Here is a 71,426-nt window from a genome sequence, read left to right as displayed (position 1 = left end):
TTCTTGAGCAAAACCACGTGGTTCTCCCGTCATCGCAAGATGAGGCCCTTGCCCGTTACAGCGTTTCAAAAGATGTCCCAGGTTCCGTCTTGAAATGCGAAACGGTACTTGGCACCCTTGATGCGACCCCAAAAGTCCCCCAACATGCCGGTCTCACTCAAGGGGAACACCGAGGTTCCCGGCACCACTTCATTTAAGCCCCTTCTCCCCTCCTGATCGTGACCGGTGGGTCGATTCCCCTGCTTTGTCTGCAAGGGGGCCCGACCTTCCCTGCACAACTCAGGATGAGGCCGGTCTCATGGGGAAATTCGATACGTAGCTTTGTGGGTGGTGCCACTTGCTGAAAGACTCCAATTTCCCGGTCCGCTCTTGATAAGAATCCGATGCTCGGACACCTCTTGGAAGGCAGCCTTGAGTATGAAGGTACAACACGAAGGGGCACTAACACACCTGTGCATCAACCGGAAAAACGGGCAGGTTACATACACAGCTCGACAAGTGGCCTGTCACCTCGAGAACAACTCGAGAGGCAAGAGGAGTCCCATCCTCCAGAAAAGACGAGGCCTGACTCTCCTGTACCAACATGCAGGGACCTTGCGATCTGAGTCAGAAATGGAGAGGAACACTGAGGTTCCTGCTTCAACTCGAGATGAGTCCCTCTTACATTCCACCAAATGCAGAGGAGTCTCGAGAGGCCCCTCCACACTGCACAGTATCCCTGACTTCTCAGAGGCACTCTGAGAAGCTCCCTGAGGTCGCAGGCACAAGTCAAGGGAACCCTGGGTTTTATGCAGTGACCCGAGAAAGACCTCGAGAATCCTTCTTCAACCCGTCTTGAGGACCGATTACCCTACCATGACTCAGGAGCAATGACGAACTCCCCCTAGCCATCTCATGGGGACCTGACTTCCCTGGCGCCACACGAGAGGCTCCCTGAGCTCCCTCTCGTACCTCGTCAGAAACCCGGCACTAGCGCGGCAGTCTAGAAAACCCACGAGACGCCGCCGTCATCGCGAGATGAGGGCCTTCTTTTCCTGCATGGCGTGGAGAGGAATCCAGATTCCTCTATCCAAACACCACAGGAGGATTGACTCCCTTTAGGGCACACAGTGGGCTCCAAGAGATTCCCATCGCGACCCAAAAGGACAGCAGAGTTCTTTGCTTCCCCTTGAGACGAGGCCTGATTCCCCGGGTGAGTCTGGTATGAAACCCGAGATCCCTGTCGCCCCTAGGGACGAACATTAAGTCCTGGACACAAGCCTAGATGAGGTCTATTTTGCTCTGCAGTGACTCGAGGGCAATCCCCAGCTCTCCCTTGAAACTCGAATGGAAGATAGGACTTCCCTGGGCCAACACATGAGGAAGACTGTATTCCCCGTCGAAACTCGAGAATCCCGCCACAACTCCAGAAACGCCACGTGGTTCCCCCGTCATCGCAAGATGAGGCCCTTGCCCCCAACAGCATCTCAAGGAAGTCCCACGTTCCGTCTTGAAGTGCAGAACGGTATTGGCTCCCTTGATGCGACCTCAAAAGTTCCTCGACACACCGGTCTGACTCGAGGAGAACACCGAGGTTCCCGGCACCACTACATCTGAGCCCCTTCTCCCCTCCTGATCGCGACAGAAGGGTCGATTCCCCTGTTTTGTCTTGAAGGGGTTCCCGCCTTTCCCGGTGCATCTCAGGATGTGGCCGGTCTCACGAGGATATTCGAGACATAGCCTCGTGGATGGTGACACATGCTGAAAGACCCCGATTTCCCGGTCCGCTCTTGATAAGATCCCAATGCCCGGACACCTCTTTGAACATAACCCTTTTGATGAAGGCACAACAGGAAGAGGCACTGACACCCCAGGGTATCGTCCGGAGAAACCGGCAGGTACTACACACAGCTAGAGAAGTGACCTGTCACCCCGTGAACAACTGGAGAGGCAAGCAGAGTTCCATTCCTCCACACAAGACGAGGCCTGACTCTCCTGTTCGAACTCTGCAGCGAAACTGCGATCCGAGTCAGATCTGGCCCAGGAGAAGTCATCAGAGGAAACATGAGTTTCCTGCCTCCATTCGAGATGAGGCCCTCTTCCATTGCACCGAACCCAGTGGAGTCCCGAGAGGCCCCTCCCAACTGCACAGTATCCCTGATTTCTCAGAGGCACCCTTAGACCTTCCTGAGATCACCGGCACAAGTCGAGGGAACCAAGGGTTTCCTGCCCCAACCCGTAAAAGACCTCGAGAGTCCTTCTTCAATGCGTCTTGAGGTGCGATTCCCCTACCATGACTCGAGAGCAATGACGCGCTCCCCCTAGCCACGCGCATAGAAACCTGACTTCCCTGGCACCACAGGAGAGGCTCCATGAGCTCCCCATTATACCTCGTGAGCAACACCACACTGGAGCCGCAGCTCGAGAATACACACGAGACACCCCAGTCCTCACGAGATGAGGGCCTTCTTTTGCTGTATGGCCTGGAGAGCAATCCTGAGTCCTCTCTCCAAACTCCACAGGAGGCTTGACTCATTTTAGGCCACACAGTGAGCTCCAAGATATACCCGTCGCAACTTGACGGGAGAGCAGTGTCCTTGGCTTCCCCTCGAGACGAGGCCTGATTCCCCGGGTGAGTCGAGAATGCAATGCCGAGATAGCTGTCGCCCAAGCAGAGGAACATTAGGTCCTGGACACAAGCCTAGATGAGCTCTATTTGGCCCTGCAGTGTCTCGAGAGCAATCCCCAGTTCTAACTCGCAATTCGAAAGAAAACTGGACTTCCCTGGGCCAGTTGAAGAGGAAGCCTGAATTCCCAGTCGTCACTCGACAATCCCGCCGCAACTCGAGAAAAAACACGTGGTTCCAACGTCTTCGCAAGATGAGGCCCTTGCCCACTACGGCGTCTCAAGGGAAGTCCCATGTTCCGCCCTGAAGTGAGAAACGGTACCTGAAACCCTTCGTGAGAACGGCAAAAGTTCACCGACACCCCGGGTTCCCTCGATGGGAACACCGAGAGTCCCGGCACCGCTTCATCTGAGCCCCTTCTCTCCTCCTGATCGCGACAGGAGAGTCGATTCCACTGCGTGGTCCGGAAGGGGTTCCCGGCCTTCCCGGCGCACCTCAGGATGAGGCCGGTCTCACGAGGAAATTCGAGACGAGCCACGTGGGTGGGGCCACATGCCGAACGCCCCCGATTCCCCGGTCCGCTTTTGAGAAGGACCCGAGGCCCGGACACCTCTTCGAAGGCAACCCTGTGGGTGAAGGCACAACACGAAGGGGCACTGACACCCCCGTGCATCATCCGGAAAGACCCGCGGGTTCCACACACAGCTCGACGAGGGGCCTGAGTCCCCCTGAACAACACGAGAGGCAAGCGGGGTTTCCTTCCTCAGACAAGACGAGGCCTGACTCTCCTGTCCCAACTCTGCAGGGACCCTGCGGTCGGAGTCCGAAACGGAGAGGAAGCCTGAGGGGCCTGCCTCCCCTCGAGGTGAGGCCCTCTTCCGTTGCGCCAGACCCAGCGGAGTCCCGAGAGGCCCCCCCAACTCCACAGGATCCCTCACCTCTCAGAGGCACCCTGGGAAGTTCCCTAAGGTCCCCGGCAGAAGGCGAGGGAAACAAGGGTTTCCTGCCGCCACCCGAGAAAGACCTCGAGAGTCCTTCTTCAACGCGTCTCGAGGCCCTAGTCCCCTCCTGTGACTCGAGAGCCATGACGCGCTCCCCCTCGCCACGCGCATGGAGACCTGACTTCCCTGGCGCCGCACGAGAGGCTCCCTGAGATCCTCGTCGTGCCTCGGGAGAAAACCGCCACGGGCGCCGCACCTCGAGGAAACCCCTGAGACGCCCCCGTCCTCGCGAGCTGAGGGCCTTCTTTTCCTGCATGGCCTGGAGAGCAATCCCGGGTCCTCTCTCCAAACGGAAGAGGAGGCTGGACTCCCTTGAGGCCACTCAGGGGCCTCCAAGAGATCCGGGTCGCGACTCAAGGGGAGAGCGGATTCCTTGGCTTCCCCTCAAGACGAGCCCTGACTCCCCGGGGTAACCTGGAATGCAAACCCGAGATCCCTGCCTTCCCTGGAGAGGAATATTAGGTCCCGGACACACGCCTAGGTGAGGTCTCTTCGGCCCTGCAGTGACTCGAGCACAACCCTCAGCGTTCCCTCGCAACTCGAGGGGAAGATTGGGCTTCCCAGGGCCAACCCAAGAGGAAGCCTGAGATCCCCGTCGTAACTCGAGGATCCGCCGCAACTCGAGAAAAACCACGTGGTTCCCAAGTCTTCGCATGATGAGGCCCTTGACCGCGACGGCGTCTCAAGGGAAGTCCCCTGTTCCGCCCTGAAGGGCGAAACGGTCCCTGACAGCCTTCATGCGACCCCCAAAAGTTCCTCGACACGCCGGGTTCCCTCGAGGGTAACACCGAGGGTTCCGGCCCCACTTCATCTGAGCCCCTTCTCCCCTCCTGATGGCGACAGGAGAGTCGATCCCCCTGTGTTGTCTGGAAGGGTCCCCGGCCTTCCCGGCATACCTCAGGATGTAGCCGGCCTCACTAGGAAATTTGAGACTAGCTCCGTGGGTGGTCCCACATGCCGAAAGACCCCGATTTCCCTGTCCGCTCTTGAAAAGAACCCGAGGCCCGGACCCCTCTTCGAAGGCAACCCTGTGGGTGAAGGCACAACACGAAGGGGCACTGTCACTGTCGTGCATCGTCCGGAAACACTCGCAGGTTCCACACACAGCTGAACAAGGGGCCTGAGACCCCCTGAGCACCTCGAGAGGCAAGCCAAGTTCCCTTCCTCAGACAAGATGATTCCTGACTCTCCTGTCCCAACTCTGCAGGGACCCTGCGGTCGGAGTCCGAAACGGAGAGGAAGCCTGAGATTCCTGCCTTCCCTGGAGATGAGGCCCTCTTCCATTGCGCCAAACCCAGCGGAGTCCTGAGAGGCCCCGCCAACTCCACAGCATCCCTCATCTGTCAGAAGCACACTGGGAAGTTCCCTAAGGTCACCGGTAAACTTTTATTGCACAAGATCCCATGAAAAGGCCCACGCAGCAGGACAGCCACAGATTCTGTCTGCCATTAAAGGGCAGTAAGGTGCCCTCCCCCCTTCTTTGCTGCCTCGGCGGCCACCAGGGTGCAATTCGTGTACCCTTCCCTTTCCCATCCTAGCAGGTGCTCCAGGGCCCGCTGGCCTACAAAGTGCCAGAAGCAGGGCTGGGCCAGCCGGCCAGAATTCAGGGTTCTGTCCCTTGGACTTCCAGCGGACACTAGACTGCTTGGGAAAACCGCGAAGACTCTGAGGTTTTTCAGCAGAGGGGTGGAGCGGTAAAGGCCTTGACCCCAAAGACAAGGCGTTTCTGCGACCGCCAGGTTGGGGAGCTCTGAGACTGTGCCAACACAGGGCGGAATACATGGTTCCCTGCTCCACACAGTCCCCGTTCCCTTACCTGTGTTCCGCACCCCTCCGCTGTGGCCAATGGATGCCGATCCCTGGGGATCCAGGAGTTCACGAAATGGGCATTCCCAGCCGCAATGGCGACCCCCAACAGCACATCTGGAAAGCCCTCCCCCACCCCCGCCAGGAGCCGACCCCCACTGTGAACGGAACCCCACCCCGCCCCGCGCCGCCAGGTTTCGCCCCGGCCCTGCCGGGCTCCCGGTGGGTTCCCAGCCACATTGGCGAACCCCGGGAGCACAACAGGGACCGACCCCCCACCCACAGCGAGCGGAATCTCGACCTGTGCAGCCCAGGTTTACCCCGCCCTGGGTGCGCTCCCGGCGCGTTTCCAGCCGCAGTGGCCATCTCCGAGAGCACAACTGGGAAGCCCTCCCCTACCCCCGCCAGGAGCCGACACCCGCCCTGCGCTGCCCGGGTTCGCCCCGCCCCTACCGCGCTCCAGGGGCGCTGCCCACCTTCACCAGTGGCTCCCGGTGAGCCCCGTCCCCACGCCCGGTTCCAGGAGAGGCTCTCGGACCTCGCTGCTGCCGCCAGGTCAAACATGAGGACAATACATACACCCCACAGAGACAATCCAAGCTGTCTATGATTTAGGGATAAAACGAGGACTACAGAAAGGCAAGATGACCTGACCTAGGAGGGCCATGATATTCTATAGAACCAGACAAAGTTGGTTACCAAGGAATCTTTTTTCCTTGGAACCCGGAAAGCTGGTTCTTTGCATATGCAATGACCAAGAATTAGCTTGTTACCCAAGCCTGCTTTACTGCCACCCCCATCCCCCCACTCCCCAGAAGACTGGCTCAAAGAAATATTTTAAATCTCAGGCGGAAACCTGGAAGATATCTTGTCTGTCTGTTTGGATTAAGGTATGTGTCAGTGTGAGCCTTGTGTTTTTTGATAATATTGCTCAAGTTCTGTGTTCTGATTTCAATGGTCTCAAGACAAGGCAGCCCTTCCAAATCAAACTGCTGGAAATACAAGAAAACATTGACCTAAATGAATGTCAGAGTCCCGTGAACTGGGAACTAGTCAATATTAAATATCTAGTATTTTTGGTTTTGCTCCTCCACTATAGACATGTCTAAGAGTCAACAACATTAAGCACAACATGTTCATAGTGCCTAGGTTTCTTTTGAGGTAAAAATTGCTCTATTGTTATATCTGTCACAAGCTTGTCAGCAAGAAACTACCTGGAAACGACAACAACAAAAGTAAAAAATGTCAATGTGATATGAGCTTTTAGACAAACTCTTTACAATAATTATACTCTAAAATATCTGCCTCTCATAGTCTTGATTGAAGGCAGAGGAGAAGGGGATGACAGAGGATAAGATGATTGGATGGCATCACTGACTCGATGGACATGAGTTTGAGCAAGGCCCTGGAGCTGGTGACGGACACGGAAGCCTAGCGTCCTTCAGGCCACGGGGTCCCAAAGAGTAAGACACGACTGAGCAACTGAACTGAACTGAACTAACAAACGTTTCTCCAGGTGTTTTGGTTACCCGAGTTTCTATCCTTGTGACGACAGTGTATTGAATAGCTAGGTCATTTCCAAATAAATGAAAGTTCTGAAACATTCACGACTTGAAAGGACCTCCCTTTTACACAGAAACAAAAGAAATTTTTGACTCTCCATGAATAGTGTCTGGCACCATCCTGACATGTTAAATGTAAGAAAGCAATTGTTTTGTTTTGTTTTGTTCTGTTCTTGGGGGTGGGGGGAGGGGGGCAGGCTATAGCCAATGCCAATATAAAAGTCAGTTCTTGGTTGCTGAAGGGAAATGTATGACTTGTTATTACAAGAAAGTATGTGGAATGCAATGGCACTTGAGGAAGGAAAACGAAGTAGTTCTGTCTTACAGGTGGCAGTTTCAGGATGGGAGAAGCAAAGGAATGGGTACAGAATGGGATAAGGAGGTTGTAGGGAAAGTGGACCCCCAGAAAAAAGTTCTGTGCCTAGCACAAGTTTTCTTGAGATGTCGAACTGCCTTTGCTAATGGAGTTTAAGTTTCTTTACCTCTTAAGTGATCTCTTCTAGGTTGACCTAGAACAGAAATCTTTTGTTAGCTTTGGCTAAGTGGAGAAGTAGTGTTTCACGGTGACATATGTGATCCTTCCTGACTGTTTTCAGCCCTTTTGATATCGATGCACTGCTTCTGCTGCTGCTGCCGCCGCCGCTGCTGCTAAGTCGTTTCAGTCGTGTCCGACTCTGTGCGACCCCATAGACGGCAGCCCACGAGGCCCCGCAGTCCCTGGGGTTCTCTAGGCAAGAACACTGGAGTGGGTTGCCATTTCCTCCTCCCATGCATGAAAGTGAAAAGTGAACGTGAAGTTGCTCAGTGGTGTCCGACTCTTAACCACCCCATGGACTGCAGTCTACCAGGCTCCTCCATCCATGGGATTTTCCACGCAAGAGTACTGGAGTGGGGTGCCATTGCCTTCTCCCATATCTATGCACAAGCCTGCCTAAATAATTGACTTCTAGCTAGCTTTGGGATGCCAATGACCATCCACCCTTACCAGGCAACAGAGAAGAGAAAAAACACTTACCACAGGAGGTCCTGGTAAGGAACAAGGAACTAACAAGCTCCCGCCAACCAGGATTCTGCAGAGGTCAACAAGAGGTCAATAAGAGATGGAAGACTGCAGTCCAGAGGTCCTAGCAACTTCCATCTTGCAGCAGAGACCCAGCATAGTCAAAACGAATTCAATGTTGCAAAAAATAAGTAAACAAATAAAGGACAGAAGTTCTTTGAACACATGACTGAGATTAGGGGTGAGGCAGTACATGTACGGTGCCCAGAAAATCTTAAAGTATGAGAAAGGAAAGAAATTAAAGACAACTATCAAGCTGTCCAAACTGATAAAAACGAAAGATTACACAGTTTTTTCTGTATATATTAGCAGATAATAATCTGAAAAGGAATTAAAAAAAATTCCCTTTCAATAATGTCAACATGAATACAACACTTTGCCATGGATGTAACGAGGATGACAAGACTGGCACACTGGAAATTATACACCCTGGCTGAAAACTATCCTGAATACATGGACAGATATTCCATAACAATGGAAAGACTTAAGATGGCAATACCATGGAATGCATCTTCAATCTGAAATGAAGATTTGATATGATTTGATCGCTCAGAGCTTTTGTGTCATCAATTGTTATTAAAGTATAAATGAGATAGAGAAAGCTGCTGACTTAGACTTGAGGCGGGGTGTACGCCCTGCTGGTCTCTAGCCAGATATTCTACAGGCACTAGCAGTCAGCTAAGGAAAGAAAGGCACTGTCTCAGGGAATGGCACCAGGCCCCTCCCCCACGACATGCCTTGAGGTCACATTGGCAGCAGGTGAGTCATCCTGGGCCAAAAACTGATTGACATGAATCTTGAAGAAAGGCAGTATTCCAGGCAAATATATCATTTCCTTAACATAGATTAGGAGAACAAGGTACGAGGAAAACATACTGTTTTGTTCAAGTCGCTTCTGAGCCTATTGGGGGAACCGACCTGAAGCCAGAGTCCAGCGGATATACATAGGATATTTACATCGCTTAAGACAAACATTTCCTCAGGAACAAATGCATTGCTTAGCTCAAGGTTTGTCTGCGAAATTCTTACACATCAGGAGATGGCTCCGAGCTGGGTTTCTACACACAAGAACATGAATGCAAAGGACAAGCCTGCACAGCCCATCTGCCCCCCTTCCCCACAGCCAGCAGCATTTCCAAGTGACCTCCTAAGGCCTTCCCCAAAATACAGGGGCACCTCTGGGTTTCCTATTTCCCTCACTTCGAACACTTTTCTTAAAAAAAAAAAAAAATCCTGCACACTTCTTGATAGAATGCCACAGTGCAAGGAAAACAGGCCTTCAATACTTAAACCTCCCTGTGCCAAACACTTGGGGCTTGGTTTTGTTTTGTTTTGTTTTTTAATTACACCACCACATAATTTAAACTTTTTACAATTTCTAATTATTCAGTACCAAAACACCAAACTTTTATTGCACAAGGTCCCCATGAAAAGGCCCACGCATCAGGACAGCCACAGATTCTGCCATGAAAGGGCAGCAAGGTGCCCTCCCCACTTCTTTGCTGCCTGGGCGGCCACCAGGGTTTGAAATCCATGCACCCTACTAACTTTCTAGGGTGCAATTCGCGGACCCTTCCCTTTCTCATCCTAGCAGGTGCTCCAGGGCCCGCTGGCCTACAAAGTGCCAGAAGCAGGGCTGGGCCAGCCGGCCAGAGTTCAGGGTTCTGTCCCTTGGACTTCCAGGGGACACTAGGCTGCTTGGGAAAACCGTGCAGACTGAGATTCTTCAGCAAAGGGGTGGAGCGGTAAAGGCCTTGACACCAAGGGCGAGGCCTTTCTGCAACCGCCAGGTTGGGGTGCTCCGAGAAAGTGCCAACAGACGGCGGAATACTTGGTTCCCTGCTCCACGCAGTCCCAGTTCCCTTACCTGTGGTCCACAGCCCTCCACTGCACCCACGGGATGGCGATCCTTGGGGACCCAGGAGCGGACGAAATGGGCGTTCCCAGCCGCAGTTGCAACTCCCGAAAGCGCAACTGGGAACCCCTCCCCATCCCCCCCAATAAGCCGACCCCCGCCCCGCGCCGCCAGGATTAGCCCCGCCCCTGCCGCGCTCCCTGCGCGTTCCCAGCCACAGTGGCGACCCCCGGGAGCACAACTTGGACCGACCCCCACCTAAAGCCATCGGAATCTCGACCCGCGCAGCCCGGGTTTACCCCGCCCCGGGTGCGCTCCTGGCGCGTTTCCAGCCTCAGTGGCCACCACCGAGAGCACAACTGGGAAGCCCTCCCCCACCCCCGCCAGGAGCCGAACCCCGCCCTGCGCCGCCCGGGATCGCCCCGCACCTGGCACGCTCCCGGCGCGTTGCCCACTTCCACCAGGGGCTCCCGGTGAGCCCCGTCCCCACGCCCGGTTCCAGGAGAGGCTCTCGGACCTCGCTACTGCCGCCAGGTCAAGCACAAGGACAATACATCCACCCCACAGAGACAGTCCAAGCTGTGTATGATTCAGGGTTCAAACGAGGACTACAGAAAGGAAAGATGTCCTGACCTAGGAAGGCCATGAGAGTCTATAGATCCAAACAAAATTGGGTACCAAGGAAACTTTTTTCCTTGGAACCCGGAAAGCTGGTTCTTTGCATATGCAATGACCAACAATTAGCTTGTTACCCAAGCCTGCCTCGCTGCCACCCCCACTCCCCCCCCCCCACTTCCCAGGAAAACGGCTCAAAGAAATATTTTAAATCTCAGGCGGAAAACTGGAAGATGTCTTGTCTGACTGTTTGGATTAAGGTATATGTCAGTGTGAGCCTTGTGTTTTTTGATAATATTGCTCAAGTTCTGAGTTCTGATTTCAATGGTCTCAAGACAAGGCAGCCCTTCCAAATCAAACTGCTGGAAATACAAGAAAACATTGACCTAAATGAATGTCAGAGTCCCGTGAACTGGGAACTAGTCAATATTAAATATCTAGTATTTTTGGTTTTGCTCCTCCACTATAGACATGTCTAAGAGTCAACAACATTAAGCACAACATGTTCATAGTGCCTAGGTTTCTTTTGAGGTAAAAATTGCTCTATTGTTATATGTGTCACAAGCTTGTCAGCAAGAAAGTACCTGGAAACAGCAACAACCAATGTAAAAAATGTAAATGTGATATGAGCTTTTAGATAAACTCTTAACAATAATTATACTCTAAAATATCTGCCTCTCATAGTCTTGATTGAAGGCAGAGGAGAAGGGGATGACAGAGGATAAGATGGTTGGATGGCATCACTGACTCGATGGACATGAGTTTGAGCAAGCCCCTGGAGTTGGTGATGGACACGGAAGCCTGGCGTCCTGCAGGCCACGGGGTCCCAAAGAGTCAGACTCGACTGAGCAACTGAACTGAACTGAACTTACAATCGTTCCTCCAGGTGTTTTGGTTACCTGAGTTTCTATCCTGGTGCTAAACTAAGTGACGACAGTGTATTGAATAGCTAGGTCACTTCCAAATAAATGAAACTTCTTAAACATTCACGACTTGAAAGGACCTCCCTTTTACACAGAAACAAAAGAGATTTTTGACTCTGCATGAATAGTGACTGGCACCATCCGAACATATTAAATGTAAGAAAGCAATTTTTTTGTTTTGTTTTGTTTTGTTCTGTTCTTGCAGGAAGCGGGGTGGGCGCTATTATTACTGATAGGTATGCTCACCAATCTATCAAATGCCAATATAAGAGTCAGTTCTTGGTTGCTGAAGGGAAATGTATGACTTGTTATTACAAGAATGTATGGAATGCAATCACACTTTAAGAAGGAAAACGAAGTAGTTCTGTCTTACAGGTGGCATTTTCAGGACGGGAGAAGCAAAGGAATGGGTACAGAATGGGATAAGGAGGTTGTAGGGAAAGTAGGCCCCCAGAAAAGGGTTTTGTGCCTAGCACAAGTTTTCTTGAGATGTTGAACTGCCTTTGCTAATGGAGTTTAAGTTTCTTTACCTCTTAAGTGATCTCTTCTAGGTTGACCTAGAACAGAAATCTTTCGTTAGCTTTGGCTAAGAGGAGAAGTATTGTTTCACGATGACATATGTGATCCTACCTGACTGTTCTCATCCCCTTTGATATCTATGCACTGCTGCTGCTGCTGCTGCAGCTGCTAAGTGGTTCAGTTGAGGCCGACCCTGTGCCATGCCATAGATGGCAGCCCACCAGGCCCTGCAGTCCCTGGGGTTCTCTAGGCAAGAACACTGGAGTGGGTTGCCATTTCCTCCTCCTATGCATGAAAGTGAAAAGTGAAAATGAAGTCGCTCAGTGGTGTCCGACTCTTAGCCACCCCATGGACTGCAGCCTACCAGGCTCCTCCATCCTTGGGATTTTCCAGGAGTGGGGTGCCATTGCCTTCTCCCATATCTATGCACAAGCCTGCTTAAATAATTGACTTCTAGCCAACTTTGGGATGCCCATGACCACCCACCCTTACCAGGCAACAGAGAAGAGAAAAACACTTACCACAGGAGGTTCTGATAAGGAACAAGGAACTAACAAGCTCCCACCTACCAGGATTCTGCAGAGGTCAACAAGAGGTCAGCAAGAGATGAGAGACTGCAGTCCAGAGGTCCTAGCTACTTCCATCTAGCAACAAACACCCAGCATAGTCAAAACGATTTCAATGTTAAAGAATAAATAAATAAATAAATAAAAGGACAGAAGTTCTTTGAATACATGTCTGAATTTAGGGGTGAGGCATTACATATGTGTCCCAGGATAATCTTAAAGTGTCAGAAAGTAAAGAAATTAAAGACAACTATCAAGCTGTCCAAACTGATAAAAATGAATGATTACACAGTTTTATCTGTATACATTAGCAGATAATAATCTGAAAAGGAATTTTAAAAAATTCCCTTTCAATAATATCAACATGAATAAAACACTTTGCCATGGATGTAACGAGGATGACAAGACTGGCACACTGGAAATTATACACCCTGGCTGAAAACTATCCTGAATACATGGACAGATATTCCATAACGATGGAAAGACTTAAGATGGCAATACCATGGAATGCATCTTCAATCTGAAATGAAGATTTGATATGATTTGATCGCTCAGAGCTTTTGTGTCATCAAGTGTTATTAAAGTATTAAAGAAATAGAGAAAGCGGCTGACTTAGACTCGAGGCGGGGTGGGGGGGGGTAGTAAGAGTACCCCCTGCTGGTCTCTAGCCAGATATTCTACAGGCACTAGCAGTCAGCTAAGGAAAGAAAGGAACTGTTTCAGGGAATGGCACCAGGCCCCTCCCCCATGACATGCATTGAGATAATATTGGCAGCAGGTGAGTCATCCCGGGCCAAAACTTGATTGACATGAATCTTGAAGAAAGGCAGTATTGCAGGCAAATATATCATTTCCTTAACATAGATAAGGAGAACAAGCTAGGAGGAAAACATGCTGTTTTGTTCAAATCGCTTCTGAGCCTTTTGGGGGAACCGACCTGAAGCCAGAGTCTAGCGGAAAAACATAGGATATTTACATCGCTTAAGACAAACATTTTCTTAGGAAAAAATGCATTGCTTAGCTCAAGGTTTGTCTGCGAAATTCTTACACATCAGGAGATGGCTCCGAGCTGGGTTTCCACACACAAGAACATCCATGCAAAGGACAAGCCTGCACAGCCCATCTGCCCTGCTCCCGCACAGCCAGCAGCATTTCCAAGTGACCTCCTAAGGCCTTCCCCAAAATACAGGGGCACCTCTGGGTTTCCTGTTTCCCTCACTTCGAACACTTTTCTTAAAAAAAAAAAAAATCCTGCACACTTCTTGATAGAATGCCACAGTGCAAGGAATACAGTCCTTCAATATTTAAACCTCCATGTGCAAAACACTTGGAGCTTGGTTTTGTTTTGTTTTGTTTTTTAATTACACCACCACATAATTTAAAGCTTTTACACGTTCTAATTATTCAGTTCCAAAACACCAAACTTTTATTGCACAGGGTCCTCATGAAAAGGCCCACGCAGCTGGACAACCACAGATTCTGCCATGAAAGGGCAGCAAGGTGCCCTCCCCCCTTCTTTGCTGCCTGGGCGGCCACCAGGGTTTGACATCCATGCACCCTACTAAGTTTCTAGGGTGCAATCCATGGACCCTTCCCTTTCCCATCCCAGCAGGTGCTCAAGGGCCCGCTGGCTTACAAAGTGCCAGAAGCAGGGCTGGGCCAGCCGGCCAGAGTTCAGTGTTCTGTCCCTTGGACTTCCAGCGGACACTAGGCTGCTTGGAAAAACCGCGCAGACTCTGAGATTTTTCAGCAGAGGGGTGGAGCGGTTAAGGCCTTGACCCCAAAGGCAAGGCCTTTCTGCGACCACCAGGTTGGGGAGCTCCGAGAATGTGCCAACAGACGGCGGAATACTTGGCTCACTGCTCCACGCAGTCCCAGTTCCCTTACCTGTGGTCCGCAGCCCTCCGCTGCACCCACGGGATGGCGATCCTTGGGGACCCAGGAGCGGACGAAATGGGCGTTCCCAGCCGCAGTTGCAACCCCCGAGAGCGCAACTGGGAACCCCTCCCCATCCCCCCCATGAGCCGACCCCCGCCCCGCGCCGCCAGGGTTAGCCCCGCCCCTGCCGCGCTCCCGGCGCGTTCCCAGCCGCAGTGGCGACCCCCGGGAGCACAACTGGGACCGACCCCCACCCAAAGCCATCTGAATCTCGACCCCCGCAGCCCGGGTTTACCTAGTCCCGGGTGCGCTCCCGGGGCGTTTTCAGCCTCAGGGTCCACCTCCGAGAGCACAACTGGGAAGCCCGCCCCCACCCCTGCCAGAAGCCGAACCCCGCCCCACGCCGCCCGCGTTCGCCCCGCCACTGCACGGTCCAGGTACCTTCCCAGCTTCTAGCGTTCACGCCCGGGTAGGAGCAGGATGTAGGAGTATGGGAGATGTGACTGGAGCCTGACAGCCTCAGCTCCGCTCTGGCCTGCCCTTTGGACCTAGGAGCCAGGCCAACTTGCAGAGGGCTTAGGGCCCCATTGTATGCAAACTACCAAGGCCTACCGCAAGGAGAGCTCTGTCCGAGGGAAGGGAAGCACCCCAGGCTGCGTTCCCAAGCTGTTGCTTGGCAATGCAGACTCAGCGGTAAACGGAGGGAATCAGGCTCTCTGTGCCCGCAGCTTCACACACAGGTGTGTCTCCGTAGGAATCAAGAAAGATCCTGACAGAGTGAGGTTCATTAGAGCTATACTAAAGAGCAAAGGCTTGTCCATGTGGTCTTGCCTTCCCCTGTGCCTTTGGGTCTCCAGGCTCGGCCCCAGTGCCGTGGAAACAACCCCTGAGAAAATATCTTCAAGATCCACTTTTCCCAGTGTCTGGGAACCGGGGTTCGTAGGAGGAGAGAAAAGCAAGCCTCCATCGGGAACGAAAAGGCAGCCCACCTGCCTGTGTTTTGAAGCCTCTATTTGGAAGGAATGGGTTAGCTTCTCCTAAAGGAGACCTCCAGATCTGCTCAGAAGTCGGTAATTCCAGAGGCAGGGTACTGGTTCCTGACTGCCCTTTGCTAGCCTTGCAAAGATATTCCTAGATTCTAGAGTTATTTTCCATGAAGGAGCAGGCTTCGGGAATGTGTCAGACGGGACTGGCTCCTTATTGACCTCAGCTCAGCTATTGCCTTTCCATTCAAACTAGAACAAGGCCCTACTTTATGAAGGGTAAGGGTCTTCTTCTTTGCAAACTGCCAAGGGCTACAGCAATGAGACCTCTGTCAAGGTGAGGGAAGCCTAAGAGGATGGATTCTCAAGCAGGTGCTTTGCCACAAAGCATCAGCACCCCACGGAGAGAATCAAGCTCCCTGTGCACCAATGTTGGGAGTGTAGCTTCACACACAGAGTTGTCTCTATAGGAGCCAAGAATGTTCCTGAGAGATTAGGTTCACTAAGCCTCTCCTACAGAGCATAGACCTGTCCATGTGGTTTTTCCTTCCCCTGTGAGTTGGGTCCCCGAGGTCCGCCACACCTCCGGGGAAACTGTCCCTGAGAAAAGATCTCCAGGAACCGCTTCGCTGAGGCTGGGAAACGCTGTTCACGGGAAGTAAGGCAAGCGAATCTCCTGCAGAGAAAAAGAGGCCTTACTGTCCCTGGAGGAGCAGGCTGCCAGAGTGTGTGAAACCTGACTGTTGCCTTACTGGCCTCAGTTCCACCATTGCCTGTTCCTCCGAACTAGGACCCAGGCCTATTTGGAGAAGCGTTTGGGTGCGGATTTCTACAAAGTGCCAAGGGCTACAGCAGTGAGAATTCTCTCAGCGGTAAGGGAGAGCATTTTATGGATTCTCAAGCTGTTTTCTGAACGACAGGGTCAAAATGAACTGAGAGAATCAGTCTCTCTGTGCCCCTATGTTAGGTACGCAGCTTCACACACAGAAGTGTCTCTATAGGAGCCAAGAATGTTCCTGAGAGATGAGGTTCACTAGAAGTCTGCTACAGAGCATAGACCTGTCCATATGGTTTTGCCTTGCCCTGTGAGTTGGGTCCCTGAGGTCCGCCCCAGCTCAGGGGAAGGAGCCCCTGAGAAAAGATCTCCAGGGACCGCTATTCCCCCAGGCTGGCAAACGCAGTTCACAGGAGGTAACACAAGCGAGCCTCCTGCAAGGCACAACAGGCCTTAGTGTCCCTGGACGATCAGGCTGCCAGAGTGTGTGAGACCTGACTGGTGCCTTACTGGCCTCAGCTCCGCCACTGCATGTTTCTCCGAACTAGGACCCAGGCCTACTAGGAGAAGGGTTTGGGTATGGATTTCTAAATACTGCCAAGGGGTATAGCAATGAGAACTGTGTCACGGGTAAGGAAGAGCATTGTATGGATTTTCAAGGTGTTTTTTGAACGACATCTTTAAAGCTACACAGAGAGAATCAGGCTCTCTGTGCCCCCATGTTGGGTACGCAGCTTCGCACACAGGGGTGTCTCCATATGAATCAAGAATGTTCGTGACAGACTGAAGTTCACTAGAGCTCTCCTAGAGAGCAAAGACTTGTCCATGTGGTTTTTCTTCCCCTGTTAGTTTGGGTCTCCAGGCTTAGCCCCAGCTCCGTGGAAACAACCCCTGAGAAAAGATCTTCAAGATCCGCTTTTCCAAGAGCCTGGGAAGCTGGGTTCATAGGAGGCAGGAAAAGCAAGCCTCCTTCGGGCACGAAGAGGCAGCCGACCGGCCTGTTTTTGGAAGTCTCAATATGGAAGGAATGAGTTAGATTCTCCTAAAGGAGACCTCCAGGTCTGCTCAGAAATCGGTAATTCCAGAGGCAGGGTGCAGGCTCCTGACTGCCCTTTGCCAGCCTTGCAGAGACATTCCTAGATGCCAGCGTTATTTTCCATGAAGGAGCAGGCTTCGGGAATATGTCAGACTTGACTGGCGCCTTATTGGCCTCAGCTCAGCTCTTGCCTTTCCTTTCAAACTAGGACAAGGGCCCACTTTATGAAAGGTAAGGGTCCTCTTCTTTCCAAGCTGCCAAGGGCTACAGCAATGAGACCTCTGTCAAGGCGAGGGAAGCGTAAGCTGATGGATTCTCAAGCAGGTGCTTTGCCACAAAGCATCAGCACCCCACGGAAAGAATCTGGCTCCCTTTGCCCCTACGTTGCGTGTGTAGCTACACACACAGAGGTGTCTCGATAGGAGCCAAGAATGTTCCTGAGAGAGGAGGTTCACTGTTGGGAGCCAGAGTGAGGCACTCCGCCCATGGCAAAGGTCATGAGGAAGGAGGCTCGACATACGCAAAGGCGGGATCAAGCCTCAGGAGTCCCCCTGGAAATCCTCGAGCATCTACCCCCATAACCAGAGCCTGCCTACCTTACTACTTTGTGCTCTCACCTACACCTCTGACTTTACGGGGGGCTGTCCCCCACCACCTCTTTCAGAGAAGGAGTTAACCTAGAGCTCCAGTTGATAAAAACCCCTGGGTGTGACAAGAGTGTTTTAACCTACAAACTCCTCTGAAGGTTCCCTAGCCTGCCTGACAGGCTTGTCCGGCCACATGTGATTGCTCACAGCCTCTCAACCATGAGAGGCACGAGATGCTTTAAACCTTCTAAAAACAGGTTCCTTAGAAAAGTTAGAAAATTATTAGTATAAGTATAATGGGCTGATTAGAAATCATATTGGTGAAGGGTTTTTCATTTGTTGAGCTGATGTTTACTGCTAAATCTCCACATCCCCTGCCCTTATACACATTAATGAATATATAGAAGAAATAAGTATTAACCTTTGATATAAATCACGTTAGACCTTAGGCAAAGTAAATTCTTTCCTTAACTAAAACGCACTACACCCTCACCCTATAGGAATGTAACTTTATTTGGGTGGCGTCTGTTTTAAGAATAATCAGCCCTGGAGAAATAAGTGTCCTGGTTGACTGACCGCTGTCACAAGGAGAGGGTCGTAAATTGTCAGCAGGCCCCCCGGCCAGAAGATGATGTAACACCCCTAAGACCTCTGTATACTTTTGTATGAAGCACCTGACTTTGATAAAAGTCAGGACTGCTGACCCCACGTGACTTTGGCATAACATCTCAGTGTATAAAAGTAGACCATGGAAAATAAAGAATTGGGATCAGTTTCTCGAAATACTGGTCTCCCCATGTCTCTCTCTCTCTCTCACTCTGGTTGAGTCTCCATCTGGAGCGTGGAACCCACCAAGCTTACTAATTTTGCCTGGGCTTCTAAGATCGGACCGGGGAGGCCTCAGTGTCTCCTCTCCTTCGGGAGAACGGAAGGACGCCTGCGGCCTACGTAAGTGGTGCAAGCTTCTTGTCTTGAAGTTTTATTGGTCCCCCGCGTAAACCAAGCTACTCAGCCTCTTTTCTCCACTGAATTTTCCTACTGAGCTATCCTCATTTTATTACTCTTTATATCCTTAATTAACGTTTAATTAAGCAGTTGTTCCCTGACCCTCGCCTACGCCGTCTCTGCTTCGAATACCCTGGATCAGCTGGGGCTGGACCCCGGCAGTTCACTAGAGATCTCCTACAGAGCATAGACCTGTCCATTTGGTTTTGCTTTCCCCTGTGAGTTGGGTCCCCGAGGTCCGCCCCAACTCCGGGGAAGCAGCCCCTGAGAAAAGATCTCCAGGAACTGCTTTCCGCCCAGGCTGGGAAACGCTGTTCACAGGAAGTAAGGCAAGCGAGCCTCCTGAAGGGAAATAGAGGCCTTACTGTCCCTGGAGGAGCAGGCTGCCAGAGTGTGTGACACCTGACTGGTGCCTTACTGGCCTCAGCTCCGCTATTGCATGTTCATCTGAACTTGAACCCAGGCCTACTTGGAGAAGTGTTTGTGTGCCGATTTCCAGAAACTGCGAAGGGCTACAGCAATGATAACTCTCTCAGTGGTAAGGGAGAGCATTGTGTGGATTCTCAATTTGTTGTTTGAACGACAGCGTCAAAGCTGCACAGAGAGAATCAGGTCTCTGTGTCTCTATGTTGGCTATGCAGCTTCCCACACAGAGATGTCCCCGTTGGAGCCAAGAACATTCCGCATAGACTGAGGTTCACTAGAGCACTCCTAGAGAGCAAAGACTTATCCATGCGGTTTTCCCTTCCCCTGTGTGTGTGGGTCTCCGGGATCGGCCCCTGCTCCGTGGAAACAGCCTCTGAGAAAAGATCTCCAAGAACCTCTTATCCCCCAGGCTGGGAAGCGGAGTTCGCAGGAGGTGGGATAAGCAAGCTTCCTTCGGCAAGAAGAGACAGCCAACCGGCCTGTGTTTGGAAGCCTATATTTGCAAGGAATGGGTTAGTTTCTCCTGACTGAGACCGCCAGATGTGCTGAGAAGATAGAAATTCCAGAGGCAGGGTCGAGGTTCCTGACTGCCCTTTGCCAGCCTTGCAAAGACATTCCCAGATTCTAACGTTATTTTCCATGAAGGAGCAGGCATCGGGAATATGTCAGACTTGACTGGCGCCTTACTGGCCTCAGCTCAGCTACTGCCTTTCCATTCACACAAGGACAAGGGCCTACTTGGTGAAGGGTAAGGGTCTGCTTCTTTCCAAACTGCCAAGGACTACAGCAATGAGACCTCTGTCAAGGTGAGGGAAGCCTATGCGGATGGATTCTTAGCAGGTGCTTTGCCACAAAGCATCAGCACCCACGGAGAGAATCAGACTCCCTTTGCCACTATGTTGGGTGTGTAGCTTCATGCACAGAGGTGTCTCTGTAGAAGCCAAGAATGTTCCTGAGAGATGAGGTTCACTAGAGCTCTCCTACAGAGCATAGACCTGTCCATGTGGTTTTGTCTTCCCCTGTGAGTTGGGCCCCCGAGGTCCAACCCAGCTCCTGGGAAACAGCCCCTGAGAAAAAATCTCCAGGAACAGCTTTGCGCCCAGGCTGGGAAATGCAGTTCACAGGAGGCAAGGCAAGCGAGCCTCCTGCAGGGAAAAAGAGGCCTTACTGCTCCTGGACGATCAGGCTGCAAGAATGTGTGAGACCTCACTTGTGCCTTACTGGCCTCAGCTCCGCCGTTGCCTGTTGTTCCGAGCTAGGACCCAGGCCTATTGGAGAAGGGTTAGGGTGCGGATTTCTACAAACTGTCAAGGACTACAGCAATGAGAATGCTCTTAGCAGTAAGGGAGAGCATTGTATGGATTCTCAAGCTGTTGTTTGAATGACAGCTTCAAAGCTACACAGAGAGAATCAGGCTCTCTGTTCCCCTATTTTGGCTGTGCAGCTTCACACACAGAATTTGACTCTGTTGGAGCCAGAAATATTCCTGAAAGACTTAGGCTCACCAAAGCTGTCCTCCAGAGCAAAGACATTGGATGTGGTTTTGCCTTCCCTTGTCAGTATGGGTCCCCTAGCTTGGCCCCAGCTCCGGGGATACAGCCTCTGAAAAAAATCTTCCAAGAAGCGATTTTTCCTCCAGGCTCTTAAGCGGAATTCGCAGTTTGCAAGTTAAGGAAGCCTGCTTCGTGGAAGAGCAAGCAGCCAACTGGCCCTGTGTTAGGAAGCCTGTATTTGAAAGGAATGGGTTAGCTTCTACAGCGGGAGAACCTCAGATCTGCTCAGGGGACTGAAACACTAGAGTCAGGGTCGAGGTTCTCCCTTGTCCTTTGCGTACCTTGCAAAGACATTCCTAGCTTCTAGCGTTAGTGTCCCTGTAGTAGCAGGCTGCAGGAGCGTGTGATAAATGACTGCCGCGTTCCTGTCCTCAGCTCCGCTATTGACTTTCTATTCGAACTAGAACCCAGGCCTACTCTGAGAGGGGTTAGGGTCCAGTGTTTCCAAACTGCCAAGGGCTACGGCAATGCGAGCTCTGTCAGAGGTAAGAAAAGAGCAATTGGTTGGATTCTTCAGCTGCTGCGTGGCTGCACAGCTTCCGCGCCGCATGGAGAGCATGAGGCTCCTTGTGGCCCTATTTTGGGTACGCAGCAACATGCACACAGAATGTCTGTGTTCACTTATGTACAGGATTATGTACACTAGAGCTCTCCTACAGAGCAAAGACCACTCAGTGGGCTCCAAGAGATACCTGTCGCGGCTCGAGAAGAGAGTGGAGTCCTTTGCTTCCCCTCGAGATGAGGCCTGACTCCCCGGGTGAGTATGGAATGCAACCCCAAATCCCTGTCGCCTATGGAGAGGACCATTAAGTCCTGGATACAAGCCTAGATGAGGTCTAGTTTGCCCTTCAGTGAATGGAGCCCAATCCACAGCTCTCCCTGGCAACTCAAATGGAAGATTAGACTTCCTGGGCCAACACAAGGGGAAGCCTGAATTCCCCGTCGTAACTCGAGAATCCCACCGCAACTCGAGAAAAACCACGTGCTTCCCTCGTCATCGCAAGATGAGGCCCTTTGTCCGCTACAGCATCTCAAGAGAAGTCCCACGTTCCATCCTGAAGTGCGAAACGGTACTTGGCACCCTTGATGCGACCCCAAAAGTTCCGCGACATACCAGACTCACTCAAGGGGAACACCGAGGTTCCCGGCACCACTTCATCTGAGCCCCTTCTCCTCTCCTGATTGCGACAGGAGGGTCGACTCCCCTTCTCTGTCTGCAAGGGGTTCCCGACCTTCCGGGCGCACCTCAGGATGAGGCCGGTCTCATGAAGAAGTTCGAGACGTAGCCTCGTGGGTGGTGCCACATGCCGAAAGACCCTAATTTCACGGTCCACTCTTGAAAAGAACCCGATGCCAGCACACCTCTTTGAAGGAAAACCTGTGGATGAAGGCACAACACGAAGGGGCACTGACACCCGCGTGCATCGTCCAGAAAAACCCGCAGGTCGCACAGACATTTCGACAAGTGGCCTGTCACCCTGTAAACAACTCGAAAGGAAAACGAAGGTCCATTCCTCAACAGAAGACTAGGTGTGACTCTCTTGTCCCTACTCTGCAGGGACCATGGTATCCGAGTCAGAAACGGAGAGGAAGCCTGAGGTTCCTGCGTCCACTCGAGATGAGGCCCTCTTCCATTGCACCACACCCAGTGGAGTCCCGAGAGGCCCCTACCAACTCCACAGTATCCCTGAGTTCTCAGAGGCACAATGAGAAGCTCCCTGAGGTTACAGGCACAAGTCGAGGGAACCCTGGGTTTTCTGCCATGACTCGAGAAAGACCTCGAGAGTGCTTCAAAATGAGTTGAGTCGCGATTCCCCTACCATGACTCGAGAGACATGACACGCGCCCCCTCTTCACGCGCATGGAGACCTGACTAACCTGGCACTGCACGAGAGGCTCCCTGAGATCCTCATCGTACCTCGTGAGGAAACCCACACTGCCGCGGCAGCTCGAGGAAATACATGAGACACCCCGGTCATCACGAGATGAGGGCCTTATTTTCCTGCATGGCCTGGAGACCAATCACGAGTCCTCTCTCCAAACTGAAGAGCAGGCTGGACTCCCTTGAGGCCGCTCAGGGGGCTCCAAGAGACCTGCGTCGCGACTCGAGAGGAGAGCGGAGTCCTTGGCTTCCCCTCGAGACGAGGTCTGACTCCCCGGGGGAGCCTGGAATGCAACCCCGAGATCCCTGCTTTCCCTGGAGAGGAATAGTAGGTGCCGGACACACGCCTAGGTGAGGTCTCTTCGGCCCTGCAGTGACTCGAGCGCAACCCCCAGATTTCCCTCGCAACTCGAGGGGAAGATTGGGCTTCCCAGGACCAACCCAAGGGGAAGGCTGAGATCCTCGTCGTAATTCGAGATCCCGCCGCAGCTCGAGAAAAACCACGTGGTTCCCACCTCTTGGCAAGATGAGGCCTTGCCCGCGACGGCGTCTCAAGGGAAGTGCCCTGTTCCGCCCTGAAGGGCAAAACGGTCCGTGACAGCCTTCCTGTTACCCCAAAAAGTTCCCCGACACGCAGGGTTCCCTCGAGGGGAACACCGAGGGTCCCGGCACCGCTTCCTCTGAGCCCCTTCTCCCCTCCTGATCGCGACAGGAGAGTCGATTCCCCTGCGTGGTCTGGAAGGGGTTCCCGGCCTTCCCGGCGCACGTCAGGAGGAGGCCGGTCTCAAGAGGAAATTCGAGACGAGCCACGTGGGTGGTGCCATATGCCGAACGCCCCCGATTGCCCGCTCCGCTCTTGAGAAGGACCCGAGGCCCGGACCCATCTTCGAAGGCAACCCTGTGGGTGAAGGCACAACACGAAGGGGCACTGCCACCCCCGTGCATCGTCCGCAAAGCCCCGCGGGTTCCACACACAGCTCGACGAGGGGCCTGAGACCCCCTGAGCAACTCGAGAGGCCAGCGGGGTTCCCTTCCTCAGACAAGACGAGGCCTGACTCTCCTGTCCCAACTCTGCAGGGACCCTGCGGTCGGAGTCCGAAATGGAGAGGAAGCCTGAGGTACCTGCCTCCCTTCGAGGTGAGGTCCTCGTCTGTTGCGCCAGACCCAGTGGAGTCCCGAGGGGCCCCTCCACTTCCACAGGAACCCTCGCCTCTCAGAGGCACCCTGGGAAGTTCCCTAAGGTCCCCGGCAGAAGGCGAGGGACACGAGGGTTTCCCGCCGCCCCCCGAGAAAGACCTCGAGAGTCTTTCTTCAACGCGTCTCGAGGCCCTAGTCCCCTCCCGTGACTCGAGAGCCAGGACGCGCTCCACCTCGCCTCGCGCATGGAGACCTGACTTCCCTGGCGCCGCACGAGAGGCTCCCTGAGATCCTCGTCGTGCCTCGGGAGAAAACCCCCACGGGCGCCGCAGCTCGAGGCAACCCCTGAGACGCCCCCGTCCTCGCGGGCTGAGGGCTTTCTTTTCCTGCATGGCCTGGAGAGCAATCCCGGGTCCTCTCTCCAAACGGAAGAGGAGGCTGGACTACCTTGAGGCCGCTCAGGGGGCTCCAAGAAACCCGCGTCGCGACTCGAGAGGAGAGCGGAGTCCTTGGCTTCCCCTCGAGACGAGGCCTGACTCCCCGGGGGAGCCTGGAATGCTACCCCGAGATCCCTGCCTTCCCTGGCGAGGAATATTAGGTCCCGGACACACGCCTAGGTGAGGTCTCTTCGGCCCTGCAGTGACTCGAGCGCAACCCCCAGCTGTCCCTCGCAACCCGAGGGGAAGATTGGGCTTCCCAGGGCCAACCCAAGGGGAAGGCTGAGATCCCCGTCGTAACTCGAGAATGCCGCCGCAACTCGAGAAAAACCACGTGGTTCCCACCTCTTGGCAAGATGAGGCCCTTGCCCGCGACGGCGTCTCAAGGGAAGTCCCCTGTTCCGCCCTGAAGGGCGAAACGGTACCTGACAGCCTTCCTGCGACTCCCAAATGTCCCCCGACACGCCGGGTTCCCTCGAGGGGAACACCGAGGGTCCCGGCACCACTTCCTCTGAGCCCGTTCTCCCCTCCTGATTGCTACAGGAGAGGCGATTCCCCTGCGGGGTCTGGAAGGGGTTCCCGGCCTTCCCGGCGCACCTCAGGATGAGGCCGGTCTCACGAGGAAATTCGAGACGAGCCACGTGGGTGGGGCCACATGCCGAACGCCCCCGATTCCCCGGTGCGCTCTTGAGAAGGACCCGAGGCCCGGACCCCTCTTCGAAGGCAACCTGTGGTTGAAGGCACAACACGAAGGGGCACTGCCACCCCCGAGCATCGTCCGCAAAGACCCGAGGGTTCCACACACAGCTCGACGAGGGGCCTGAGACCCCCTGAGTAACTCGAGAGGCCAGCGGGTTTCCCTTCCTCAGACAAGACGAGGCCTGACTCTCCTGTCCCAACTCTGCAGGGACCCTGCGGTCGGAGTCCGAAACGGAGAGGAAGCCTGAGTTTCCTGCCTCTCCTCGAGGTGAGGCCCTCTTCCGTTGCCCCAGACCCAGCGGAGTCCCGAGGGGCCCCGCCACCTCCACAGGATCCCTCGCCTCTCAGAGGCACCCTGGCAAGTTCCCTAAGGTCCCCGGCAGAATGCGAGGGAAACGAGGGTTTCCCGCCGCTCCCTGAGAAAGACCTCGAGAGTCCTTCTTCAACGCGTCTCGAGGCCCTAGTCCCCTCCCGTGACTCGAGAGCCAGGACGCGCTCCCCCTCGCCACGCGCATGGAGACCTGACTTCCCTGGCGCCGCACGAGAGGCTCCCTGAGATCCTCGTCGTGACTCGGGAGAAAACCCCCACGGTCGCCGCAGCTCGAGGAAACCCCTGAGACGTCCCCGTCCTCGTGAGCTGAGGGCCTTCTTTTCCTGCGTGGCCTGGAGAGCAATCCCGTGTCCTCTCTCCAAACGGAAGAGGAGGCTGGACTCCCTTGAGGCCGCTCAGGGGGCTCAAGAGACCCGCGTAGCGACTCGAGAGGAGAGCGGAGTCCTTGACTTCCCCTCGAGACGAGGCCTGACTCCCCGGGGGAGCCTGGAATGCAATCCCGAGATCCCTGCCTTCCCTGGAGAGGAAAATTAGGTCCCGGACACACGCCTAGGTGAGGTCTCTTCGGACCTGCAGTGACTCGAGCGCAACCCTCAGCTTTCCCTCGCAACTCGAGGGGAAGATTGGGCTTCCCAGGGCCAACCCAAGGGGAAGGCTGAGATCCCCGTCGTAACTCGAGAATCCCGCCGTAACTAGAGAAAAACCACGTGGCTCCCACCTCTTGGCAAGATGAGGCCCTTGCCCGCGACGGCGTCTCAAGGGAAGTCCCCTGTTCCACCCTGAAGGGCGAAACGGTCCCTGACAGCCTTCCTGCGACCCCAAAAGTCCCCCGACACACCGGGTTTCCCCGAAGGGAACACCGAGGGTCCCGGCACCGCTTCCTCTGAGTCCCTTCTCCCCTGCTGATTGCGACAGGAGCGGCGATTCCCCTGCGTGGTCTGGAAGGGGTTCCCGGCCTTCCCGGCGCACCTCAGGATGAGGCCGGTCTCACGAGGAAATTCGAGACGAGCCACGTGTGTGGTGCCACATGCCGAACGCCCCCGATTCCCCACGTCTGCTCTTGAGAAGGAGCCGAGGCCCGGACCCCTCTTCGAAGGCAACCCTGTGGGTGAAGGCACAACACGAAGGGGCACTGCCACCCCCGTGCATCGTCCGCAAAGACCCGCGGGTTCCACACACAGCTCGACGAGGGGCCTGAGACCCCTGAGCAGCTCGAGAGGCCAGCGGGGTTCCCTTCCTCAGACAAGACGAGGCCTGACTCTCCTGTCCCAACACTGCAGGGACCCTGCGGTCGGAGTCCGAAACGGAGAGGAAGCCTGAGGTTCCTGCCTCCCCTCGAGGTGAGGCCCTCTTCAGTTGCGCCAGACCCAGCGGAGTCCCGAGGGGTCCCGCCACCTCCACAGGATCCCTCGCCTCTCAGAGGCACCCTGGGAAGTTCCCTAAGGTCCCCGGCAGAAGGCGAGGGAAACGAGGGTTTCCCGCCGCCCCCCGACAAAGACCTCGAGAGTCCTTCTTCAATGCGTCTCGAGGCCCTAGTCCCCTCCCGTGACTCGAGAGCCATGACCCGGTCCCCCTTGCCACACGTGGAGACCTGACTTCCCTGGCGCCGCACGAGAGGCTCCCTGAGATCCTCGTCGTGCCTCGGGAGAAAACCCCCACGGGCCCCGCAGGTCGAGGAAACCCCTGAGACGCCCCCGTCCTCGAGAGCTGAGGGCCTTCTTTTCCTGCGTGGCCTGGAGAGCAAACCCGTGTCCTCTCTCCAAACGGAAGAGGAGCCTGGACTCCCTTGAGGCCGCTCAGGGGGCTCAAGAGACCCGCGTCGCGACTCGAGAGGAGAGCGGAGTCCTTGGCTTCCCCTCGAGACGAGGCCTGACTCCCCGGGGGAGCCTGGAATGCAATCCCGAGATCCCTGCCTTCCCTGGAGAGGAAAATTAGGTCCCGGACACACGCCTAGGTGAGGTCTCTTCGGCCCTGCAGTGACTCGAGCGCAACCCCCAGCTTTCCCTCGCAACCCGAGGGGAAGATTGGGCTTCCCAGGGCCAACCCAAGGGGAAGGCTGAGATCCCCGTCGTAACTCGAGAATGCCGCCGCAACTCGAGAAAAATCACGTGGTTCCCACCTCTTGGCAAGATGAGGCCCTTGCCCGCGACGGCGTCTCAAGGGAAGTCCCCTGTTCCGCCCTGAAGGGCGAAACGGTCCCTGACAACCTTCCTGCGACCCCCAAAAGTCCCCCGACACGCCGGGGTCCCCCGAGGGGTACACCAAGGGTCCCGGCACCGCTTCCTCTGAGCCCCTTCTCCCCTCCTGATTGCGACAGGAGAGGCGATTCCCCTGCGTGGTCTGGAAGGGGTTCCCGGCCTTCCCGGCGCACCTCAGGATGAGGCCAGTCTCACGAGGAAATTCGAGACGAGCCACGTGGGTGGGGCCACATGCCGAACGCCCCATATTCCCCGGTCCGCTCTTGAGAAGGATCCGAGGCCCGGACCCCTCTTTGAAGGCAACCCTGTGGGTGAAGTCACAACAGGAAGGGGCACTGCCACCCCCGTGCATCGTCCGCAATCACCCGCGGGTTCCACACACAGATCGACGAGCGGCCTGAGACCCCCTGAGCAACTCGAGAGGCCAGCGGGGTTCCCTTCCTCAGACAAGACGAGGCCTGACTCTCCTGTCCCAACTCTGCAGGGACCCTGAGGTTGGAGTCCGTAACGGAGAGGAAGCCTGAGGTTCCTGCCTCCCCTCGAGGTGAGGCCCTCTTCCAGTGTGCCAAACCCAGCTTAGTCCCGAGAGGCCCCGCCAACTCCACAGCATCCCTCACCTCTCAGAGGCTCCCTGGGAAGTTCCCTCAGGTCTCCGGCAGAAGTCGAGGGAAACGAGGGTTTCCCGCCGGCACCCGAGAAAGACCTCGAGAGTCCTTCTTCAACGTGTCTTGAGGCCCTAGTCCCCTCCCTGGACTAGAAAGCAAAGACGCGCTCCCCCTCGCCTCCCCCATGGAGACCTGGCTTCCCTAGCGCCGCACGAGAGGCTCCTGAGATCCTCGTCGTGCCTTGTGAGAAAACCCCCACGGGCGCCGCAGCTCGAGGAAACCCCTGAGACGCCCCCGTCCTCTCGAGGTGACGGCCTTCTTTTCCTGCCTGGCCTGGAGAGCAATCCCGAGTCCTCTCTCCAAACTGAAGAGGAGGCTTGACTCCCTTGAGGCCACTCAGTGGGCTCCAAGAGATCCGCATCGTGGCTCGAGAGGAGAGCGCAGTCCTTTACTTCCCCTCGAGGTGAGGCCTGACTCCCCGGGGGAGTCTGGAGTGCGACCCCGAGATCCTTTTCTTCCCATGAGAGGACTATTAGGTCCTGGACACATGCCTAGATGAGGTCTCTTTGGCCCTGCAGTGACTCGAGCACAACCCCCAGCTTTCGCTCACAACTCGAAGGGAAGTTTGGGCTTCCCAGGGCCAACACAAGAGGAAGCCTGAAATCCCCATCATAACTCGAGAATCCCGCCGCAACTCGTGAAAAACCACGTGGTTCCATCGTCTTCGCAGCATGAGCCCCTTGCCCTCCACAGCGTCTCAAAAGATGTCCACGTTCCCACTGATGTGCAAAACAGTACTTGGCACCCATGATGGCACCCCCAAAGTTCCCCAACATACATGCCTCACTCGAGGGGAACACCCATGTTCCCCACACCACATCATTTGAGCCCCTTCTCCCCTCCTGATTGCAACAGGAGTGTCGATTCTCCTGCTTTGTCTGGAAGGCGTTACCGATCTTCCCAGCGCACCTCAGGATGAGGCCGGTCTCACGAGGAAATTGGAGATGTAGCCTCGTGGGTGGTGCCACATGCGGAAAGACCCCATTTCCTGGTCCGCTATTAATAAGAACCCGATGCCCGTACACTTCTTCGAATGCATCCCGTTGGATGAAGGCACAACAAGGAGGGGCCCTGCACACCCGTGCATCTTTTGGAAAATTCTGCAGGTTCCACATACAGCTCGACAAGTGACCTGTTACCTCGTGAACAACTCGAGAGGCAAGCTAAGTTTCACTTCTCCACAGAATACGAGGCCTGACTCTCCTGTCCCAACTCTGCAGGAATCCTGAGATCGGAGTCTGAAATGGAGAGGAACCCTGAGGTTCCTTCCTCAACACGAGATGAGGCCCTCTTGCATTATACCACACCCAGTGGTGTCCCGAGTGGCCCCTCCCAACTCCACAGAATCCATGACTTCTCAGAGGCACCATGTTAAGCTCCCTGAGGTCACCAGCACAAGTCGAGAAAAACCAGGGTTTCCTGCCGCAACCGGAGAAAGACCTTGAGAGTCGTTCTTCAACGCCTCTTGAGGCCCGATTCCCCTACCATGACTCGAGAGCAATGACGCGCTCCCCCTCCACACGTGCATGGAGACCTGACTTTCCTGTCACCACACGAGAGACTCCCTGAGCTCCCCATCGTATCTTGTGAGAAACCCCATCCTGGCACCGCACCTCGAGAAAATGCACAAGACGCCCCCGTCATCACGATATGAGGGCCTTCTTTTCCTGCATGGCCTGGAGAGCAATCCCGAGTCCTCTCTCCAATCTCCACAGGAGGCTTGACTCCCTTTAGGCCACACAATGGGCTCTAAGAGATACCCGTCGCGACTCAAGAGGAGAGGGGAGTCCATTCATTACCCTTTTTAAGAGGCCTGACTCCTCAGGAGGATCTGGAATGCAACTCCGTGATCCCTGTTGCCCCTTGAAAGGAACATTAGGTCCTAGACACAAGCCTAGATGAGGTCTCTTTTGCCCTGCAATAACTCGAGCCAACACCCAGCTCTAGTTCTCAACTCGTATGGAAATTTGGACTTCCCTGGGCCAACACAAGAGGAAGCCTGAATTCCCTGCCGCAACTCGAGAAAAACCACGTGGTTCCCCCGTCATCACAAGATGGGGCCCGTGCTCACTACAGCGTCTCAAGAGAAGTCCCACGTTCTGTGTTGAAGTGCGAAACGTTACTTGGCACCCTTAATGCGACCCCAAATGTTCCCCGACACACCGGTTTCATTTGAGGGGAACACCGAGGTTCCCGGCACCACTTCTTTTGAGCCCCTTCTCCCCTCCTGATAGCGACAAGAGGGCCGATTCCCCTGCTTTGACTTAAAGGAGTTCCCGACATTCACGGCGCACCTCAGGATGAAGCCGGACTCATGGGAAATTTCGAGACGTGGCCTCATGGGGGGTGCCACATGCCGAAAGACCCCGATTTCCCAGTACACTCTTGAGAAGAACCCGATGACCAGACACCTCTTTGAAGACAACCCTGTGGATGAAGGTACAACAAAAGGGGCACTGACACCCCTGTGCATCGTCTGGAAAAACCCGCAGGTTCCACATACAGCTCTACAAGAGGCCTGTCACCCCATGAACAACTCGAGATGCAAGCGGATTTCCATTCCTCCACACAAGATGAGTCCTGACCCTCCTCTCCCAACTCTGCAGGAACATGCGATCCAAGGCAGAAATGAAGAGGAAACCTGATGTTCCTGATGATGCCTTTTTCCATTTCACCAAATCCAGTGGAGTTCCGAGAGGTCACTCCCAACTCCACAGTATCCCTGATTTCTCAGAGGCACCTGAGAAGCTCCCTGACGTAACATGCATGAGTCGAGGGAACCCATGGTTTCCTGCCACAACCTGAGAAAGACCTTGAGAGTCCTTCTTCAATGCGTCTTGAGGTCCAAATCCCCTATCATGACAAGAGAGCAATGACGCACTCCCCCTCGCCACGCGCATGGAGACCTGACTTCCCTGGCGCCGCACAAAATGCTCCCTGAGCTCCCAGCCTTACCACGAGGGAAACACCACACTTGTGCCTCAGCTCGAGAAAACCCACGAGATGCCCCTGTCATCGCGAGATGAGGGCCTTCTTTTTCTGCATGGCCTGGAGAGCAATACCGAGTCCTCTCTCCAAAATCCACAGGAAGCTTGGCTCCCTGTAGGCCACTCAGTGGGCTCCAAGAGATATCCGTCGCGACTCGAGAGGAGAGTGGAGTCATTTGCTTCCCCTCGAGACGAGGCCTGACTCCCCGGGTGAGTCTGGAACGCAACCCCGAGATCCCTGTCGCCCCTGGAGAGGAACATTAGATCCTGGACACAAGCCAAGATGAGGTCTCTTTTTCCCTACAGTGACTTGTGCGCAATCCCCAGCTCTCCCTCGCAACTCGAATTGAAGATTGGACTTCCCTGGGCCAACACAAGAGGAAGCCTGAAATCCCCGTCGTAACTCGAGAATCCCGCCGTAACTGGAGAAAAACCAAGTGGTTGCCCCATCATCGCAATATGAGGCACTTTCCCACTACAGCGTCTCAAGAGTAGTTCCACGTTCCATCTTGAAGTGCGAAACAGTACTTGGCACCCTTGATGCGACCCCAAAAGTTCCCCAACATACCGGTCTCACTTGAGGGGAACACCGAAGTTCCCGGCACCATTTCTTTTGAGCGCCTTCTCCCCTCCTGATCACGACAGGAGGGTCGATTCCCCTGCTTTGTCTGCAAGGGTTTCCCGACCTTAACGGCGCACCTCAGGATGATGCCGGTCTCACGAGGAAGTTCGAGACGTAGCCTCGTGGGTGGTGCCACATGCCGAAAGACTCCGATTGCCCGGTCCGCTCTTGATAAGAACCTGATGCATGGACACCGCTTAGAAGGCAACCCTGTGGATGAAGGCACAACACAAAGGGGCACAGACACACCCATGCATCGTCTGGAAAAACCTACAGGTTCCACACACAGCTCGACACGTGGCCTGTCACCCCGTGCACAACTCGAGAGGCAAGCTGAGTTCCATTCTCCACACAGGACGAGGCCTGACTCTCCTGTCCAAAATCTGCTGGGACCCTGCAATCCGAATCAGAAATGGAGAGGAACCCTGAGGTTCCTGCCTCAACTCAAGATGAGGCCCTCTTCCATAGCACCAAAACCACTGGAGTCCCGAGAGGTCCCTCCAACCCACAGTGTCCCTGACTTCTCAGAGGCACCCTGACAAGCTCCCTGAGATCTCCGGCACAAGTCGATGGAACCCAGGGTTTCCTGCCGCAACCCGAGAAAGATTGGACAGTCCTTCTTTGATGCGTCTTGAGGCCCGATTCCCCTACCATGTCTCAAGAGCAATGAAGCACTCCCAGTACCCATGCGCATGGAGACTTAACTTCCCTGGCACCTCACGAGAGGCTCCCTGAGGTCCCCGTCGTACCTCGTGAGAAACCCCACACTGGCGCCGCAGCTCGAGAAAACCCACGAGACGCCCCCGTTATCGTGAGATGAGGGCCATCATTAACTGCATGGCCTGGAGGGCAATCCCGAGTCGTCTCTCCAAACTCCACGGGAGGCTTGACTCACTAAGGCTACTCAGTGCGCTCAATAGGTACCCGTCGCGACTCGAGAGGAAAGCGGAGTACTTTGCTTCCCCTAGAAACAAGGCCGGACTTCCCGGGTGAGTCTGGAATGCCACCCCGAGATCCCTGTCACCCATGGAGAGGAATATTCGGTCCTGGACACAAGCCTAGATATGGTCTATTTTGCCCTGCAGTGACTCGAGTGGGATCCCAGCTCACCCTCGCAACTCGAATGAAAGATTGGACTTCCATGGGCCAACACAGGAGGAAATCTGAATTCCCCGTCGAAACTCGAGACTCCCGCCGCAATGCGAGAAAAACCACGTGGTTCACTCGTCATCCCAAGATGAGGCCCTGGCCCGCTACAGCGTCTCAAGTGAAGTCCCACGTTCCGTCTTGAAGTGCGAAATGCTACTTTTCACCCTTGATGTAACCCCAAAAGTTCCCCGACACACCGTTCTCACCGAGGGGAACACCGAAGTTCCCGGCACCACTTCATCTGATCACTTTCTCCCCTCCTGATCACGACAGGAGGGTAAATTCCCCTGCTTTGTCTGGAAGGAGTTCCCGCCCATCCCGGCGCACCTAAGGATGAGGCCTTTCTCAGGAGGAAATTCTAGACGTAGCCTCGTGGGTGGTGCCACATGCCGAAAGACCCCGATTGTGTGGTCCGCTCTATATAAGAACCCGATGCCCGGACACCATTTCGAAGGCAACCCTGTGGATGAAGGCACAACAGAAGGGTTACTAAAACTCCCGTGCATCGTCCAGAAAAACCCGCAGGTTCTACACACAGCTCGACAAGTGGAATGTCACCCCGTGAACAACTCGATAGGCAAGCAGAGTTCGTTTCCTCCACACAAGACGAGGCCTGACTCTCCTGTCCCAACTCTTCAGGGACCCTGCCATCCGAGTCAGAAATGGAGAGGAAACCTGAGGTTCCTGCCTCAACTCGAGATGAGGCCCTCTTCCATTGCACCAAACCCAGATGAGTCGCGAGAGGCCCCTCCCAACTCCACAGTATCCCTGAATTCTCAGAGGCACCTTGAGAATCTACCTGAGGTCACCGGCACAAGTCGAGGGAACACAGGGTTTCCTGCTGCGACCCGAGAAAGACCTTGAGAGTCCTTCGGCGCGTCTTGAGGCCCGATTCCCCTACCATGACTCGAGAGCAAAGACCCGCTCCCCATCGCCATGCGCATGGAGACCTGACTTCCCTGACTCCTGAAGAGAGTCTCCCTGAGCTCCCTGTCGTACCTCTTCGGAAACCCCATTCAGGCACCGCAGCTCGAGAAAACCCACGATACGCCCCCGTCATAACGAGATGAGGGACTTGTTTCCTGCCTGGCATGGAGAGCAAAACCGAGTCCTCTCTCCAGACTCCACAGGAGGCTTGACTCTCTTTAGGCCTCTCAGTTGGCTCCAAGAGATACCTGTAAGGACCTGAAGGTAGAGCAGAGTCGTTTTCTTCCCCTCGAGACGAGGCCTGACTCCCCGTGTGAGTCTGGAATGCAACCCCGAGTTCCTGTCACACCTGGAGAGGAAAACTCGGTCCTGGACACAAGCCTAGATGAGGTCTATTTTGCACTGCAGTTACTAGAGAGCAATCGCCAGCTCTCCCTCGCAAATCGAATTGAAGATTGGACTTCCCTGGGCCAATACAATTGGAAGCCTGAATTCGACATCCTAACTCGAGAATCCCGCCGAAACTCGAGAAAATCCACGTGGTTCCCCCATCAGCGCTAGATGAGGCCCTTGCCCGCTACAGTGACTCAAGAGAAGTCCCACGTTCTGTCTTGAAGTGCGAAACGGTACTTGGCACCCTTGATGCGACCCCCAAAGTTCCCTGACATACCGGTCTCACTCGAGGGAAACACCAAAGTTCACGGCACCACTTCCTGTGAGCCCCTTCACCCCTCCTGATCGCGACAGGAGGGTCGATTCCCATGCTTTTTCTGCAAGGGTTCCCGACGTTCCCCGTGAACCTCCGGATGAGGCCAGTCTCATGAGGAAATTCGAAAAGTAGCCTCATGGTTGGTGCCACATGCTGAAAGATCCCGAATTCCCGGTCCACTCTAGATAAGAACCTGACGCCCGGACATCTCTTCGAAGGCAACCCTTTGGATGAAGGCACAACACGAAGGGACACTGACATCCCCATGCATCGTCTGGAAAAACCCGCCGATTCCACTCACAGCTCCAAATGTGGACTGTCACCCCGTGAACAACTCGAGAGGCAAGTGAAGTTGCATTCCTTCACACAAGACGAGGCCTTACTCTCCTGGCCCAATTCTTCAGGGACCCTGCAATTGGAGTCAGAAATGGAGAGGAACCCTGAGGTTCCTGCCTCAACTAGAGAAGAGGCCCTCTTCCATTGAACCAAACTCAGTGGTGTCCCGAGAGGCCCCTCCCAACACCACAGTATCCCTGAATTCTCAGAGGCTCCCTGAGAAGCTACCTGAGGTCACTGGCACAAGTCGAGGGAACCCAGAGTTTCCTGAAGTAACCCGAGAAAGACTTGGAGAGTCCTTTTTCAACGTCTCTTGATGCCCGATTCCCCTACCATGACTCCAGAGCAAGGACGCGCTCCCCTCGCCACAAGCAGGAAAACTGACTTCCCTAGTACCACACAAGAGGCTCCCTGAGTACCCCATCGTACCTCGTGAGAAAACCCACAGTGGCGCCGCAGTTTGAGAAAAACCACAAGATGCCCCCGTCAAGGAGAGATGGGGGCCTTCTTTTCCTGCCTGTCCTGGAGAGCAATCCCTGGTCCTCTCTCCAAACTTCACAGGAGGATTGACTCCCTTTAGGCCACTCAGTTGGGTCCAAGAAATACCCGGTGCGACTCGAGAGGAGAGCGGAGTCCTTTGCTTCCCTGGAGACGAGGCCTGACTCCCCGGGTGAGTTTGGAATGCAACCCCGAGATCCCTGTCGCCCCTGGAGTGGAACATTATGTCCTAGACACAAGCCTAGATGAGGTCTATTTTGCCCTACAGTGACTCGAGAGCAACCTCCATCTCTCCCTCACAATTTGAATGGAAGATTGGTCTTCCCACGGTCAACACAAGAGGAAGTCTGAATTTCCCATCGTAATTCGAGAATTCAGCCTCAAGTCTTAAAAACCATGTGGTTCCCCCTTCATCGCAATATGAGGCCCTTGCCAGCTAGAGTCTCAACAGAAGTCCCACGTTTCATCTTAAAGTTCGAAAGGCTACTTGGCACCCTTGATGCGACCCCAAAGTTCCCTAACATACCGGTCTCACTCCAGGTGAACACCGAAGTTCCGGGCGTCTCCAGAGAAGTCCCATGTTCCGTCCTTAAGTGCGAAACGGTACTTGACACCCTTGATGCGACCGCAAAAGTTCCCGGACACGCTGGGTTCCCTCGAGGGGAACACCGAGGGTCCAGGCACCACTTCATCTGAGTCCCTTCTCCCCTCCTGATCGTGACAGCAGAGTCGATTCCCCTGCTTTCTCTGGAAGGGGTTCCCGGCCTTCCTGGTGCACCTCAGGATGAGGCCGGTCTCAGGAGGAAATTCTTGACTAGCCATGTGTGAGGTGCCACGTGCCGAACGACCCTGATTTTCCGGTCCGCTCTTGAAAAGAACCCGATGCCCGGACACCTCTTCGAAGGCAACCCTGTGAGTGAAGGCACAACATGAAGGGGCACTGACAACCCCGTGCATCATCCGGAAAAACCCGCAGGGTCTACACACAGCTCGACAAGGGGCCTGAGACTCCCGGAACAAGTCGAGAGGCAACCAGAATTCCATTCCTCAGACAAGACGTGGCATGACTCTCCTGTCCCAACACTGCACGGACCGTGCAGTCGGAGTCAGAATCGGAGAGGAAGCCTGAGGTTCCTGCCTCCCCTCGAGATGAGGCCCTCTTCCATTGCGCTGAACCCAGCAGAGTCCCGAGAGGCCCTGCCAACTCCACAGCATCCCTCACCTCTCAGAGGCACCCTGGGAAGTTCCCTATAGTCCCCTGCAGAAGTCTAGGGAAACGAGGGTTTCCCGCCTTCCCCCGAGAAAGACCTCGAGAGTCCTTCTTCAACGCGTCTTGAGGCCCTAGTCATTTCCCATGACTCGAGAGTGATGACCAGCTCCCCCTCGCCATGCGCATGGAGACATGAGTTCCCTGGCGCCGCACGAGAGGCTCCCTGAGGTCCTCGTCGTGCCTCGTGAGAAAGCCCCCACGGGCGCCACAGCCTGAGGAAACCCATGAGATGCCCCCGTCATCGCGAGATGAGGGCCATCATTAACTGCATGGCCTGGAGGGCAATCCCGAGTCGTCTCTCCAAACTCCACGGGAGGCTTGACTCACTAAGGCTACTCAGTGCGCTCAATAGGTACCCGTCGCGACTCGAGAGGAAAGCGGAGTACTTTGCTTCCCCTAGAAACAAGGCCGGACTTCCCGGGTGAGTCTGGAATGCCACCCCGAGATCCGTGTCACCCATGGAGAGGAATATTAGGTCCTGGACACAAGCCTAGATATGGTCTATTTTGCCCTGCAGTGACTCGAGTGGGATCCCAGCTCACCCTCGCAACTCGAATGAAAGATTGGACTTCCATGGGCCAACACAGGAGGAAATCTGAATCCCCCGTCGAAACTCGAGACTCCCGCCGCAATGCGAGAAAAACCACGTGGTTCACTCGTCATCCCAAGATGAGGCCCTGGCCCGCTACAGCGTCTCAAGTGAAGTCCCACGTTCCGTCTTGAAGTGCGAAATGCTACTTTTCACCCTTGATGTAACCCCAAAAGTTCCCCGACACACCGTTCTCACCGAGGGGAACACCGAAGTTCCCGGCACCACTTCATCTGATCACTTTCTCCCCTCCTGATCACGACAGGAGGGTAAATTCCCCTGCTTTGTCTGGAAGGAGTTCCCGCCCATCCCGGCGCACCTAAGGATGAGGCCTTTCTCAGGAGGAAATTCTAGACGTAGCCTCGTGGGTGGTGCCACATGCCGAAAGACCCCGATTGTGTGGTCCGCTCTATATAAGAACCCGATGCCCGGACACCATTTCGAAGGCAACCCTGTGGATGAAGGCACAACAGAAGGGTTACTAAAACTCCCGTGCATCGTCCAGAAAAACCCGCAGGTTCTACACACAGCTCGACAAGTGGAATGTCACCCCGTGAACAACTCGATAGGCAAGCAGAGTTCGTTTCCTCCACACAAGACGAGGCCTGACTCTCCTGTCCCAACTCTTCAGGGACCCTGCCATCCGAGTCAGAAATGGAGAGGAAACCTGAGGTTCCTGCCTCAACTCGAGATGAGGCCCTCTTCCATTGCACCAAACCCAGATGAGTCGCGAGAGGCCCCTCCCAACTCCACAGTATCCCTGAATTCTCAGAGGCACCTTGAGAATCTACCTGAGGTCACCGGCACAAGTCGAGGGAACACAGGGTTTCCTGCTGCGACCCGAGAAAGACCTTGAGAGTCCTTCGGCGCGTCTTGAGGCCCGATTCCCCTACCATGACTCGAGAGCAAAGACCCGCTCCCCATCGCCATGCGCATGGAGACCTGACTTCCCTGACTCCTGAAGAGAGTCTCCCTGAGCTCCCTGTCGTACCTCTTCGGAAACCCCATTCAGGCACCGCAGCTCGAGAAAACCCACGATACGCCCCCGTCATAACGAGATGAGGGACTTGTTTCCTGCCTGGCATGGAGAGCAAAACCGAGTCCTCTCTCCAGACTCCACAGGAGGCTTGACTCTCTTTAGGCCTCTCAGTTGGCTCCAAGAGATACCTGTAAGGACCTGAAGGTAGAGCAGAGTCGTTTTCTTCCCCTCGAGACGAGGCCTGACTCCCCGTGTGAGTCTGGAATGCAACCCCGAGTTCCTGTCACACCTGGAGAGGAAAACTCGGTCCTGGACACAAGCCTAGATGAGGTCTATTTTGCACTGCAGTTACTAGAGAGCAATCGCCAGCTCTCCCTCGCAAATCGAATTGAAGATTGGACTTCCCTGGGCCAATACAATTGGAAGCCTGAATTCGACATCCTAACTCGAGAATCCCGCCGAAACTCGAGAAAATCCACGTGGTTCCCCCATCAGCGCTAGATGAGGCCCTTGCCCGCTACAGTGACTCAAGAGAAGTCCCACGTTCTGTCTTGAAGTGCGAAACGGTACTTGGCACCCTTGATGCGACCCCCAAAGTTCCCTGACATACCGGTCTCACTCGAGGGAAACACCAAAGTTCACGGCACCACTTCCTGTGAGCCCCTTCACCCCTCCTGATCGCGACAGGAGGGTCGATTCCCATGCTTTTTCTGCAAGGGTTCCCGACATTCCCCGTGAACCTCCGGATGAGGCCGGTCTCATGAGGAAATTCGAAAAGTAGCCTCATGGTTGGTGCCACATGCTGAAAGATCCCGAATTCCCGGTCCACTCTAGATAAGAACCTGACGCCCGGACATCTCTTCGAAGGCAACCCTTTGGATGAAGGCACAACACGAAGGGACACTGACATCCCCATGCATCGTCTGGAAAAACCCGCCGATTCCACTCACAGCTCCAAATGTGGACTGTCACCCCGTGAACAACTCGAGAGGCAAGTGAAGTTGCATTCCTTCACACAAGACGAGGCCTTACTCTCCTGGCCCAATTCTTCAGGGACCCTGCAATTGGAGTCAGAAATGGAGAGGAACCCTGAGGTTCCTGCCTCAACTAGAGAAGAGGCCCTCTTCCATTGAACCAAACTCAGTGGTGTCCCGAGAGGCCCCTCCCAACACCACAGTATCCCTGAATTCTCAGAGGCTCCCTGAGAAGCTACCTGAGGTCACTGGCACAAGTCGAGGGAACCCAGAGTTTCCTGAAGTAACCCGAGAAAGACTTGGAGAGTCCTTTTTCAACGTCTCTTGATGCCCGATTCCCCTACCATGACTCCAGAGCAAGGACGCGCTCCCCTCGCCACAAGCAGGAAAACTGACTTCCCTAGTACCACACAAGAGGCTCCCTGAGTACCCCATCGTACCTCGTGAGAAAACCCACAGTGGCGCCGCAGTTTGAGAAAAACCACAAGATGCCCCCGTCAAGGAGAGATGGGGGCCTTCTTTTCCTGCCTGTCCTGGAGAGCAATCCCGAGTCCTCTCTCCAAACTGAAGAGGAGGCTCGACACCCTTCAGTCCACTCATTGGGTTCCAAGAGATCCGTGCCACGACTTGAGAGGAAAGCGGAGTCCTCTGCTTCCCCTCGAGGCGAGGCCTGACTCCCCAGGGGAGTCTGGAATGGAAACCCGAGATCCCTGTATTCCCTTGAGAGGAATATTAGGTCCTGGACACACGCCTCGATGAGGTCTCTTTGGCCCTGTAGTGACTCGAGCAGAACCCCCAGCTTTCCTTCGCAACTCCAGGGGAAGATTGGGCTTCCCAGGGCCAACCCAAGAGGAAGCCTGATATCCCCGTCGTTTTCGAGAATCCAGACGCAACTCGAGAAAAACGACGTGGTTCCAACGTCTTCACAGGATAAGGCCCTTGCCCGCTATAGCGTCTCCAGGGAAGTCCCATGTTCCGTCCTGAAGTGGGAAACGGTACTTGGCTCCCTTGATGCGACCCCTAAAGTTGCGTGAAACGCCGGGTTCCCTCGAGTGGAACATCTAGAGTCCTGGCCCCACTTCATCTGAGCCCCATCTCCCCTCCTGATCTCGACAGGAGAGTCGATTCCCCTGCTTTGTGTGGAAGGTGTTCCCGGCCTTCCCGGCGCACCTCAGGATGATGCTGGTCTCACGAGGAAATTAGAGATGAGCCACGTGGGTGGTGCCACATGCCGAACGACCTCGATTTCCCGGTCCTCTCTTGAAATGAACCCGATTCTCGGACACCTCTTTGAAGGCAACCCTGTGGGGGAAGGCACCAAATGAAGGGGCAATGACACCCCCGTGCATCTTCGGGAAACACCCGCAGGTTCCACACACAGCTCGACAAGGGGCCTGAGACCCACTGAACGACTCGAGAGGCAAGCAGAGTTCCATTACTCAGACAAGACGAGGCCTGACTCTCCTGTCCCAACCCTGCAGGGACCCTGCAGTCGGAGTCAGAAATGGAGAGGAAGCCTGAGGTTCCTGCCTCCAATCAAGATGAGGCCCTCTTTCATTTCGTCAAACCTAGTGGAATCCCGAGAGGCCCCTCTAACTCCTCAGTATCCCTCACCTCTCAGAGGCACCTGGGAAGTTCCCTAAGGTCCCCTGTAGAGGTCGAGGGAAACGAGTGTTTCCCGCCCCAACCCAAGAAAGACCTCGAGAGTCCTTCTTAAATGCGTCTTGAGGCCCTAGTCCCTCCCATGACTCCAGAGCAATGACGCGATCTGCCTGGCCACACTCATGGAGGCCTGACTTCTCTGGCACCGCACGAGAGGCTCCCTGAGCTCCCCATCATATCTCGTGAGAAACCCCACACTGGCGCCACAGCTCGAGAAAAACCCATGAGATGCTCCCGTCATCACGAGAGGAGGGCCCTCTTTAACTGCATGGTATGCAGATCAAGCGTGAACCTTCTGTCCAAGCTACACAGGACGCTTGACCCCCTTTAGGCCACTCATTGGGCTCCAAGAGTTACACGTCGCGACTCGAGAGGATAGTGGAGTCCTATGCTTCCACTCGAGACGAGGCGTGACCCACCGGGTGAGACTGGAATGCGACCCCGATATCCCTGTTGCCCCTGGAGAGGAACACTACGTCCTGGACCCAAGCCTAGATGAGGACTCTTTGCCCTGAAGTGACTCGAGAGCAACCCACAGCTCTCTCTGACAAGTTGAATGGAAGATTGGACTTCCTGGGCCAACACAAGAGGAAGCCTGAATTCCCCGTCGTAACTCGAGAATCCCGCCACAACTCGAGAAAAACCACGTGTTTCCCTCGTCATCGCAATATGAGGCCCTTGCCCGCTAGAGCATCTCCAGAGAATTCCCACGTTCCGTCTTGAAGTGCGAAACTATGCTTGGCACCCTTGATGCGACCTCAAAAGTGCCGTGACATACCGGTTTCACTCACGGGGACCACCGAGGTTCCCGGCACCACTTCATCTGAGCCCCTTCTCCCCTTCTGATCGCGACCGGTGGGTCGATTCCCCTGCTTTGTCTGCAAGGGGTTCCCTACCTTCCCGGCGAACCTCAGGATGAGGCCGGTCTCCCGAGGAAATTCGAGACGTAGCCTCGTGGATGGTACCACATGCTGAAAGACCCCAATTTTCTGGTACGCTCTTGAAAAGAACCCGATGCCCGGACACCTCTTTGAAGGCAACCCTGTGGATGAAGGCACAACACGAAGGGGCACTGACACCCCTGTGCATCGTCCGGAAAAACCCGCAGGTTCCACACTCAGCTCAACAAGTGGCCTGTCACTCTGTGAACAACTCGAAAGGCAAGCGGAGATCCATTCCTCCACAGAAGATGAGGCGTGACTCTCTTGTCCATACTCTGCAGGTACTCTGCGACCCGAGTCAGAAATGGAGAGGACCCCTGAGGTTCCTGCCTCCATTCGAGATGAGGCCCTCTTCGATTGCACCAAACCCAGTTGAGTAACGAAAGGCCCCTCCCAAATCCACAGTGTCCCTGAGTTCTCAGAGGCACCCTGAGAAGTTGCCTGAGGTCACCGACACAAGTCGAGGGAACCCAGGGTTCCCTGCCGCAACCCGAGAAAGACCTCGAGAGTCCTTCTTCAATGCGTCTTGAGGCCAGATTCGCCTACTATGACTCGAGAGCAATCACGCACTCCCCTTCACCACACGCACGGAGACCTGACGTCCCTAGCACCACACGAGAGGCTCTCTGAGCTCCCCGTCGTACCTCGTGAAAAATCTGATACTGGCGCCGCAGCTGGAGAAAACCCACGAGACGCCCCCGTCATCGCGAGATGAGGGCCTTTTTTCCTGCATGGCCAGGAAAACAATCCCGAGTCAACTCTCCAAACTCCATAGGAGGCTTCACTCCCTTTACGCCACGCAGTGGGCTCCAAGAGACACCCGTCGCGACTCGACAGGAGAGCAGAGTCCTTTTTTTCCCCTCAAGACGAGGCCTGACTCTCTGGGTGAGTCGAGAATGCAACCCTGAGATCCCTGTCGGCCCAGTAGTGGAACACTAGGTCCTGGACACAAGCGTAGATGATGTCTATTTTGCCCTGCAGTGACTGGAGAGCAATCCCCAGTTCTAACTTGCAACTGGAATGGAATACTGGATTTTCCTGGCACCACACAAGAGGCTCCCTGAGATCCCCATGGTACTTCATGAGACACCCCACACTGGCGCCGCAGCTCGAGAAAACCCACGAGATGCCACCGACATCTCGAGATGAGGGCCTTCTTTTCCTGCATGGCCTGGAGTCCAATCCCGAGTCCTCTCTCCAAACTCCACAGGAGGCTTGACTCCCTTTAGTACACACAGTGGGCTCCAAGAGATACCCATCGCGACTCGAGACGAGAGCGGAATTCTTTGCTTACCCTCGAGGTGAGAACTGACTCCCCGGATGAGTCTGGAATGCAAACCCGAGATCCCTGTCGCCCCTGGAGAGCAACATTAGATCCTGGACACAAGCCTAGATTAGGTCTCTTTTGCCCTGCAGTGACTCTAGTGCAATCCCCAGCTCCCCCTCGCAACCCGAATGGAAGATAAGATTTCAAGGCCAACAAGAGGAAGCCTAAATTCCTATTCATAACTCGAGAATCCCGCTGCAACTCGAGCAAAACCACGTGGTTCTCCCGTCATCGCAAGTTGAGGCCCTTGCCCGCTACAGCGTTTCAAAAGATGTCCCAGGTTCCGTCTTGAAGTGCGAAACGGTACTTGGCACCCTTGATGCGACCCCAAAAGTCCCCCAACACGCCGGTCTCACTCAAGGGGAACACCGAGGTTCCCGGCACCACTTCATTTAAGCCCCTTCTCCCCTCCTGATCGTGACTGGTGGGTCGATTCCCCTGCTTTGTCTGCAAGGGGGCCCGACCTTCCCTGCACAACTCAGGATGAGGCCGGTCTCATGGGGAAATTCGATACGTAGCTTTGTGGGTGGTGCCACTTGCTGAAAGACTCCAATTTCCCGGTCCGCTCTTGATAAGAATCCGATGCTCGGACACCTCTTGGAAGGCAGCCTTGAGTATGAAGGTACAACACGAAGGGGCACTAACACACCTGTGCATCATCTGGAAAAACGGGCAGGTTACATACACAGCTCGACAAGTGGCCTGTCACCTCGAGAACAACTCGAGAGGCAAGAGGAGTCCCATCCTCCAGAAAAGACGAGGCCTGACTCTCCTGTACCAACATGCAGGGACCTTGCGATCTGAGTCAGAAATGGAGAGGAACACTGAGGTTCCTGCTTCAACTCGAGATGAGTCCCTCTTACATTCCACCAAATGCGGAGGAGTCTCGAGAGGCCCCTCCAAACTGCACAGTATCCCTGACTTCTCAGAGGCACTCTGAGAAGCTCTCTGAGGTCGCAGGCACAAGTCAAGGGAACCCTGGGTTTTATGCAGTGACCCGAGACAGACCTCGAGAGTCCTTCTTCAACCCGTCTTGAGGCCCGATTACCCTACCATGACTCGAGAGCAATGACGAACTCCCCCTAGCCATCTCATGGGGACCTGACTTCCCTGGCGCCACACGAGAGGCTCCCTGAGCTCACTCTCGTACTTCGTCAGAAACCTGGAACTAGCGCGGCAGTCTAGAAAACCCACGAGACGCCACCGTCATCGCGAGATGAGGGCCTTCTTTTCCTGCATGGCCTGGAGAGGAATCCCGAGTCCTCTATCCAAACACCACAGGAGGCTTGACTCCCTTTAGGGCACACAGTGGGCTCCAAGAGATACCCATCGCGACTCAAAAGGACAGCGGAGTTCTTTGCTTCCCCTCGAGACGAGGCCTGATTCCCCGGGTGAGTCTGGTATGCAAGCCCGAGATCCCTGTCGCTCCTAGGGATGAACATTAAGTCCTGGCCACAAGCCTAGATGAGGTCTATTTTGCCCTGCAGTGACTCGAGGGCAATCCCCAGCTCTCCCTTTGAACTCGAATGGAAGATAGGACTTCCCTGGCCCAACACATGAGGAAGACTGTATTTCCCTTCGAAACTCGAGAATCCCGCCACAACTCGAGAAACGCCGCGTGGTTCCCCTGTCTTCGCAAGATGAGGCCCTTGCCCCCTACAGCGTCTCAAGAGAAGTCCCACGTTCCGTCTTGAAGTGCGAAACGGTATTTGCACCCTTGATGCGACCTCAAAAGTTCCTGAACACACCGGTCTGACTCGAGGAGAACACCGAGGTTCCCGGCACCACTACATCTGGGCCCCTTCTCCCCTCCTGATCGCGACAGGAGGGTCGATTCCCCTGTTTTGTCTTGAAGGGGTTCCCGCCTTTCCCGGTGCATCTCAGGATGAGGCCGGTCTCACGAGGATATTCGAGACATAGCCTCGTGGATGGTGACACATGCCGAAAGACCCCGATTTCCCGGTCCGCTCTTGATAAGATCCCAATGCCCGGACACCTCTTTGAAGATAACCCTTTTGATGAAGGCACAACACGAAGGGGCACTGACACCCCCGGGTATCGTCCGGAGAAACCCGCAGGTACCACACACAGCTAGAGTAGTGACCTGTCACCCCGTGAACAACTGGAGAGGCAAGCAGAGTTCCATTCCTCCACACAAGACGAGGCCTGACTCTCCTGTTCGAACTCTGCAGCGAAACTGCGATCTGAGTCAGATCTGGCCCAGGGGAAGTCAGGAGAGGAAACATGAGTTTCCTGCCTCCACTCGAGATGAGGCCCTCTTCCATTGCACCGAACCCAGTGGAGTCCCGAGAGGCCCCTCCCAACTGCACAGTATCCCTGACTTCTCAGAGGCATCCTTATACCTTCCTGAGATCACCGGCACAAGTCGAGGGAACCAAGGGTTTCCTGCCCCAACCCGTAAAAGACCTCGAGAGTCCTTCTTCAACGCGTCTTGAGGTGCGATTCCCCTACCATGACTCGAGAGCAATGACGCGCTCCCCCTAGCCACGCGCATAGAAACCTGACTTCCCTGGCGCCACAGGAGAGGCTCCCTGAGCTCCCCATTATACCTCGTGAGCAACACCACACTGGAGCCGCAGCTCGGGAAAACCCACGAGACGCCACCGTCATCGCGAGATTGGGGACATCTTTTCCTGCCTGACCTGGAGAGCAATCCCTGGTCCTTTTTCCAAATTTCACAGGAGGCTTTACTCCCTTTAGTCCACTCAATGGGCTCCAAGAGATACCTGTCGCGACTTGAGAGGAGAGCAGAGTACTTTGTTTCCCCTCGAGATGAGGCCTTACCTTGGGTGAGTCTGGAATGCAACCCCGAGATCCCTGTTGCCCCTGGAGAGGAACATTATGTCCTGGACAAATGCCTAGATGAGGTCTATTTTGCCCTACAGTGACTCGAGAGCAACACCCATCTCTCCCTCGCAATTCGAATGGAAGATTGGTCTTCACTGGGCCAACACAAGAGGAAGTCTGAATTTCCCGTTGTAACTCGAGAATCCCGCCGCAACTCTTAAAAACCACGTGGTTCCCCATTCATCACAATATGAGGCCTATGCCCGCTACAGAGTCTCAAGAGAAGTCCCATGTTTCGTCATAAAGTTCGAAATGCTACTTGGCACCCTTGATGCGACCCCAAAAGTTCCCCAATATACCGGTCTCACTCCAAGGGAACACCGAAGTTCCTGGCACCACTTCATCTGAGCCCCTTGTCCCCTCCTGATCATGGCAGGAAGGTCGATTCCCCTGCTTTGTCTAGAAGGGGTTCCCGACCTTCATGGCGCACCTCAGGATGAGGCCAGTCTTACGAAGAAATTCGAGACGTAGCCTCGTGTTGGTGCCACGTGCCGAAAGACCCCGATTTCTCGGTCTTGCTCTTGATAAGAACCCGATGCCCGGACACCTCTTCTAAGGCAACCCTGTGGATGAAGGCACTACACGAGGGGGCACTGGCAACCCTGTTCATCGTCCAGAAAATCCCACAGGATCCACATACAGCTCCACAACTGGCCTGTCACCCCTTAAACAACGAGAGAGGCAAGCGGAGTTCCCTTCCTCAGACAAGACGAGGCCTGAGTATCCAATCCCAACTCTGCAGGCACGCTTCGATCTGAGTCAGAAATGGAGAGGAAACCTGAGGTTCCTGCCTCAACCCGAGATGAGGCCCTCTTCCATTAAAACAAACCCAGTGGAGTCCCGAGAGGCCACTCCCATCTCCACAGTATCCCTGACTTCTCATAGGCATTCTGAGAAGCTCCTTGAGGCCACCGGCAAACGTCGAGGGAAATAAGGGTTTCCTGCCACAACCGAAGAAAGACCTCGAGAGTCCTTCTTCAACACGTCTTGAGGTCAGATTCCCCTAGATGGCTCGAGAGCAATAACGCGCTCCCCCTCGCCACGAACATGGAGACCTGACTTCCCTGGCGCCACACGAGAGGCTCCCTGAGCTCCCTGTCATACCTCGTGTGAAACCCCACACTGGCGCCGCAGCTCGAGAAAACACACAAGACCCCTCCGTCATCGCGAGATGAGGGCCATCTTTTCCTGCATGGCCTGGAGAGCAGTCCCAAGTCCTCTCTCCAAACTTCACAGGAGGCTTGACTCCCTTTAGGCCTCAAAGTGGGCTCCAAGAGGTGCCTGTCGCAACTCGAAAGGAGAGCGGAGTCCTTTGCTTCCCTTCGACACGAGGCCTGACTCCCTGGGTGAGTCTGGAATGCAAACCTGAGATCCCTGTGGCCCTTGGAGAGGAACATTAGGTCATGGACACAAGCCTAGATGAGGTCTCCTTTGCCCTGCAGTGACTCGAGCGCAACCCCCAGCTCTCCCTCCCAACTCGAATGGATGATTGGACTTCCCTGGCCCAACACAAGAGGAAGCCTGAAATCCCCGTCATAACTCGAGAATCCCGTCGCAACTCGAGAAAAACCACGTGGCTCCCCCGTCATCGCACGATGAGGCCCTTGGCCGCTACAGCGTATCAAGAGAAGTCCCACGTTCCATCCTGAAGTACAAAACGGTACTTGGCACCCTTGATGCGATCCCCAAAGTTCCCTGACATACCGGTCTCACTCGAGGGAAACACCAAAGTTCATGGCACCACTTCCTGTGAGCCCCTTCACCCCTCCTGATCGCGACAGGAGGGTCGACTCCCATGCTTTGTCTGCAAGGGGTTCCTGACGTTCCCCCCGAACCTCCGGATGAGGCCGGTCTCATGAGGAAATTCAAAAAGTAGCCTCATGGTTGGTGCCACATGTTGAAAGATCCCGAATTCCCGGTCCACTCTAGATAAGAACCTGACGCCCAGACATCTCTTCGAAGGCAACCCTGTGGATGAAGGCACAACACGAAGGGACACTGACATCCCCATGCATCGTCTGGAAAAACCCCCCGATTCCACTCACAGCTCCAAATGTGGACTGTCACCCCGTGAACAACTCGAGAGGCAAGTGAAGTTGCATTCCTTCACACAAGACGAGGCCTTACCCTCCTGGCCCAACTCTTCAGGGACCCTGCGATCGGAGTCAGAAATGGAGAGGAACCCTGAGGTTCCTGCCTCAACTAGAGAAGAGGCCCTCTTCCATTGAACCAAACTCAGTGGTGTCCCGAGAGGCCCCTCCCAACATCACAGTATCCCTGAATTCTCAGAGGCTCCCTGAGAAGCTACCTGAGGTCACTGGCACAAGTCGAGGGAACCCAGAGTTTCCTGAAGTAACCCGAGAAAGACTTGGAGAGTCCTTTTTCAATGTCTCTTGATGCCCGATTCCCCTACCATGACTCCAGAGCAAGGACGCGCTCCCCTCGCCACAAGCAGGAAAACTGACTTCCCTAGTACCACACAAGAGGCTCCCTGAGTACCCCATCGTACCTCGTGAGAAAACCCACAGTGGCGCCGCAGTTCGAGAAAAACCACAAGATGCCCCCGTCAAGGAGAGATGGGGGCCTTCTTTTCCTGCCTGACCTGGAGAGCAATCCCTGGTCCTCTCTCCAAACTTCACAGGAGGATTGACTCCCTTTAGGCCACTCAGTTGGGTCCAAGAAATACCCGGTGCGACTCGAGAGGAGAGCGGAGTCCTTTGCTTCCCTCGAGACGAGGCCTGACTCCCCGGGTGAGTTTGGAATGCAACCCCGAGATCCCTGTCGCCCCTGGAGTGGAACATTATGTCCTAGACACAAGCCTAGATGAGGTCTATTTTGCCCTACAGTGATCGAGAGCAACCTCCATCTCTCCCTCACAATTTGAATGGAAGATTGGGCTTCCCACGGTCAACACATGAGGAAGTCTGAATTTCCCATCGTAATTCGAGAATTCAGCCTCAAGTCTTAAAAACCATGTGGTTCCCCCTTCATCGCAATATGAGGCCCTTGCCAGCTAGAGTCTCAAGAGAAGTCCCACGTTCCATCTTAAAGTTCGAAATGCTACTTGGCACCCTTGATGCGACCCCAAATTTCCCCAACATACCGGTCTCACTCCAGGGGAACACCGAAATTCCCGGCGTCTCCAGGGAAGTCCCATGTTCTGTCCTTAAGTGCAAAACGGTACTTGACACCCTTGATGCGACCGCAAAAGTTCCCCGACACGCTGGGTTCCCTCGAGGGGAACACCAAGGGTCCCGGCACCACTTCATCTGAGCCCCTTCTCCCCTCCTGATCGCGACAGGAGAGTCGATTCCCCTGCTTTCTCTGGAAAGGGTTCCCGGCCTTCCTGGTGCACCTCAGGATGAGGCCGGTCTCAGGAGGAAATTCGAGACTAGCCATGTGTGAGGTGCCACGTGCGGAACGACACCGATTTTCCGGTCCGCTCTTGATAAGAACCCGATGCCCGGACACCTCTTCGAAGGCAACCATGTGAGTGAAGGCACAACACGAAGGGGCACTGACACCCCCGTGCATCATCCGGAAAAACCCTCAGGGTTTACACACAGCTCGACAAGGGGCCTGAGACTCCCGGAACAACTCGAGAGGCAACCAGAATTCCATTCCTCAGACAAGACGAGGCATGACTCTCCTGTCCCAACACTGCAGGGACCGTGCAGTCGGAGTCAGAATCGGAGAGGAAGCCTGAGGTTCCTGCCTCCCCTCGAGATGAGGCCCTCTTCCATTGCGCCGAACCCAGCAGAGTCCCGAGAGACCCTGCCAACTCCACAGCATTCCTCACCTCTCAGAGGCACCCTGGTAAGTTCCCTATAGTCCCCTGCAGAAGTCGAGGGAAACGAGGGTTTCCCGCCGCCACCCGAGAAAGACCTCGAGAGTCCTTCTTCAACGCGTCTTGAGGCCCTAGTCACTTCCCATGACTCGAGAGTGATGACCAGCTCCTCCTCGCCATGCACATGGAGACATGAGTTCCCTGGCGCCACACGAGAGGCTCCCTGAGGTCCTCGTCGTGCCTCATGAGAAAGCCCCCACGGGCGCCGCAGCCTGAGGAAACCCAGGAGATGCCCCCGTCATCGCGAGATGAGGGCCTTCTTTTCCTGCCTGACCTGGAGAGCAATCCCGAGTCCTCTCTCCAAACTGAAGAGGAGGCTCGACACCCTTGAGTCCACTCATTGGGCTCCAAGAGATCCGTGTCGTGACTTGAGAGGAAAGTGGAGTCCTCTGCTTCCCCTCGAGGCGAGGCCTGACTCCCCGGGGGAGTCTGTAATGGAAACCCGAGATCTCTGTCTTCCCTTGAGAGGAATATTAGGTCCTGGACACACGCCTCGATGAGGTCTCTTTGGCCCTGTAATGACTCAAGCAGAACCCCCAGCTTTCCCTCGCAACTCCAGGGGAAGATTGGGCTTCCCAGGGCCAACCCAAGAGGAAGCCTGAAATCCCCGTCGTTTTCGAGAATCCAGACGCAACTCGAGAAAAACGACGTGGTTCCAACGTCTTCACAGGATGAGGCCCTAGCCCGCTACAGCGTCTCCAGGGAAGTCCCATGTTCTGTCCTGAAGTGGGAAACGGTACTTGGCTCCCTTGATGCGACCCCTAAAGTTCCCTGAAACGCCGGGTTCCCTCGAGTGGAACACCTAGATTCCCGGCCCCACTTCATCTGAGCCCCATCTCCCCACCTGATCGCGACAGGAGAGTCGATTCCCCTTCTTTGTGTGGAAGGTGTTCCCGGGATTCCCGGCGCACCTCAGGATGATGCTGGTCTCACGAGGAAATTCGAGATGAGCCACGTGGGTGGTGCCACATGTCGAACGACCCCGATTACCCGGTCTGCTCTTGAAATGAACCTGATGCCCGGACACCTCTTTGAAGGCAACCCTGTGGGGGAAGGCACCAAATGAAGCAGCAATGACACCCCCGTGCATCTTCTGGAAACACCCGCAGGTTGCACACACAGCTCGACAAGGGGCCTGAGACCCACTGAACGACTCGAGAGGCAAGCAGGGTTCCATTACTCAGACAAGGCGTGACTCTCCTGTCCCAACCCTGCAGGGACCCTGCGGTCGGAGTCAGAAATGGAGAGGAAGCCTGAGGTTCCTGCCTCCAATCGAGATGAGGCCCTCTTTCATTTCGTCAAACCTAGTGGAGTCCCGAGAGGCCCCTCTAACTCCTCAGTATCCCTCACCTCTCAGAGGCACCTGGGAAGTTCCCTAAGGTCCCTGGTAGAGGTCGAGGGAAACGAGTGTTTCCCGCCCCAACCCAAGAAAGACCTCGAGAGTCCTTCTTAAATGCGTCTTGAGGCCCTAGTCCCTCCCATGACTCCAGAGCAATGACGCGATCTGCCTGGCCACACGCATGGAGGCCTGACTTCTCTGGCGCCGCACGAGAGGCTCCCTGAGCTCCCCATCATATCTCGTGAGAAACCCCACACTGACGACGCAGCTCGAGAAAACCCATGAGACGCTCCCGTCATCACGAGAGGAGGGCCATCTTTAACTGAATGGTATGCAGATCAAGCGTGAACCTTCTGTCCAAGCTACACAGGACGCTTGACTCCCTTTAGGCCACTCATTGGGCTCCAAGAGTTACACGTCGCGACTCGAGAGAATAGTGGAGTCCTTTGCTTCCACTCGAGACGAGGCGTGACCCACCGGGTGAGACTGGAATGCGACCCCGATATCCCTGTTGCCCCTGGAGAGGAACACTACCTCCTGGACCCAAGCCTAGATGAGGACTCTTTGCCCTGAAGTGACTCGAGAGCAACCCACAGCTCTCTCTGACAAGTTGAATGGAAGATTGGACTTCCTGGGCCAACACAAGAGGAAGCCTGAATTCCCCGTCGTAACTCGAGAATCCCGCCGCAACTCGAGAAAAACCACGTGTTTCCCTCGTCATCGCAGTATGAGGCCCTTGCCCGCTAGAGCATCTCCAGAGAATTCCCACGTTCCGTCTTGAAGTGCGAAACTGTACTTGGCACCCTTGATGCGACCTCAAAAGTGCCGTGACATACCGGTCTCACTCGAGGGGACCACCGAGGTTCCCGGCACCACTTCATCTGAGCCCCTTCTCCCCTTCTGATCGCGACCGGTGTGTCGATTCCCCTGCTTTGTCTGCAAGGGTTCCCTACCTTCCCAGCGAACCTCAGGATGAGGCCGGTCTCCCGAGGAAATTCGAGACGTAGCCTCGTGGGTGGTACCACATGCTGAAAGACCCCAATTTTCTGGTACGCTCTTGAAAAGAACCCGATGCCCGGACACCTCTTTGAAGGCAACCCTGTAGATGAAGGCACAACACGAAGGGGCACTGACACCCCTGGGCATCGTCCGGAAAAACCCGCAGGTTCCACACACAGCTCAAAAAGTGGCCTGTCACTCCGTGAACAACTCGAAAGGCAAGCGGAGATCCATTCCTCCACGGAAGACGAGGCGTGACTCTCTTGTCCGTACTCGGCAGGTACTCTGCGACCCGAGTCAGAAATGGAGAGGACCCCTGAGGTTCCTGCCTCCATTCGAGATGAGGCCCTCTTCGATTGCACCAAACCCAGTTGAGTAACGAAAGGCCCCTCCCAAATCCACAGTGTCCCTGACTTCTCAGAGGCACCCTGAGAAGTTGCCTGAGGTCACCAACACAAGTCGAGGGAACCCAGGGTTCCCTGCCGCAACCCGAGAAAGACCTCGAGAGTCCTTCTTCAATGCGTCTTGAGGCCCGATTCTCCTACTATGACTCGAGAGCAATCACGCACTCCCCTTCACCACACGCACGGAGACCTGACGTCCCTAGCGCCACACGAGAGGCTCTCTGAGCTCCCCGTCATACCTCGTGAGATATCTGATACTGGCGCCGCAGCTGGAGAAAACCCACGAGACGCCCCCGTCATCGCGAGATGAGGGCCTTTTTTCCTGCATGGCCAGGAAAACAATCACGAGTCATCTCCAAACTCCATAGGAGGCTTCACTCCCTTTTCGCCACGCAGTGGGCTACAAGAGATAACCGTCGCGACTCGACAGGAGAGCGGAGTCCTTTTTTTCCCCTCAAGACGAGGCCTGACTCTCCGGGTGAGTCGAGAATGCAACCCTGAGATCCCTGTTGGCCCAGTAGTGGAACACTAGGTCCTGGACACAAGCGTGGATGAGGTCTATTTTGCCCTGCAGTGACTGGAGAGCAATCCCCAGTTCTAACTTGCAACTTGAATGGAATACTGGATTTTCCTGACGCCACACAAGATGCTCCCTGAAATCTCTGTGGTACTTCATGAGACACCCCACACTGGCGCCGCAGCTTGAGAAAACCCACGAGACGCCACCGTCATCTCGAGATGAGGGCCTTCTTTTCCTGCATGGCCTGGAGTCCAATCCCGAGTCCTCTCTCCAAACTCCACAGGAGGCTTGACTCCCTTTAGTACACACAGTGGGCTCCAAGAGATACCCATCGCGACTCGAGGCGAGAGCGGAATTCTTTGCTTACCCTCGAGGTGAGAACTGACTCCCTGGATGAGTCTGGAATGCAAACCCGAGATCCCTGTCGCCCCTGGAGAGCAACGTTAGATCCTGGACACAAGCCTAGATTAGGTCTCTTTTGCCCTGCAGTGACTCTAGCGCAATCCCCAGCTCCCCCTCGCAACCCGAATGGAAGATTGGATTTCAAGGCCAACAAGAGGAAGCCTAAATTCCCGGTCATAACTCGAGAATCCCGCCGCAACTCGAGCAAAACCACGTGGTTCTCCCGTCATCGCAAGATGAGGCCCTTGCCCGCTACAGCGTTTCAAAAGATGTCCCAGGTTCCGTCTTGAAATGCGAATCGGTACTTGGCACCCTTGATGCGACCCCAAAAGTCCCCCAACACGCCGGTCTCACTCAAGGGGAACACCGAGGTTCCCGGCACCACTTCATTTAAGCCCCTTCTCCCCTCCTGATCGTGACCGGTGGGTCGATTCCCCTGCTTTGTCTGCAAGGGGGCCCGACCTTCCCTGCACAACTCAGGATGAGGCCGGTCTCATGGGGAAATTCGATACGTAGCTTTGTGGGTGGTGCCACTTGCTGAAAGACTCCAATTTCCCGGTCCGCTCTTGATAAGAATCCGATGCTCGGACACCTCTTGGAAGGCAGCCTTGAGTATGAAGGTACAACACGAAGGGGCACTAACACACCTGTGCATCATCCTGAAAAACGGGCAGGTTACATACACAGCTCGACAAGTGGCCTGTCACCTCAAGAACAACTCGAGAGGCAAGAGGAGTCCCATCCTCCAGAAAAGACGAGGCCTGACTCTCCTGTACCAACATGCAGGGACCTTGCGATCTGAGTCAGAAATGGAGAGGAACACTGAGGTTCCTGCTTCAACTCGAGATGAGTCCCTCTTACATTCCACCAAATGCAGAGGAGTCTCGAGAGGCCCCTCCAAACTGCACAGTATCCCTGACTTCTCAGAGGCACTCTGAGAAGCTCCCTGAGGTCGCAGGCACAAGTCAAGGGAACCCTGGGTTTTATGCAGTGACCCGAGAAAGACCTCGAGAGTCCTTCTTCAACCCGTCTTGAGGCCCGATTACCCTACCATGACTCGAGAGCAATGACGAACTCCCCCTAGCCATCTCATGGGGACCTGACTTCCCTGGCGCCACACGAGAGGCTCCCTGAGCTCCCTCTCGTACCTCGTCAGAAACCCGGCACTAGCGCGGCAGTCTAGAAAACCCACAAGACGCCGCCGTCATCGCGAGATGAGGGCCTTCTTTTCCTGCATGGCCTGGAGAGGAATCCCGAGTCCTCTATCCAAACACCACAGGAGGCTTGACTCCCTTTAGGGCACACAGTGGGCTCCAAGAGATACCCATCGCGACTCAAAAGGACAGCGGAGTTCTTTGCTTCCCCTCGAGACGAGGCCTGATTCCCCGGGTGAGTCTGGTATGCAAACCCGAGATCCCTGTCGCCCCTAGGGATGAACATTAAGTCCTGGACACAAGCCTAGATGAGGTCTATTTTGCCCTGCAGTGACTCGAGGGCAATCCCCAGCTCTCCCTTGAAACTCGAATGGAAGATAGGACTTCCCTGGGCCAACACATGAGGAAGACTGTATTCCCCGTCGAAACTCAAGAATCCCGCCACAACTCGAGAAACGCTACGTGGTTCCCCCGTCACCGCAAGATGAGGCCCTTGCCCCCTACAGCGTCTCAAGAGAAGTCCCACGTTCCGTCTTGAAGCGCGAAACGGTATTGGCACCCTTGATGCGACCTCAAAAGTTACTCGACACACTGGTCTGACTCGAGGAGAACACCGAGGTTCCCGGCACCACTACATCTGGGACCCTTCTCCCCTCCTGATCGCGACAGGAGGGTCGATTCCCCTGTTTTGTCTTGAAGGGGTTCCCGCCTTTCCCGGTGCATCTCAGGATGAGGCCGGTCTCACGAGGATATTCGAGACATAGCCTCGTGGATGGTGACACATGCCGAAAGACCCCGATTTCCCGGTTCGCTCTTGATAAGATCCCAATGCCCGGACACCTCTTTGAAGATAACCCTTTTGATGAAGGCACAACACGAAGGGGCACTGACACCCCCGGGTATCGTCCGGAGAAACCCGCAGGTATCACACACAGCTCGAGAAGTGACCTGTCACCCCTTGAACAACTGGAGAGGCAAGCAGAGTTCCATTCCTCCACACAAGACGAGACCTGACTCTCCTGTTCGAACTCTGCAGCGAAACTGCGATCCGAGTCAAATCTGGCCCAGGGGAAGTCAGGAGAGGAAACATGAGTTTCCTGTCTCCACTCGAGATGAGGCCCTCTTCCATTGCACCGAACCCAGTGGAGTCCCGAGAGGCCCCTCCCAACTGCACAGTATCCCTGACTTCTCAGAGGCACCCTTAGACCTTCCTGAGATCACCGGCACAAGTCGAGGGAACCAAGGGTTTCCTGCCCCAACCCGTAAAAGACCTCGAGAGTCCTTCTTCAACGCGTCTTGAGGTGCGATTCCCCTACCATGACTCGAGAGCAATGACGCGCTCCCCCTAGCCACGCGCATAGAAACCTGACTTCCCTGGCGCCACAGGAGAGGCTCCCTGAGCTCCCCATTATACCTCGTGAGCAACACCACACTGGAGCCGCAGCTCGAGAATACCCACGAGACGCCCCAGTCCTCACGAGATGAGGGCCTTCTTTTGCTGTATGGCCTGGAGAGCAATCCTGAGTCCTCTCTCCAAACTCCACAGGAGGCTTGACTCATTTTAGGCCACACAGTGAGCTCCAAGATATACCCGTCGCGACTTGACAGGAGAGCGGTGTCCTTGGCTTCCCCTCGAGACGAGGCCTGACTCCCCGGGTGAGTCGAGAATGCAATGCTGAGATCGCTTTCGCCCCAGCAGAGGAACATTAGGTCCTGGACACAAGCCTAGACGAGGTCTATTTGGCCCTGCAGTGTCTCGAGAGGAATCCCCAGTTCTAACTCGCAATTCGAATGAAAACTGGACTTCCCTGGGCCAGTTGAAGAGGAAGCCTGAATTCCCGGTTGTAACTCGAGAATCCCGCCCCAACTCAAGAAAAACCACGTGGTTCCCCCGTCATCGAAAGATGAGGCCCTTGCCCGCTACAGCGTCTCAAGAGAAGTCCCACGTTCCGTATTGAAGAGCGTAAAGTTACTTGGAACCCTTGATGCGACCCCAAAAGTTCCCCGACATACCATTCTCACTTGAGGAGAACACCGAGGTTCCCGGCACCACTTCATCTGAGACTCTTCTCCCCTCTTGATAGCGACAGGAGGTTCGATTCCCCTGCTTTGTCTGGAAGGCATTCCCGACCTTCCTGGCGCACATCAAGATGAGGCCAGTCTCACGAGGAAATTTGAGACATAGCCTCGTGGGTGGTGCGGCATGCCAAAAGACCCCTATTCACTGGTCCGCTCTTGATAAGAACCCGATGGCAGAACCCAACTCGAAGGCAATCCTGTGGATCAAGGCACAACAAGAAGGGGCAGTGACACCCCGGTGCATCGTCCAGAAAAACCCGCAAGTTCCACATACAAATCGACAAGTGGCCTGTCACCCCATGAACAACGCGAGACTCAAGCGGAGTTCCATTCCTCCACACAAGACGAGGCCTGACTCTCCTGTCCCAACTCTGCAGGTACTCTGCGATCCGAGTCAGATCCGGCGCATTCGAAGCCAGGAGAGGAACCCTGAGGTTCCTGCCTCAACTTGTCATGAGGCCCTCTTCCATTGCACCAAACCCAGTGGAGTTCCGAGAGGCCCCTACCAACTCCACAGTGACCCTGACTTCTCAGAGGCACGCTGAGAAGCTTCCTGAGGTCACTGGCACAAGTCGATGGAACCCAGGATTTCCTGCTGCAACCCAGGAAAGACCTCGAGAGTCCTTCTTTAACACGTCTTCAGGCCCAATTCCCCTACCATGACTCGAGAACAATGACGGGCTCCCTCTCACCACGTGCATAGAGACCTGACTGCCCTGGCACCACGTGAGAGGCTCACTGAGCTCCCAGTCTTACTTCGTGAGAAACCCCACACTAGCGCCACAGCTCAAGAAAACCTACGAGACGCCCCAGTCATTGGGAAATGAGGGCCTTCATTTCCTGCATTGCCTGGAGAGCAATCCCGTGTCCTCCCTCCAAACACCAGAGGAGGTTTGACTCCCTTTAATCCACTCAGTGGGCTCCAAGACATACCCGTCTGACTCGAGAGGAGAGCAGAGTCCTTTGCTTCCCCTCGAGACGAGGCCTGACTCCAAGGTGAGTCTGGAATGCAACCCCGAGATTTCTGTCGAGCCTTGACATGAACATTAGGTCCTGCACACAAGCCTTGGTTGGGTCTCTTTTGCCTTCAGTCACTAGAGCGCACCTCCAGCTCTTCCTTGAATCTCGAATGGAAGATAAGACTTTTGTGGGCCAACACAAGAGGAAGCATGAATTCCCTGTGGTAACTCAAATATCCCACCGCAACTCGAGAAAAACCAAGTGGTTCCGCAGGCATTCCAAGATGAGGCCCATGCCCGCTGGAGCACCCCAAGAGAAGTCCAATGTTCCATTTTGAAGAGCGAAACGGTACTTGGAATGCTTTATGCGACCCCAAAAGTTACCCAACATACCTGTCTCACTTGAGGGAATCACCGAAGTTCCCAGCAGCACTTCATCTGAGCCACTTCTCCCCTCCTGATCGCCACAGGAGGGTCGATTCCTCTGCTTTGTCTGGAAGGGTTTCATGACCTTCGCGGCACACTTCAGGATGAGGCCGGTTTCATGAGGAAATTCGAGACAACCCACATGGGTGGTGCCAAATGCTGAACGACCCCGATATCCCGGTCCGCTCTTCATAAGAACCCGATGCCCGGACACCTCTTCGAAGGCAACCCTGTGGATGAAGACACAAAACGAAGGGTCACTGACACCCCCGTGCATCGTCTGGAAAAACCTGCAGATTCCACACACAGTTTGACAAGGGGCCTGAAACCCCATGAACAACTCGAGAGGCAAGCGGAGTTCCATTCCTCAGAAATGACGTAGCCTGACTCTCCTGTCCCAACTCTGCAGGGACCCTGATGTCGGAATCCGAAACAGAGAGGAAGTCTGAGGTTCCTGCCTCCCCTCGAGATGAGCCCTCTTCCATTGCGACAAACGCAGCGGAGTCCCGAGAGGCACCGCCAACTCCACAGTATCCCTCAACTCTCAGAGACACCCTGGGAAGTTCCCTAAGGTCCCCGGCAGAAGTCGAGGGAAACGACTTTTTCCCGCCACAACCCGAGAAGGACCTCGAGAGTCCCTCTTCAAAGCGTCTTGAGGCCCTAGTCCCCTCCCATTACTCGAGAGCCACAACGCGCTCCTCCTCGCTAAGCGCAGGGAGACCTGACTTCCCTGGCGCCGCACGAGAGGCTCCCTGAGATCCTCGCCGTGCCTCGCGAGAAAACCCCCACGGGTGCCGCAGCTCGAGGAAACCCCTGAGATGCCCCCGTCCTCGCGAGGTGAAGGGCCTTCTTTTCCTGCATGGCTTGGAGAGCAATCCCGAGCCCTCTCTCCAAAATGAAGACGAGGCTTGACTCCATTGACGCCACTAGGGGGCTCCAAGAGATCCACGTCGCGACTCGGGAGGACAGCGGAGTCCTTTGCTTCCCCTCGAGACGAGGCCTGACACCCAGGGGGATCCTGGAATGCAACCCAGATATCCCTGCCTTCCCTGGAGAGGAACATTAGGTCCTGGACACAAGCCTAGATGAGGTCTCTTTGGCCCTGCAGTGACTCGAGCGCAACCCCCAGCTTTCCCTCGCCAATCAAATGGAAGACTGGGCTTCCCAGGGCCAACAGAGGAGGAAGCCTGTAATCCCCATCGTCACTCGAGAATGCCGCCGCAACTCGAGAAAAAACACGTGGTTCCAACGTCTTCGCAAGATGAGGCCCTTGCCCACTACAGCGTCTCAAGGGAAGTCCATGTTCCGCCCTGAAGTGCGAAACAGTACCTGACACCCTTCGTGCGACCCCCAAAAGCTCCCTGACACACCGGGTACCCTCGAGGGAACACCGAGTGTCCCAGCACAGCTTCATCTGAGCCCGTTCTCCCCTCCTGATCACGACAGGAGAGTCGATTCCCCTGCGTGGTTCAGAAGGGGTTCCCGGCCTTCCCGGTGCACCTCAGGATGAGGCCGGTCTCACAGGGAAATTCGAGACGAGCCACATGGGTGGTGCCACATGCCAAATGCCCCCGATTCCCCGGTCCGCTTTTGAGAAGGACCCGAGGCCCGGACCCCTCTTCGAAGGCAACCCTGTGGGTTAAGGCACAACACGAAGGGGCACTGCCACCCCCGTGCATCATCCGGAAAGACCCGCGGGTTCCACACACAGTTCGACGAGGGGCCTGAGACCCCCTGACAACTCGAGAGGCAAGCGGGGTTCCCTTCCTCAGACAAGACGAGGCATGACTCTCCTGTCCTAACTCTGCAGGGACCCTGTGGTCGGAGCCGAAACGGAGAGGAAGTCTGAGGTTCCTGCCTCCCCTCGAGGTGAGGCCCTCTTCCGTTGCGCCAGACCCAGCGGAGTCCCGAGAGGCCCCGTCACCTCCACAGGATCCCTCGCCTCTCAGAGGCACCCTGGGAAGTTCCCTAAGATCCCCGGCAGAAGGCGAGGGAAACGAGGGTTTCCCGCCGCCACCCGAGAAAGACCTTGAGAGTCCTTCTTCAATGCGTCTCGAGGCCCTAGTCCCCTCCCGTGACTCGAGAGCCAGGACGCGCTCCCCCTCGCCACGCTCATGGAGACCTGACTTCCCTGGCGCCGCACGAGAGGCTCCCTGAGATCCTCGTCGTGCCTCGGGAGAAAACCCCCATGGGCGCCGCAGCTTGAGGAAACCCCTGAGACGCCCCCGTCCTGGCGAGCTGAGGGCCTTCTATTCCTGCATGGCCTGGAGAGCAATCCCGGGTCCTCTCTCCAAACTGAAGAGGAGGCTGGACTCCCTTGAGTCCACTCAGTGGGCTCCAAGAGATCCGCGTCGCCACTCGAGAGGAGAGCGGAGTCCTTGGCTTCCCCTCGAGACGAGGCCTGACTCCCCGAGGGAGCCTGAAATGCAACCCCGAGATCCCTGCCTTCCCTGCAGAGGAATAGTAGTTCCCGGACACACGCCTTGATGAGGTCTCTTTGGCCCTGCAGTGACTCGAGCGCTACCCCCAGATTTCCCTCGCTACTTGAATGGGAGATGGGGCTTCCCAAGGCCAACCCAAGAGGAAGCCTGAAATCCTCGTCGAAACTCGAGAATCCTGCCGCAACTCGAGAAAAACCACGTGGTTTCAACGTCTTTGCAAGATGAGGCCCTTGCCCGGTACGGCATCTCAAGGGAAGTCCCATGTTCCGTCGTGAAGTGAGACACGGTACCTGACACCCTTCATGCGACATCCAAAATTTCCCTGACATGCCGGGTTCCCTTGAGGGGAACACCGAGAGTCCCGGCACCACTTCCTCTGAGCTCCTACTCCTCTCCTGTTCGCGACAGGAGAGTTGATTCCCCTGCGTGGTCTGGAAGGTGTTCCCGGCCTGCACGGCGCCCCTCAGGATGAGGCCGACCTCGCGAGGAAATTCGAGACAAGCCCCGTGGCTTGTGCCCCATGTTGAACGACCCTGATTTCCCGGTCCGTAGTTGAGGAGAACCCGATGCCCGGACACCTCTTCGAAGGCCACCCTGTGAGTGAAAGAACAACATGAAGGGGCACTGACACTCCCGTGCATCGTCCGGAAACACCCGCGGTTTCCACACACAGCCCCACGAGGGGACTGAGACTCCCTGAGCAACTCGAGAGGCAAGCGGAGTTCCCTTTCTCAGACAAGATGAGGCCTGACTCTCCTGCCCCAACGCTGCAGGGACACTACTGTCGGAGTACGAAACGGAGAGGAAGCATGAGGTCCTGTCTCCCCTCGAGATGAGGCCCTCTTCGATTGCGCCAAATGCAGAGGAGTCCCGAGATGGCCCACCAACTCCACAGCATCCCTCACCTCTAAGAGGAACCCTGGGAAGTTCCCTCAGGTCACCGGGAGAAGTCGAGGGAAACGAGGGTTTCCCGCCGCAAGCCGAGAAAGACCTCGAGAGTCCTTCTTCTACAAGCCTTGATGCCCTAGTCCCCTCCCAGGACTCGAGAACAATGACGCGCTCCCCCTCGCCACGCTCATGGAGACCTGACTTCCCTGGCGCCGCACGAGAGGCTCCCTGAGAACCTCGTCGTGCCTCGTGAGAAAAGCCCCACGGACGCCGCAGCTCGAGGAAACCCCTGAGAAGCCCCTGTCCTCGCGAGGTGAGGGCCTTCTTTTCCTGCCTTTCCTGGAGAGCAATTCCGAGTCCTCTCTCCAAACTGAAGATTAGGCTTGACTCCCTTGAGGCCACTCAGAGGGCTCCAAGAGATCCGCGTCGTGGCTCAAGAGAAGAGCGGAGTCCTTTGCTTCCCCTCGAGGCGAGGCCTGACTCCACGGGGGACTCTGGAGTGCAACCCCGGGATCCCTGTCTTCCCTTGAGAGTACTACTAGGTCCTGGACACACGCCTAGATGAGGTCTCTTGGGCCCTGCAGTGACTCGAGCGCAACCCCCAGCTTTCCCTCGCAACTCGAATGGAAGATGGGGCTTCCCAGGGCCAACCCAAGAGGAAGCCTGAAATCCCCGTCGTAACTCGAGAATCCAGCCGCAACTCGAGAAAAACCACGTGGTCCCAACGTCTTCGCAAGATGGGGCCCTTGCCCCCTACGGCGTCTAAAGGGAAGTCTCACGTTCCGTCCTGAGTTGCGAAACGGTACCTGACACCCTTCATGGGACCTCCAAAATTTCCCAGACACGCCGGGTTCCCTCGAGGGGAACACCGAGGGTCCTGGCACCCCTTCATCTGAGCCCCTTCTCCCCTCCTCATCACGACAGGAGAGTCGATTCCCCTGTGTATTCTGGAAGGGGTTCGCGGCTTTCCCGGCACACCTCAGGATGAGGCCGGCCTCCCGAGGAAATTCGAGACGAGCCCCGTGGGTTGTGCCACATGCCGAACGACCCCGATTTCCCAGTCCGCTCTGGATAAGAACCCGATGCCCGGACACCTCTTCGAAGGCAACCCTGTGGGTGAAGTTACCATTCGAAGGGGCACTGACACCCCCGTGCGTCGTCCAGAAAAACCCGCGGTTTCCACACACAGCTCGACGAGGTGCGTGAGACACCCTGAGCAATTCGAGAGGCAAGCGGAGTTCCCTTCCTCAGACAAGACGAGGCCTGACTCTCCTGTCCCAACTCTGCAGGGACCCTGTGGTTGGAGTCCGAAAAGGAGAGGAAGCCTAAGTTTCCTGTCTCCCCTCGAGATGAGGCCTTCTTCCATTGCGCCAAGCCCAGCGGAGTCCCGAGAGGCCCTGCCAACTCCACAGCATCCCTCACCTATCAGAGGCACCATGGGAAGTTCCCTCAGGTCCCCAGCAGAAGTCGAGGGAAACGAGGCTTTTCCGCCGCAACCCCAGAAAGACCTCGAGTGTCCTTCTTCAACGCGTCTGGAGGCCCTAGTCCTCTCCCATGACTGGAGAGCCATGACGCGCTCCCCCTCGCCACGCGCACAGAGACCTGACTTCCCTGGCGCCGCACGAGAGGCTCCCTGAGATCCTCGTCTTGCCTCGTGAGAAAACCCCCATGGGTGCCGCAGCTCGAGGAAACCCCTGAGAAGCACCCATCCTCGTGAGGTGAGGGCCTTCTTTTCCTGCCTGACCCAGAGCACAATCCCGAGTCCTCTCTCCAAACTGAAGAGAAGGCCTGACTCCCTTGAGGCCACTTAGTGGGCTCCAAGAGATCTGCGTCGCGACTTGAGAGGAGAGCGGCATCCTTGGCTTGCCCTCGAGGCGAGGCCTGACTCCCCGGGGGAGTCTGGAACACCACCCTGAGATCCCTGTCTTCCCTTGAGAGGAACGTTAAGTCCAGGACACAGGCCTAGATGAGGTCTCTTTGGCCCTGCAGTGACTCGAGTGCAACCCCCAGCTTTCCCTCGCAACTCGAATGGAAGATTAAGCTTCCCGTGGCCAACACAAGAGGAAGCCTGAAATCCCCGTCGTAACTCTAGAATCCCGCCGCAACTCGAGAAAATGAACATGGTCCCAACGTCTTCGCAAGATGAGGCCCTTGCCCGCTACGGCGTCTCAAGGGAAGTCCCAGGTTCTGTCCTGAAGTGCGAAACGGTACCTGACTCCTTTCATGCAACCCCCAAAAGTCCCCCACACGCCGGTTTCCCTCGAGGGTAACACCGAGGGTTCCGTCCCCACTTCATCTGAGCCCCTTCTCCCCTCCTGATGGCGACAGGAGAGTCGATCCCCCTGCGTTGTCTGGAAGCATCCCCGGCCTTCCCAGCACACCTCAGGATGAAGCCGGCCTCACTAGGAAATTTGAGACTAGCCCCGTGGGTGGTCCCACATGCCGAAAGACCCCGATTTCCCTGTCCGCTCTTGAAAAGAACCCGAGGCCCGGACACCTCTTCGAAGGCAACCCAGTGGGTGAAGGCACAACACGAAGGGGCACTGTCACCGTCGTGCATTTCCGGAAACACCCGCAGGTTCCACACACAGCTCAACAAGGGGCCTGAGACCCCCTGAGCACCTCGAGAGGCAAGCGGAGTTCCCTTCCTCAGACAAGACGATTCCTGACTCTCCTGTCCCAACTCTGCAGGGACCCTGCGGTCGGAGTCCGAAACGGAGAGGAAGCCTGAGGTTCCTGCCTTCCCTGGAGATGAGGCCCTCTTCCATTGCGCCAAACCCAGCAGAGTCCTGAGAGGCCCCGCCAACTCCACAGCATCCCTCATCTGTCAGAAGCACACTGGGAAGTTCCCTAAGGTCACCGGTAAACTTTTATTGCACAAGGTCCCCATGAAAAGGCCCACGCAGCAGGACAGCCACAGATTCTGTCTGTCATTAAAGGGCAGTAAGGTGCCCTCCCCCCTTCTTTGCTGCCTCGGCGGCCACCAGGGTGCGATTCGCGTACCCTTCCCTTTCCCATCCTAGCAGGTGCTCCAGGGCCCGCTGGCCTACAAAGTGCCAGAAGCAGGGCTGGGCCAGCCGGCCAGAATTCAGGGTTCTGTCCCTTGGACTTCCAGCGGACACTAGGCTGCTTGGGAAAACCGCGCAGACTCTGAGGTTTTTCAGCAGAGGGGTGGAGCGGTAAAGGCCTTGACCCCAAAGACGAGGCCTTTCTGCGACTGCCAGGTTGGGGAGCTCTGAGACTGTGCCAACACAGGGCGGAATACATGGTTCCCTGCTCCAGGCAGTCCCCGTTCCCTTACCTGTGTTCCGCACCCCTCCGCTGTGGCCAATGGATGCCGATCCTTGGGGATCCAGGAGTTCACGAAATGGGCATTCCCAGCCGCAATGGCGACCCCCAACAGCACATCTGGAAAGCCCACCCCCACCCCCGCCCCGCGCCGCCAGGGTTAGCCCCGCCCCTGCCGCGCTCCCGGCGCGTTCCCAGCCGCAGTGGCGACCCCCGGGAGCACAACTGGGACCGACCCCCACCCAAAGCCATCGGAATCTCGACCCGCGCAGCCCGGGTTTACCCAGTCCCGGGTGCGCTCCCGGCGCGTTTTCAGCCTCAGTGTCCACCTCCGAGAGCACAACTGGGAAGCCCGACCCCACCCCCGCCAGAAGCCGACCCCCGCCCCACGCCGCCCGCGTTCGCCCCGCCCCTGCACGGTCCAGGTACCTTCCCAGCTTCTAGCGTTCACGCCCGGATAGGAGCAGGATGTAGGAGTATGGGAGATGTGTCTGGAGCCTGACAGCCTCAGCTCCGCTCTGGCCTGCCCTTTGGACCTAGGAGCCAGGCCAACTTGCAGAGGGTTTAGGGCCCCATTGTATGCAAACTACCAAGGCCTACCGCAAGGAGAGCTCTGTCCGAGGGAAGGGAAGCACCCCAGGCTGCATTCCCAAGCTGTTGTTTAGCCGCCCAGACTCAGCGCTGCACAGGGGTAATCAGGCTCTCTGTGCCTGCAGCTTCACACACAGGTGTGTCTCCGTAGGAATCAAGAAAGATCCTGACAGAGTGAGGTTCATTAGAGCTATACTAAAGAGCAAAGGCTTGTCCATGTGGTCTTGCCTTCCCCTGTGCCTTTGGGTCTCCAGACTCGGCCCCAGCTCCGTGGAAACAAACCCTGAGAAAAGATCTTCAAGATCCGCTTTTCCCAGAGGCTGGGAAGTGGGGTTCATAGGAGGCGGGAAAAGCAGGCCTCATTCAGAGAGCAAGAGGCAGCCAAGCGGCCTGCGTTTGGAAGCCTCAATTTGGAAGAATGGGTTAGCTTCCCCTAAGGGAGACCTCCAGATCTGTTCAGAAGTCGGTAATTCCAGAGGCAGGGTGCAGGCTCCTGACTGCCCTTTGCCAGCCTTGCAGAGACATTCCTAGATTCCAGCGTTATTTTCCATGGAGGAGCAGGCTTCGGGAATATGTCAGACTTGACTGGCGCCTTATTGGCCTCAGCTCAGCTCTTGCCTTTCCTTTCAAACTAGGACAAGGGCCCACTTTATGAAAGGTAAGGGTCCTCTTCTTTCCAAACTGCCAAGGGCTACAGCAATGAGACCTCTGTCAAGGCGAGGGAAGCGTAAGCTGATGGATTCTCAAGCAGGTGCTTTGCCACAAAGCATCAGCACCCCACGGAAAGAATCTGGCTCCCTTTGCCCCTACGTTGCGTGTGTAGCTACACGCACAGAGGTGTCTCGATAGGAGCCAAGAATGTTCCTGAGAGAGGAGGTTCACTGTTGGGGGCCAGAGTGAGGCACTCCGCCCATGGCAAAGGTCATGAGGAAGGAGGCTCGACATACGCAAAGGCGGGATCGAGCCTCAGGAGTCCCCCTGGAAATCCTCGAGCATCTACCCCCATAACCAGAGCCTGCCTACCTTACTACTTTGTGCTCTCACCTACACCTCTGACTTTACGGGGGGCTGTCCCCCACCACCTCTTTCGGAGAAGGAGTTAACCTAGAGCTCCAGTTGATAAAAACCCCTGGGTGTGACAAGAGTGTTTTAACCTACAAACTCCTCTGAAGGTTCTCTAGCCTGCCTGACAGGCTTGTCCGGCCACATGTGATTGCTCACAGCCTCCCAACCATGAGAGGCACGAGATGCTTTAAACCTTCTAAAAACAGGTTCCTTAGAAAAGTTAGAAAATTATTAGTATAAGTATAATGGGCTGATTAGAAATCATATTGGTGAAGGGTTTTTCATTTGTTGAGCTGATGTTTACTGCTAAGTCTCCACATCCCCTGCCCTTATACACATTAATGAATATATAGAAGAAATAAGTATTAACCTTTGATATAAATCACGTTAGACCTTAGGCTAAGTAAATTCTTTCCTTAACTAAAACCCACTACACCCTCACCCTATAGGAATGTAACTTTATTTGGGTGGCGTCTGTTTTAAGAATAATCACCCCTGGAGAAATAAGTGTCCTGGTTGACTGACCGCTGTCACAAGGAGAGGGTCGTAAATTGTCAGCAGGCCCCCCGGCCAGAAGATGATGTAACACCCCTAAGACCTCTGTATACTTTTGTATGAAGCACCTGACTTTGATAAAAGTCAGGACTGCTGACCCCACGTGACTTTGGCATAACATCTCAGTGTATAAAAGTAGACCATGGAAAATAAAGAATTGGGATCAGTTTCTCGAAATACTGGTCTCCCCATGTCTCTCTCTCTCTCTCACTCTGGTTGAGTCTCCATCTGGAGCGTGGAACCCACCAAGCTTACTAATTTTGCCTGGGCTTCTAAGATCGGACCGGGGAGGCCTCAGTGTCTCCTCTCCTTCGGGAGAACAGAAGGACGCCTGCGGCCTACGTAAGTGGTGCAAGCTTCTTGTCTTGAAGTTTTATTGGTCCCCCGCGTAAACCAAGCTACTCAGCCTCTTTTCTCCACTGAATTTTCCTACTGAGCTATCCTCATTTTATTACTCTTTATGTCCTTAATTAACGTTTAATTAAGCAGTTGTTCCCTGACCCTCGCCTACGCCGTCTCTGCTTCGAATACCCTGGATCAGCTGGGGCTGGACCCCGGCAGTTCACTAGAGATCTCCTACAGAGCATAGACCTGTCCATTTGGTTTTGCCTTCCCCTGTGAGTTGGGTCCCCGAGGTCCGCCCCAACTCCGGGGAAACAGCCCCTGAGAAAAGATCTCCAGGAACTGCTTTCCGCCCAGGCTGGGAAACGCTGTTCACAGGAAGTAAGGCAAGCGAGCCTCCTGAAGGGAAATAGAGGCCTTACTGTCCCTGGAGGAGCAGGCTGCCAGAGTGTGTGACACCTGACTGGTGCCTTACTGGCCTCAGCTCCGCTATTGCATGTTCATCTGAACTTGAAACCAGGCCTACTTGGAGAAGTGTTTGTGTGCCGATTTCCAGAAACTGCGAAGGGCTACAGCAATGATAACTCTCTCAGTGGTAAGGGAGAGCATTGTGTGGATTCCCAATTTGTTGTTTGAACGACAGCGTCAAAGCTGCACAGAGAGAATCAGGTCTCTGTGTCTCTATGTTGGCAATGCAGCTTCCCACACAGAGATGTCCCCGTTGGAGCCAAGAACATTCCCCATAGACTGAGGTTCACTAGAGCACTCCTAGAGAGCAAAGACTTATCCATGCGGTTTTCCCTTCCCCTGTGCGTGTGGGTCTCTGGGATCAGCCCCTGCTCCTTGGAAACAGCCTCTGAGAAAAGATCTCCAAGAACCTCTTATCACCCAGGCTGGGAAGTGGAGTTCACAGGAGGTGGGATAAGCAAGCTTCCTTCGGCAAGAAGAGACAGCCAACCGGCCTGCGTTTGGAAGCGTATATTTGCAAGGAATGGGTTAGTTTCTCCTGACCGAGACCGCCAGATGTGCTGAGAAGATAGAAATTCCAGAGGCAGGGTCGAGGTTCCTGACTGCCCTTTGCCAGCCTTGCAAAGACATTCCCAGATTCTAACGTTATTTTCCACGAAGGAGCAGGCATCGGGAATATGTCAGACTTGACTGGCGCCTTACTGGCCTCAGCTCAGCTACTGCTTTTCCATTCAAACAAGGACAAGGGCCTACTTGGTGAAGGGTAAGGGTCTGCTTCTTTCCAAACTGCCAAGGACTACAGCAATGAGACCTCTGTCAAGGTGAGGGAAGCCTATGTGGATGGATTCTTAGCAGGTGCTTTGCCACAAAGCATCAGCACCCACGGAGAGAATCAGACTCCCTTTGCCACTATGTTGGTGTGTAGCTTCATGCACAGAGGTGTCTCTGTAGAAGCCAAGAATGTTCCTGAGAGATGAGGTTCACTAGAGCTCTCCTACAGAGCATAGACCTGTCCATGTGGTTTTGTCTTCCCCTGTGAGTTGGGCCCCCGTGGTCCGACCCAGCTCCAGGGAAACAGTCCCTGAGAAAAAATCTCCAGGAACAGCTTTGCGCCCAGGCTGGGAAATGCAGTTCACAGGAGGCAAGGCAAGCGAGCCTCCTACAGGGAAAAAGAGGCCTTACTGCTCCTGGACGATCAGGCTGCAAGAGTGTGTGAGACCTCACTTGTGCCTTACTGGCCTCAGCTCCGCCATTGCCTGTTATTCCGAGCTAGGACCCAGGCCTACTTGGAGAAGGGTTAGGGTGCGGATTTCTACAAACTCTCAAGGACTACAGCAATGAGAATGCTCTTAGCAGTAAGGGAGAGCCTTGTATGGATTCGCAAGCTGTTGTTTGAATGACAGCTTCAAAGCTACACAGAGAGAATCAGGCTCTCTGTTCCCCTATTTTGGCTGTGCAGCTTCACACACAGAATTTGACTCTGTTGGAGCCAGAAATATTCCTGAAAGACTTAGGCTCACCAAAGCTGTCCTCCAGAGCAAAGACATTGGATGTGGTTTTGCCTTCCCTTGTCAGTATGGGTCCCCTAGCTTGGCCCCAGCTCCGGGGATACAGCCTCTGAAAAAAATCTTCCAAGAAGCGATTTTCCTCCAGGCTGTTAAGCGGAATTCGCAGTTTGCAAGTTAAGGAAGCCTGCTTCGTGGAAGAGCAAGCAGCCAACTGGCCCTGTGTTAGGAAGCCTGTATTTGAAAGGAATGGGTTAGCTTCTACAGCGGGAGAACCTCAGATCTGCTCAGGGGACTGAAACACTAGAGTCAGGGTCGAGGTTCTCCCTTGTCCTTTGCGCACCTTGCAAAGACATTCCTAGCTTCTAACGTTAGTGTCCCTGTAGTAGCAGGCTGCAGGAGCGTGTGATAAATGACTGCCGCGTTCCTGTCCTCAGCTCCGCTATTGACTTTCTATTCGAACTAGAACCCAGGCCTGCTCTGAGAGGGGTTAGGGTCCAGTGTTTCCAAACTGCCAAGGGCTACGGCAATGCGAGCTCTGTCAGAGGTAAGAAAAGAGCAATTGGTTGGATTCTTCAGCTGCTGCGTGGCTGCACAGCTTCCGCGCCGCATGGAGAGCATGAGGCTCCTTGTGGCCCTATTTTGGGTATGCAGCAACATGCACACAGAATGTCTGTGTTCACTTATGTACAGGCTTATGAGCACTAGAGCTCTCCTACAGAGCGAAGACCACTCAGTGGGCTCCAAGAGATACCTGTCGCGACTCGAGAAGAGAGTGGAGTCCTTTGCTTCCCCTCGAGATGAGGCCTGACTCCCCGGGTGAGTATGGAATGCAACCCCAAATCCCTGTCGCCTATGGAGAGGAACATTAAGTCCTGGATACAAGCCTAGATGAGGTCTAGTTTGCCCTTCAGTGAATGGAGCCCAATCCCCAGCACTCCCTGGCAACTCGAATGGAAGATTAGACTTCCTGGGCCAACACAAGAGGAAGCCTGAATTCCCCGTCGTAACTCGAGAATCCCACCGCAACTCGAGAAAAACCACGTGCTTCCCTCGTCATCGCAAGATGAGGCCCTTTGTCCGCTACGGCATCTCAAGAGAAGTCCCACGTTCCATCCTGAAGTGCGAAACGGTACTTGGCACCCTTGATGCGACCCCAAAAGTTCCGCGACATACCAGACTCACTCAAGGGGAACACCGAGGTTCCCGGCACCACTTCATCTGAGCCCCTTCTCCTCTCCTGATTGCGACAGGAGGGTCGACTCCCCTTCTCTGTCTGCAAGGGGTTCCCGACCTTCCGGGCGCACCTCAGGATGAGGCCGGTCTCATGAGGAAGTTCGAGACGTAGCCTCGTGGGTGGTGCCACATGTCGAAAGACCCCAATTTCACGGTCCACTCTTGAAAAGAACCCGATGCCAGCACACCTCTTTGAAGGAAAACCTGTGGATGAAGGCACAACACAAAGGGGCACTTAAACCCACGTGCATCGTCCAGAAAAACCCGCAGGTCCCACAGACATTTCGACAAGTGGCCTGTCACCCTGTAAACAACTCGAAAGGCAAACGAAGGTCCATTCCTCAACAGAAGACTAGGTGTGACTCTCTTGTCCCTACTCTGCAGGGACCATGGGAATCGAGTCAGAAACGGAGAGGAAGCCTGAGGTTCCTGCGTCCACTCGAGATGAAGCCCTCTTCCATTGCACCACAACCAGTGGAGTCCCGAGAGGCCCCTACCAACTCCACAGTATCCCTGAGTTCTCAGAGGCACAATGAGAAGCTCCCTAAGGTCACAGGCACAAGTCGAGGGAACCCTGGGTTTTCTGCCGTGACTCGAGAAAGACCTCGAGAGTGCTTCAAAATGTGTTGAGTCGCGATTCCCCTACCATGACTCGAGAGCCATGACACGATCCCCCTCGCCACGAGCATGGAGACCTGACTAACCTGGCATTGCACGAGAGGCTCCATGAGTTCCTCATCGTACCTCGTGAGGAAACCCACACTGGCGCGGCAGCTCGAGGAAACACATGAGACACACTGGTCATCGCGAGATGAGGGCCTTATTTTCCTGCATGGCCTGGAGACCAATCACTAGTCCTCTCTCCAAACTGAAGACGAGGCTGGACTCCCTTGAAGCCGCTCAGGGGGCTCCAAGAGACCGGCGTCGCGACTCGAGAGGAGAGCGGAGTCCTTGGCTTCCCCTCGAGATGAGGCC

The sequence above is a fragment of the Bubalus kerabau genome, unplaced genomic scaffold (genome assembly GCF_029407905.1).
Source record: "Bubalus kerabau isolate K-KA32 ecotype Philippines breed swamp buffalo unplaced genomic scaffold, PCC_UOA_SB_1v2 scaffold_38, whole genome shotgun sequence".
Classification (NCBI taxonomy): domain Eukaryota; kingdom Metazoa; phylum Chordata; class Mammalia; order Artiodactyla; family Bovidae; genus Bubalus; species Bubalus kerabau.
Note: the sequence above shows the minus strand (reverse complement) of the source record.